General features: G+C 35.0%; 1 protein-coding gene and 1 long non-coding RNA gene across 8 annotated transcripts; both read left to right on the forward strand.

The window, feature by feature from the left end:
* The first annotated feature begins 16,167 nt into the window (after positions 1-16,167).
* LOC139898919 (uncharacterized) lies at positions 16,168-19,798 on the forward strand. Of its 6 annotated transcripts, none has more exons than XM_071881722.1 (9): positions 16,168-16,306; positions 16,976-17,049; positions 17,483-17,672; positions 17,784-17,868; positions 17,943-18,051; positions 18,130-18,228; positions 18,310-18,459; positions 19,148-19,220; positions 19,344-19,798. In XM_071881722.1, exons 4-7 carry the CDS (start codon positions 17,848-17,850, stop codon positions 18,429-18,431), a joined length of 351 nt encoding a protein of 116 aa, XP_071737823.1. In that variant the 5' UTR covers positions 16,168-16,306; positions 16,976-17,049; positions 17,483-17,672; positions 17,784-17,847; the 3' UTR covers positions 18,432-18,459; positions 19,148-19,220; positions 19,344-19,798. The 6 variants fall into 6 exon arrangements, with proteins under 6 accessions (XP_071737823.1, XP_071737825.1, XP_071737824.1 ...); XM_071881724.1 differs by having other exon boundaries at positions 18,313-18,459; XM_071881723.1 differs by having other exon boundaries at positions 17,483-17,579.
* A 2,220-nt stretch (positions 19,799-22,018) lies between these two features.
* On the forward strand, positions 22,019-24,648 carry LOC139898920 (uncharacterized). Of its 2 annotated transcripts, XR_011777215.1 has the most exons (4): positions 22,019-22,277; positions 23,055-23,114; positions 23,209-23,349; positions 24,123-24,648. It is a non-coding gene; the product is annotated as an uncharacterized lncRNA (long non-coding RNA). The 2 variants fall into 2 exon arrangements; XR_011777214.1 differs by lacking the exon at positions 22,019-22,277 and having other exon boundaries at positions 22,679-23,114.
* Positions 24,649-72,089: the final 47,441 nt, after the last annotated feature.

Here is a 72,089-nt window from a genome sequence, read left to right on the forward strand (position 1 = left end):
GGGAAGACGGAACCCGGTATAGGGCTGAAAGGATTTGGGTACCAAAATTTGGAGATATGAGAGAAATGGTACTTAGAAAAGCTCATAAAACCAGATACTCAATACATCCTGGAATGGGGAAGATGTACAAAGATCTCAAGAAACATTTTTGGTGGCCGGGTATGAAAGCCGATGTTGCTAAATACGTAGGAGAATGTTTGACGTGTTCTAAGGTCAAAGCTGAGCATCAGAAACCATCAGGTCTACTTCAACAACCCGAAATCCCGGAATGGAAATGGGAAAACATTACCATGGATTTCATCACTAAATTGCCAAGGACTGCAAGTGGTTTTGATACTATTTGGGTAATAGTTGATCGTCTCACCAAATCAGCACACTTCCTGCCAATAAGAGAAGATGACAAGATGGAGAAGTTAGCACGACTGTATTTGAAGAAAGTCGTCTCCAGACATGGAATACCAATCTCTATTATCTCTGATAGGGATGGCAGATTTATTTCAAGATTCTGGCAGACATTACAGCAAGCATTAGGAACTCGTCTAGACATGAGTACTGCCTATCATCCACAAACTGATGGACAGAGCGAAAAGACGATACAAACGCTTGAAGACATGCTACGAGCATGTGTTATTGATTTCGGAAACAGTTGGGATCGACATCTACCGTTAGTAGAATTTTCCTACAACAACAGCTACCATTCAAGCATTGAGATGGCGCCGTTTGAAGCACTTTATGGTAGAAAGTGCAGGTCTCTGATTTGTTGGAGTGAAGTGGGGGATAGACAGATTACGGGTCCGGAGATTATACAAGAAACTACCGAGAAGATCATCCAAATTCAACAACGGTTGAAAACCGCCCAAAGTCGACAAAAGAGCTACGCTAACATTAAAAGAAAAGATATAGAATTTGAAATTGGAGAGATGGTCATGCTTAAAGTTGCACCTTGGAAAGGCGTTGTTCGATTTGGTAAACGAGGGAAATTAAATCCAAGGTATATTGGACCATTCAAGATTATTGATCGTGTCTGACCAGTAGCTTACCGACTTGAGTTACCTCAACAACTCGCGGCTGTACATAACACTTTCCACGTCTCGAATTTGAAGAAATGTTTTGCTAAAGAAGATCTCACTATTCCGTTAGATGAAATCCAAATCAACGAAAAACTTCAATTCATCGAAGAACCCGTCGAAATAATGGATCGTGAGGTTAAAAGACTTAAGCAAAACAAGATACCAATTGTTAAGGTTCGATGGAATGCTCGTAGAGGACCCGAGTTCACCTGGGAGCGTGAAGATCAGATGGAGAAGAAATACCCGCATCTATTTCCAGAAGATTCGTCAACACCTTCAACAGCTTAAAATTTCGGGACGAAATTTATTTAACGGGTAGGTACTGTAGTGACCCGAACTTTTCCATGTTTATATAGATTAATTGAGATTGATATTTACATGATTAAATGTTTCCAACATGTTAAGCAATCAACCTTGTTAAGACTTGATTAATTGAAATATGTTTCATATAGACAATTGACCACCCAAGTTGACCGGTGATTTACGAACGTTTAAACTTGTAAAAACTATATGATGACATATATATGGATATATATATAGTTAACATGATACTATGATAAGTAAACATATCATTAAGTATATTAACAATGAACTACATATATAAAAACAAGACTACTAACTTAATGATTTTTAAACGAGACATATATGTAACGATTATCGTTGTAAAGACATTAAATGTATATATATCATATTAAGAGATATTCATACATGATAATATCATGATAATATAATAATTTAAAATCTCATTTGATATTATAAACATTGGGTTAACAACATTTAACAAGATCGTTAACCTAAAGGTTTCAAAACAACACTTACATGTAACGACTAACGATGACTTAACGACTCAGTTAAAATGTATATACATGTAGTGTTTTAATATGTATTTATACACTTTTGAAAGACTTCAATACACTTATCAAAATACTTCTACTTAACAAAAATGCTTACAATTACATCCTCGTTCAGTTTCATCAACAATTCTACTCGTATGCACCCGTATTCGTACTCGTACAATACACAGCTTTTAGATGTATGTACTATTGGTATATACACTCCAATGATCAGCTCTTAGCAGCCCATGTGAGTCACCTAAAACATGTGGGAACCATCATTTGGCAACTAGCATGAAATATCTCATAAAATTACAAAAATATGAGTAATCATTCATGACTTATTTACATGAAAACAAAATTACATATCCTTTATATCTAATCCATACACCAACGACCAAAAACACCTACAAACACTTTCATTCTTCAATTTTATTCATCTAATTGATCTCTCTCAAGTTCTATCTTCAAGTTCTAAGTGTTCTTCATATATTCTACAAGTTCTAGTTACATAAAATCAAGAATACTTTCAAGTTTGCTAGCTCACTTCCAATCTTGTAAGGTGATCATCCAACCTCAAGAAATCTTTGTTTCTTACAGTAGGTTATCATTCTAATACAAGGTAATAATCATATTCAAACTTTGGTTCAATTTCTATAACTATAACAATCTTATTTCAAGTGATGATCTTACTTGAACTTGTTTTCGTGTCATGATTCTGCTTCAAGAACTTCGAGCCATCCAAGAATCCGTTGAAGCTAGATCCATTTTTCTCTTTTCCAGTAGGTTTATCCAAGGAACTTAAGGTAGTAATTATGTTCATAACATCATTCGATTCATACATATAAAGCTATCTTATTCGAAGGTTTAAACTTGTAATCACTAGAACATAGTTTAGTTAATTCTAAACTTGTTCGCAAACAAAAGTTAATCCTTCTAACTTGACTTTTAAAATCAACTAAACACATGTTCTATATCTATATGATATGCTAACTTAATGATTTAAAACCTGGAAACACGAAAAACACCGTAAAACCGGATTTACGCCGTCGTAGTAACATCGCGGGCTGTTTTGGATTAGTTAATTAAAAACTATGATAAACTTTGATTTAAAAGTTATTATTCTGAGAAAATGATTTTTATTATGAACATGAAACTATATCCAAAAATTATGGTTAAACTCAAAGTGGAAGTATGTTTTCTAAAATGGTCATCTAGACGTCGTTCTTTCGACTGAAATGACTACCTTTACAAAAATGACTTGTAACTTATTTTTCTGACTATAAACCTATACTTTTTCTATTTGGATTCATAAAATAGAGTTCAATATGAAACCATAGCAATTTGATTCACTCAAAACGGATTTAAAATGAAGAAGCTATGGGTAAAACAAGATTGGATAATTTTTCTCATTTTAGCTACGTGAAAATTGGTAACAAATCTATTCCAACCATAACTTAATCAACTTGTATTGTATATTATGTAATCTTGAGATACCATAGACACGTATACAATGTTTCGACCTATCATGTCGACACATCTATATATATTTCGGAACAACCATAGACACTCTATATGTGAATGTTGGAGTTAGCTATACAGGGTTGAGGTTGATTCCAAAATATATATAGTTTGAATTGTGATCAATACTAAGATACGTATACACTGGGTCGTGGATTGATTCAAGATAATATTTATCGATTTATTTCTGTACATCTAACTGTAGACAACTAGTTGTAGGTTACTAACGAGGACAGCTGACTTAATATACTTAAAACATCAAAATATATTAAAAGTGTTGTAAATATATTTTGAACATACTTTGATATATATGTATATATTGTTATAGGTTCGTGAATCAACCAGTGGCCAAGTCTTACTTCCCGACGAAGTAAAAATCTGTGAAAGTGAGTTTCATTTGCTCCCTTTTTAAATGCTTTTGCAATATATATTTTTGGGACTGAGAATACATGCGCTGCTTTTATAAATGCTTTACGAAATAGACACAAGTAATCGAAACTACATTCTATGGTTGGATTATCTAATCGAATATGCCCTTTTTATTAAGTCTGGTAATCTAAGAATTAGGGAACAGACACCCTAATTGACGCGAACTCTAAAGATAGATCTATTGGGCCTAACAAACCCCATCCAAAGTACCGGATGCTTTAGTACTTCGAAATTTATATCATATCCGAAGGGTGTCCCAGAATGATGGGTATATTCTTATATATGCATCTTGTTAATGTCGGTTACCAGGTGTTCACCATATGAATGATTTTTATCTCTATGTATGGGATGTGTATTGAAATATAAAATCTTGTGGTCTATTATTATGATTTGATATATATAGGTTAAACCTATAACTCACCAACATTTTTGTTGACGTTTTAAGCATGTTTATTCTCAGGTGATTATTAAGAGCTTCCGCTGTCGCATACTTAAATAAGGACGAGATTTGGAGTCCATGCTTGTATGATATTGTGTAAAAACTGCATTCAAGAAACTTATTTTGTTGTAACATATTTGTATTGTAAACCATTATGTAATGGTCGTGTGTAAACAGGATATTTTAGATTATCATTATTTGATAATCTACGTAAAGCTTTTTAAACCTTTATTGATGAAATAAAGGTTATGGTTTGTTTTAAAATGAATGCAGTCTTTGAAAAACGTCTCATATAGAGGTCAAAACCTCGCAACGAAATCAATTAATATGGAACGTTTTTAATCAATAAGAACGGGACATTTCAAGAAACTCGACATTACTTACTGTAATATAATCACGTTGATCAAGTATCATTATATTATACTAACTCATGCTTCAGTTCCCAACACTGCTTCAAAAATATTCATAATTTAAACTCGAAGATTTACAAAATATAGGAACTAAACAGTTTCCTTTATGATGTAAACAGATAACGTGAGGAGATAAATGATTTCAGATAAGAATAATTATGAAAATATCTTCAGAAATATCGAGGATATTTATAATGAAAGATACGATAATATCTTAGAATTTCTAATATTGAAAGATGATGAAGAAGATTTTGTCCGTAAAAGTTTAGAGTCAGGAGCAAGGTATTCGTTAATGACTTCAGCAGACACTAAATCATTTAGATTCTTTGAAGGCAGGTTTAGTCTTTGTGATTTGTCCACAGCCTCCTTCATGGTCTGCTCAATCCGTTTTCCAGTTCCAAACCTTCTCTTTTTCTGAGCTTTGCTAACACACTATTCTTTATCATCAAACTTTTGGCTGTTAAGGCCGTTTACAGTTTTTGCTGCTTCATCAGCATTTTTTCAAAATTCGGAGAACTAGTTTCGCAGTTTGGGGTGTTTTTCAGAAACTTCACATTCGAAGTATGTAAGTCTATAAGATAGACATTATATGTATACATATAACTGTTGGCTCAGAATTGCTGTGAAATTCGAAATACTGATTGCTAATTACCAGTAGTTGGTATGGCAATTACCGTTACAAGATGTGGATGAGTACATGATAGGGTTTCAATGAGTATAATGATTTTTCGGAAGGTCGGAGATCAATGAAGTTGTTGGTAAATTTACTGCTAATGTGGTGGAACATGAAAGGTTTCCCAGTAACAAGAACGTATATGTCAAGGTTATAATAAGGCTAATCTGAAAAGTCGAAGTTGACTGGTTGGAAGTGTGGTAAAACTGGATACTTTGAACAGGGATTGCAAGATTATTTTCGGTAATAACAATGCTAAAGGATCTTTCACAGTTTTGAAGTCAAAGTATAGCTTTGAAAAATGTAGAGATCTAAGAATGATGTCACTTATTAAATCTTAACTTGGATTCTGTTCTGTAATTGAATTTGAATAAGAATGATTGTTCAGATTTCTATGAACGAATGTATAGCGTTGTGAAAGTAGTGGGTATAGTCAATAATTTTTGAATCAAAATTGAAGAATGTACAGTGTAATATATTAATTGTGAACTTATATATTTTCCGAGTATTACCTACCCGTTGAAAATTTCACAAGTAATATTTTGTACAGAAGAATTTTACTACAGTCTTTATGAAAATATATGTATGGATATTTTCTTTAGATGTAATACAGATTTAATGAGTTAATATCATATTAAGCTCGTTTAATTTTCGGCTGGATTAAAAATGAATAATCTCTAAAACATTAAAGATTTCATAATCTTCGTGGAGTATTTTACTAATGTAATTAATACTTCGTTATTCAGTTTTATTGATATTTTCTCAGTGAATCATGTTGGTGCTTATGGAACTCTTGCTAACTTCGCAAGGTACGAATGATGTTTTCTGAAAAGTTTCAAGTACATCGAAAATAAAAGTGTAAAATCAAACATGTATTTGAATAATACACTTGATTTATTATGAAATGGAATCTATTAAGTCGAAGCAGAGATTATAGTTAACGAATGTTAAGTCATTAACGAAGGATGTATAGCATATTAGTAACATGAACTAACCGAGTAGTACATACCAGTTATGATTCACATGTAATAGCTTAGTACGAAAAGATTTATTTTGATTTCAAATTTCACATATATATATATATATATATATATATATATATATATATATATATATATATATATATATATATAAAATATACATATAATTTCTTCAGCGGAAATGAGTTAATACTTCATAACTCGTTGATACAATATATGCGTTGTTGATTTGTGATGATGTTGGTGATTATGGAACTGGTGGAAATCATGATGTTATAGGTGCTGCTAGTGCTGACGATGCTGATAGTACTGACGTGCTGGTGATGCTGACAGTACTGTTGATACTGCTTGTATAACAAGTCTAGCTTGTAAATCGCGTACTATTCCTGTCAGGGTTTCACTTTATTATTTCTATCCGCCCACTACTAATTTACAATATATAATCTCTAAAACTTTTAGAAACTACATATTCTCTGCAGAATATTTCTTCGATGAAGTTATGAATCAATACTTCATCGTTTGTTGTTGTTGATATTCCTTGGTATCTATAGGGCGTATGACGTTGATGCTCGTGGGACAGATTGTGAAGTTGAGGTTTGCGGTGCGGTTGTTGTTGGTGGTAGTAATGGTACTGTTGGTGTTGTTGTCGGTGGTACTGATGATGCCGGTGATGCTACTGGTGCTTGTAACCTTTGCACCATATTCTCCAAAGCCACTACCTGAGCGCGAAGCTCGTTGACTTTTTCTATTATACCGGGATGATTGTTGGTTCGGACGAGCGGATGAATAAGATTCAGAATTTGAGATAGTATATTATCGTGATGAGATACTCTGGAAATGAGAGAGAAAATGGTGTCTCGAATAGGTTCGCCGATAAGTGCTTCAGGTTCTTCGCCAAGAGGGGAATGTGGTGGATGGAAGGGATCACCTTCTTCTTGTCTCCAATGATTAATTAGGCTATGAACCCATCCCCAATTCATCCAGAATAGGTGATGGCTGATTGGTTGATCCATTCCGGTTACACTGTCTTCGGAATTCAGGTGAATATCCGTATCGGAATAGCTGTCAGAGTTTAAGGAATTTGAACTAGATACATGATCCATCTTGTATAATTAGGGAGATAATTTTTGATATGAATTAGATTATAGAATTTAGTTTGGTATTCTTCAATACATAATTTACATATGTATATATAATACCAAATTCCATAAATCACGGAGAAATTTTCGGAAGATGTCAGGAAAAGTTTACAGTAAAAGATACGCTAAGATATGAATTTTTGTCTATATACTATTTATGAAATAAATGCAGGAAAACGTGTCTAGACTTAAGAATGATAAGCATGTAATTTCCGACAAGAAATGATAAGCAAAACTTTTAACATGCAGACACGGTCGAAGTCCAGACTTACTAATGCATCTTAACAACTATCAGTTAGACACACTCATGCAAGACCTGGTTCGCTAGGACCAACGCTCTGATACCAACTGTGACGATCGCTCCAAATTCATATGGACGAACACGTCATTAATCGATTTCATTGCGAGGTATTTGACCTCTATATGATACGTTTTGTAAACATTGCATTCTTTTGAAAAGGCACACCATAAACGAACATTTAAATCAAAGGTTTTCGACAGCTGATGATTTCCACATATAGACATTCACCGTAAATAATAGTTTACAATAGTACTTCCGTTGACAATGCAGTCAAAATAAGATACATGGTGATGATTTGGTGAATGCAACGTTTCCTTGAAAAATATGCCATGTAAGACTCCATGTACATAGCTTGTCTAACATATAAGCAAACAGCGGAAGACTTCTAGGGAACCTGAGAATAAACATGCTAACAAGTGTCAACACAAAGGTTGGTGATTTCATAGATTTAATGTTTTGCATAATCTGTACATAAAGGTGGATCACAAGATTTTAGTTGTTTCATCCAGAAACGTTTATCAAAATATTCTACATGATTGAGCACCCTGGTAACTAAGCTTTAACGTTATAATAAGTACCTCTGTTTTAACATACATGCAACCAACATGTACAATATACGCAAACCAACGTGTACTAAACTCAAATAGCATACGTCTGTTTAATAGTTCAAGCTCGGATTTCTAAACCTGGAACAGACGGGGATGTCAAGCCCTATGGATCCATATACTACTACTCGCGCCCACCAGTTCTTATAACCGGCAGTTACTAGTTACCAAAGCTAAGGGATTTTCGGTTCAAACTCAGTATAGAATTTAGTATGTACTTGTGTCCATTGTTTTTATAATAAAATGCATGTATTCTCAGCCCAAAAATATATATTGCAAAATCATTTAAAAAGGGAGCAAATGAAACTCACCTAAGCAGCACATAAAGTCGTTCACCGAAATGTGACCGAAACTCAGAATACCAAATAACCATAGATCTCAACCTAGAGAACATATGTTGGTCAATAAATGTCTATCAAGCTAGGTCAGGTCATAGTGTATCACAATCCTAATGCTCGAGATCGACATACAAAAGTTATCAAAAGTCATTTCAAAAAGTCAATTTGACTCAATACTATAGTTGAATGATCATGTCAATCGAAATATTTTAACATTTCACATAGTTTCCCAATTCTTGTAAAATTAAACTATAGTTTTTATAAGGCTTTAAAATATGATAAAACAATCAGTTTTGACAATTGCTCAACAAGACGAGACATGCCTTATATAAAAATTCACTTACTCGATTAGTAATATTTGAAAATTCAATTTATCAATCTTATAAACAAGTTGTTTAAATATCAATTGCAGATTCAAAAGCAATTTCAATTAATGTTAATCATAATTCAGTTGACCATATCTTTAAATTCGTTCATCGAAATTACGCGATTTCTAAATGAAAAGTTATTGATTTTTCGCCAGCTTTTCAAAAACATGCATATCATAAACCTTTTATTATTAATATATGTATTTAATTCGTGATTCATCATAAACTGTTTAATGACAAAATTTAGCATACAAGCATGCATAAACATATATACTCGAGCACTAGCCATGGATACACTTTTAATATATAAAAGATAAGATATGAATGCTCACGTATCAATATTGTGATTCAATATTGCATGAAAGTACGTAGACGCAACAGAGATGATAAACACTAGGTTTGACTTGCAAATAATACCCGCGAACATTACCCATAACCTCCATAATTTTAATCAATAGTTTCATTAGCTCTCTCCCGCTTGAAAACCCATAATTTTCTTAGCTTTAACCCGCTTGAAAAACTTATTTTGAAATGACTCGAACATCACTTCGTCGTAGTATTTTATGTATAATAATAATAATACTTAATACTACTACTAATAATAATAATGATAAGATTAATAATATTAATATTACTCTTAATAATATATATATATATATATATATATATATATATATATATATATATATATATATATATATATATATATATATTTATACGGAGGAAATAATATAGAAGAAGAATGTGTGCTTAAACTGAATGAATTCGATCGAGCTTTATAGTGTGACCAGGCCAGAGGTGCCATGCGATCGCATGGCACTCTAAGCCATTTCCCATGCGATCGCATGGGAAGGTTTTACAGCTGACATTGTTTGTTTTACTCTGCCGACACACGTTTTAATTTATATAATATATTTAATCTTTATAATTATTTAAATATTATATTATATTTACGTACATAGTTAATTTGTAAATTTAGTTTTAATGACTCGTACGTTGTCACTTGACCAAAGTCCAGGTTCCGGTTTCTCGAGCGCATTTTCGTACGCTTAGAAAACTTGTATTTTACGTTTCGCGACGTGTATCTTTATCAATAATTAGACTTATTTCATCAATAATTATACTAATTGAAATGTAACTTATTCATTTGAGTGTAAGAAAGGAAGAAATAAAAGTGTAGAAAAAGGGAAATGTCTTCACAAAGGGAGGGAACGCAAGGGGGACAGCATTAATAAATCGGAAAAGGGGTCAACGGAAGGGACACATCTTGATAGGGCAACAACGAGGGATAGGACGTATCGTTATTTATTGATATATATTTAATAATATTATTTTAAATCAAATCATTTTAAGATTATTTTATTTTATCACCTTGTAAAATATGTATATACATTTTCATTTTGAAATACTGTTTTACTGGAGCAAAGTTTTTTTACTGTAGCAAATAGTAATTTTCGAAAACACTGTAGCTTTTTGGGTACTGTAGCAATTTGAAAATACTGTAGCAAATTAGTGTTTTACTTGTTCATCTTAAACGTTTTAGTTCACTTATCTAAATATCAATCGAATCAACAAACGAATGTTACTATCGTTTACTAAATAACTTGAAATTATATATATGTATATATCTTTATTTAATATATATAAATCAGTTTTTAAATACACATTGCAAGTCATTTATAATTAATATTAATAATTAATATTCCAACTTATTGTGTGTGTATATATATATATATATATATATATATATATATATATATATATATACAAATAGATGTTCGTGAATCGTCAGTCAATAATCAAAGGTTAACTGAATATATAACATTAGGTCAAAAAATTTGAGAATCAATATTACAGACTTTGCTTATCGTGTCGGAAACATTAAATCATTTAAAGATAAAGTTTAAATTTGGTCAGAAATTTCTGGGTCGTCACATATATAAATATTAATCATTTTGAACATATACATAAATTAAATATATATAATTTAAGATATAATATATATAAATTTATTCAATTACAATTACGTGTGTTAATATATATAAATGATATAGGTTCGTGAATCCGAGGCCAACCCTGCATTGTTCAGTATCGTCGTATGAATATTTTTACTACAAAATATTGTATTGTGAGTTCATTTGCTCCCTTTTACTCTTTACATTTTTAGGACTGAGAATACATGCGTTGTTTTATAACAAATTTACTAAATGCTTTGAGATACATATTTTTGAACTGAGAATACATGAACTGCTTCTATAAACGTTTGACGAAATAGACACAAATATTCAAAAACTACATTCTATGATAGAATTATTTGGATTCAGATGTCCAATTTCTATGGGATTGTATTATCGACCATCGGTGAGATGATTTTGTCATTGCACGCACGCATTAGCTCCCAAAATGGTTTGATTTAGTAGTTAGTAACGGTGAGATGATTTTATCATTGCACGCACGCATTAGCTCCCGTTTTAGCTACCATCGGCGAGATGATTTTGCATTGCACGCACGCATTAGCTCCCGATGTATTGTATTGTATGGTATTCGACTTTGTAGTTAGTAACGGAGAGATGATTTTGTCATTGCACGCACGCATTAGCTCCCATTTTAGCGACCCTCGGAGAGATGATTTTACATTGCACGCACGCATTACCTCCCGTTGTAAAAATTATATTGTATTAACTTCCACGGTGAGATGATTTTGCATTGCACGCACGCATTAGCTACCATTGGTGAGTTGTTTGAAAGGTTCCGGTGTTCTTCATATGAATGATTTTACAGCAGGAGTAGACCTGCACAGATTGTTTTCGAAACATGAGTATCTTGTGGTCTATTATACTATTGGAAATGATTATTTATGATAAACTAATGAACTCACCAACCTTTTGGTTGACACTTGAAAGCATGTTTATTCTCAGGTATTAAAGAAATCTTCCGCTGTGCATTAGCTCATTTTAAGGATGTTACTTGAAGTCATTCATGGCATATTCGAAAGACATTGCATTCGAGTCGTTGAATTCATCAAGATTATTATTAAGTCAATTATAGTTGGATGTATTATCAAATGGTATGCATGCCGTCAATTTTCGATGTAAAGAAAGTTTATCTTTTAAAAACGAATGCAATGTTTGTAAAATGTATCATATAGAGGTCAAATACCTCGCAATGAAATCAACTATTGTGAATCGTTTATAATCGGTATGAACGGGTCCTTTCAACATTCCTCCCCTTGCAGGTTTAGCTATTGCTACTGGGATCGGAACATGATGTAGAAGACATGTTTGACTTGCAACTCTGATGTGGACTTTTGTAACCGTGTTTGTAATAACGTAACACCGTTTGATATAGTAAACGTAATTAAGTAGTTTTTGTACTAATGTAATTAAGGTTGTGGTTTTACTAAATAAGACTTCCGCTGTGTTATAAAAAAAAAAAATGGTCGGTGTCACATTGTACCTGTATTTTTAGTACATATGGTATTAGGATTTCCGTTTGTTGGCACGTTTAGGCTTGTTTAGTAACCTAGTAAAGTGTGTTTCCATCCTGTTAGTGGTACCGTTTACTTAGGGCACTTTATTTGTCGTGTTTAGCCTTTGGTTGGATTCCTTGTATCGTTTTGTACTTGTTGATCTTCAGATCCGTTTAATGTTATCGTTATTTTTGCCAAAAAAAAAAAAAAAAAAAAAATTGGAATGCCAACTCAGATTCACATGTCATTTTGTAAATGAGATTTTGTTAAATTTTAGTAATTCTAGAATTTCTAGTTTTTGTGTACGTTGAACTTTTATGTTTCTATATACATACAAGATTTAAATAATGTTTTTACCTTCGTAAAAATCAGTTTTTATAATTAATGGTCAATTATTTAATCTAAGAAGTATCTTTTGATATTACAAAATCTAATGCTTAAAAAAATTGCAAATCTAATATTAAAAAAAATATAGATTCATTAAATACATTTTAACGTGAACTACCAAGACGTATGTTTTTTTTGAAAAGTAGACAAATGATTTTATTCAAAAAAAAAAAAACACAATGGAAGGCTAAGAACATAAAATGAAAACAACATAGGCAAACGAGATGGTACACTAGCTAAAATTACATCGAAAACACGAAATAGCTATCTAAATTTTCTACCCGAGTCAATTGCTAGATTCGGGTTTGAAATCCATTGAAACCAATCGATATTTCCTTTTCTCAAACGAGCGTTTATCCATTCAATGCTCCGGGATTGTATCTCTTGGAAAGCAATTGGTACCGGCCATTTTTGATTATGAAAAAGCGTTTTATTCCGATTTAGCCAAATGGTGTACAAAACGACCCATGAACTTGCTTGCCACATATGTTTGTTCGAAACCGTAAAACCACTTGATCCCGAAGCCGTTATGACGTCATTTATTTCAGATGGGAATACTGAACTTATGCCCCACCATCGATAGAACCTTGACCAAATTTCCTTTGCGTATGCGCAGTTTAAAAGTGTGTGCTCCAGAGTTTCTACACCATCGTTGCATATAGGGCATCTAGTCGAATCGAGGTCAACGCCTTTTTTATCCAATTTCGGTCTCACCGGTAACCTATTCCTTTGTGCACGCCAAACCAGCACCTCGATTTTTTTGGGGAACTAATTTGTTTCTTAAGGTCTCACCGAGACGTATGTTAGCAAAGCTTTATAAAAGTAACATTAATACATTATCCAATCATGTTTATAAAGAAATAACTTAACCAAACATAGTGCCTAATATTGATGTTACAAGTTATCATAAACTAAGTTCTATGTATCAAGACTGACATTAATCATTTCTGGCTGTCTGTGACGTCAGAAGCAAATAGTGCACTTTTTGATTAGAAAAAGAAAACTGCATGTGACGTGATAAGATCACTATTTGACCTTCATTAACTTAGAATGTCAAACTTTTGAGTCAAATAACTCTAGGGTCCACATGTTTTTTGTTTTTTACATCCATATTTAATAAAAACTTGCAATTTAATATTCAAAGAAATTAAAATAAGCTTTTAGAAACTATATAATTAAAAAATTTTGTTAAATAAAATCAAAAAATTGACCTACAATACATGTGAAGAGGTCTTCGGCCCAAAAATAAATATAAATAAAAGATGGACTTTTAACCATTTAACATATATCTCTTCTTCATCATCTTTGTTTAACATACATCTCATTTTCACCTTCATTCTAGTAGATTTTTTTTTTTCATTCTAGTAGATGCCAACATTCATTTCTTTAAAAAACCAAACTCAAATCTGATTAATAATATATAAATGTGTTTGCAATTCTAATTAGCCAAAATGCTAGTCACGAACCCGTTCCTTTTTGTCAGATATATGATTAACGCTAACAAGCGTGAGGGACTAGCGTTGCGTTAATCGGCGTCACTTTTCGTCAGAAGGTCCAGGGTGGCTAACGCATCTCTTATGACGCTCCATTAACACAAGTCTAAAAGGCAAATTATGGTTACTGTTAACGTCGAACAATATAGTCATTTTGCATTTTGTTTTTTTTTTTTTTTAAAAATCAGAGTATTAGGCTATATATAATTATGAGAAAATCGTTTGAAAATACATTGAACTTTCACTAAATTCCTATTGTATGCATCCAACTTAAGTTGTCGTAGGTGTAGGGTGATGTGCATGTCCAATTTTCTCTTTTTCCCGCCTTTTTTTACTTTTGATTTAACCCTTTCATTTGATAATATTTCAGCTTCTTCCTTTATAAATTTTTATTTTTCATTCCCGTCTTTTAAGTTTTCAATTTCTAAAACTATATTCTTCATCAACATTAATTTCACTACATATATTTTTTCTTTAAAAATAAAATAATAACAATTATTATTATTATTATTATTATTAAATATATAAAACATTAGATTTAATTTATTTAAATGCTTTTCAACATTTTTTTTTAATTTATTGTTTGTTTAAAAGGAACAGTAATAAAAATTAAAATTTTCTATTTTTAATATGATTAAATTTAGAAATTTTCATCTATAGTCCTAACCATCTTTGAAAAATTAGAATCTATATCTATATCTATATCTATCTATCTATACTATACATTAAAAGAAAAGAAAAATTAAGTTATACTTTTTTAGCATTATTGAATCTGGACCATTAGATCAAAAAAATGACTTCTATTGCCCTTGATTGATAACCATTGGATAGGGATGGCAATGGATCTAAAAAAAAATTGAGATCCGCGGATACCCGCGTCCGTGATGGGTGGATAAAATCCAAAATCTTTATCGGTGGGTGATGGATGTAATTTTGTACCCGCAGACGGGTCGCGGGTGGGTGATGGATGTAATAGATCCGTTGCGGGTAAAATCCGATCCGAAAATTCGTAATACCCGTTTGAATAATCCGCGAATATACCCGTTCTAAATGAGTGAAAATAACTATAGTAATTCGTCAACGTTCTTTATGATTAGTTTTAGCAACTAAATTTTAATTGTTAATTTTAAACATTCTAACTTCCCATTTATTAGTAAGAAAAGTATAATTAATATTATATGTTTTCTCATTTTATTATATCATAAACATGAATATATTATTGGATTATGTTTTTTATGTCACTTTGAATTACGTAATAATATTTAGTTTTGAATATTTTAATCTACATATACTTCATGAATAAGATCCGCGGGTAAACCCGTGACCCGCGAATATCCGTGAATACAAGTGATGGATCTAAAAATAAATCTTTTAACCAAGATCCGCGGATTAATGGATCGTAAAAAAATCCGCGGGTGCGGGTGATGGATGCAGTGGATCCGCGCCCACGACCCGCGGGTGCCATTCCTACCATTGGATCAAACTATGACCTTATGAACTAGGACTAAAAGACTCGTGAACTAAAAGACTCATGAACTAGGGTTTGGTGTTGTTAATTTGGGGTTTGTGAGTCTAAATTAGTTGTTGAATCACTAGCACACTTTGTGTTGGTGAAAGGGGTATTGTTAGGGTTCATGGGTGACCCAAATACTAATGTTGACCTTGAAATGGGTTAAATGTGTGTAGTGTGACCCAACTAGTTGCTAAAGAATGAAGATTGCAGGAGGCCTTCAATTTCGAACGGATGGTTTCTCTCTTCCTAATCTCAATTTCGAACGGATATCTACTAAAGAAGAAACACCATTACAGGAGGCCTTCAATTGGATCAAAATAAAACCATCTTCGTAATTTGTAAGTTTCACTTGGTGTTTTGTGCAATCTGTAATTTTATTAGGGTTTTGTTACTGAACATCCGATATGTTTGCTAGAACTAAATTAGTCTATATTCATATTCAGCTTTAAAACTCTATCTGCTTGCGTGAATTAAAATCGTCTGTGAAGATTCAATTTAATTAGTTCTTTCTTTTGATTAACATCTCGCAAAAGATTTGATAGTAGAAATACGAAATTAGGGTTTAATCGTGTGATTGTATTTCGCTAGGGTTTAATTCTAGGGTTCTTATTTCATCAGGGTTTGAATATTTCATTAGTGTCTCACGAAAAATCAATTAGGGTTCGTTGATTTGAGTGATTAATGAGGATACGAATCCGTTGAATTATATGAATGATTAATGCGGATTCGATGGTTCATATCGTTACTCAATTTGATCTGCGAAATATTATATTAGGTATGCTAATAGCATTTTCTATGTTAGTGTATCAAGTAATTCGATTTGACTTTCATATTTTTCTGCTGTCCAACAAAGAATCTTCCATAATTATTATCTTTGATGTATAGTCATGAGTTTATGTACTCGAATTAGTCAATTAGATATAGATTTTCATATTCTGCTCTTAGTGTCTCAAGCTACGTTATAATACTATTAAAATTAATCAATGGATTTTGATATTGATCAACAGATTTGAAGAACGAAATCCAGTAAAGTTCAATCACGATGATTGTCAACATGAATTATGAAAATCGTCAACGACAGGTTATTCTATTGATTTAATATTTTTCCTCTGTTCATATTGCAAAATATATGCACATCGCACATAATCTTCATTCCAATTCCTACATTCGATAATCTTTATATTTGATATTTTTTGATTTTTTATTTCCCTGTTTTAGGATAGCTAAATAAAGAAACGATATGTTTGATATCTTATTTAAGGAAATTATTCACACGGTTATAATCATAATTCATAATCATCATTTAAATATGATTATAATAAAAAATGTTATTTTAAAATAACCTCAAACAAATTCCCCTAAATTAAGGGATTTTAAATTGGTCAGACCAATTAAGTGTTGTATATGTTAATGACAAATCAATTATCCATATTTATTCGCGATTTTGTTCCTCTGTTTTCACTATTTAGACTGTTACCCGTTCACAATTCATCTCACATTCAATCAAAACACAGAAGCAGAACTACAACAACAAGTAATATCACGAGAATGTCTGGATTAGAAGCCTTCACTCCTCTGAATCAAATCACCAAAGGGAGAGATGATCAGAAGGTGAGAGTCAAGGTGCATTATATCTGGAAGAAATTCTGGGTCAACAACTCATCTCAAGTGTCCTCAATAGAGATGGTTCTTGTGGACCAACATGTAAAATGTTTTTTGCTTTTGTATATCACATTAACAATCACACGCGATACCCTCTTCATATCTGCATTATGACCTCCAGTCACTTAACCGATTTCATTCTTTGATACTCAGGGAAATGAAATAAGGGCTTGCATTGAGAAGGAGACTGTCAAGTACTTTGAACCCTCATTCAAGGATGATCGTTTCATTATTCTCAGTAAGTTTTTTGTAAGATATGTTGATGATTATTGAAAGTTCATTCCTAACGTCCACAAGATTGTAATCTTTAAGAGCAGTGGAGTACAAAAGTGGCTAGACTTTGAGATTGATTCTGATTTATTTCGAATTGTCACTTTTGCTCAAGTGAATGAGAAACTGTTGACAACTGATGAAGTTTTTGGTAACTACATATTTAACCTTATGAAAGATAGTATAAGGTTGTCACACTTATTGCTTAAATTTTTTTGAACATGAACAGATGATGTTGGAAGGGTGGTTCACATAACTGCAGATCGGGTTATTCGGGACAAAAATGTCGTGCGTATAAAAGGTTGGAATTTCAATTGCTTGCTGCAAGGTGAGGGAGTTAACCCTATGTACAGATTCAGTTTTAACTTTAGTAACTTGTGAATAACTCTTTGATTTTATAATAATATAGTAGTGAGCATATTCGTTGCGCTCTTTGGGATCCAGACAACAATGATTATTAAGGACCAAACTGGTGCTTGTGAAATCATTTTATTTGATACCCAACTAAATAAGATTGTGAATAAAAAGTAAGGAATGGTTGGCCACAAGAGCTAATGCTGCAAGTATTCATCGTTTACATGTTTTTTAATAAGTCCATTGGTTATTGGTTAATGATGATTGTTTAGATGGAATCTGAAACCAAACTTGAATTGATGACATAGTTTATGAAAGCATTAAGTAGAAATTGTGATTAGCACCGAAAATCGTTGGCTACTTTTTGTTATCAAGAAAGAGTGTTTTTGATATTTATAGGCGGGTTTTGAGTCTGTGAAAAGAACATTAACACATTAACACTCTTTAATTGCAGTTGTACAATTTTAGTTTAGAGGTAATGATGATAGGTAATAAGGAAAGAAATTGATTATTTATGATATTAAATTGTGGTTTGGAGTGATACTAATTTTAAATAAGTGTGTAAGTAGCTGGAAAAACATGGAGGTTGTAATTTGTGTAGGTAAAGGTAATGCTGTATTTCTAAGAGATTGGGGTTATAAATCGTCTAATTTCCTGATATCGTCCAATTCATATTTTGCCCATTAGTATGTAAACGGGTTGAAATTGCTACCTCCATTAAAACTTCATTTATTAGCTAAAACAAGCTTTTATAACGTGTATTGTTAGTTTCTTATATAAACGGGTTGAAATTGCTACCTCCGTTCTTCCTGTTTGTGTTTCGCGTGGTTCGTCTGATTTCTTTTCGGGTTCTTCTGGTGCTTCAATTCGAGGTTATGTTTCAATTATTACAGGTCTTATGCAGTTCCGGCAATGGCGAGAAGGTAGTGAGAAATTCGAAGACGGTGAAAGTAAATATAATGACAGGTACTCGGTAGTTATTATTATTCTTGTCATTGTTATTACAACTGAGGGAATGTATTTTTGCTAATGTTTCTAATTATAGTCACACCATATGTTTAATGACTCATTCATTCTTGGAACATTAAGGAAGTGGATACATATGAAGAATTAAGGATGTCTATAAGTGAATCAAGCCATATGGCAACCATCCTGGTGATATTGATGGTGTTATCAAGGCAACATCAAGTTTCATGGCTATTTTTTTAATAGCAAAAGATGTTGATGATGGTGATTAAGTACTTTCATGACATGTGTGTGGTTTATTGTGGTGTAAAAACTGGATTTATTCTTTTAACAAGTACAGAGAAGATAAAGCTTCTTAATTTTGACTTGGTTGGTTCCATTTGCATAAATAAAGTATTCTGTGGCTGGTTCCAATTGCAGTTTGTGTTTCATAATGTAGACACGAGATGTAGTGATGGATTTCGTTTGGGTCTTAGCGCAGGGGTATTTTATATACCATTTTACCAATATATGTTTTATCATTATTGAAGATCAGCTATATTTATAATTTTGTATATGTGATATTTATAAAGACCAAATTCACCAAATTGTATTTTTTAAAAATGATAATAAATATTGTTATTTTCTGCAATATCCCATCAAGCTTAACAATGTATGGGTGGATGAGTCTATGGGTTGGGTAATTATCTATAGTATTATAATTTGACAAAATTTCATTCCTCGTCCCTGAACTTAACATCGACTTTGACTCCCGGTCCTTTTTTTTTTTTTTTTGTGCATTTCGAGTCCCCAAACTATGAAAAGAGTACATCCCTCGTCCCCCGTCTACTTTCTGTCAAGACCTATCGTTACCCCTTATCACGTGCATGTCATGTGAGGGTATTTTTGTCATTGTTTTTTCTTCTTCTATCATAAAAACCCCTAATTTCACATAGTTCTTCAACCTAAATCAAATCCCCCATCACCAAATCGACACCAGTCCTTCATCAACCTACTGCAGCTTTTTTTTGTTCCACCTCATTTTACAATCTAAATCAACATAAACATTCTTCTCAGTCCTAAAATCCAATTAAGATTGTAGCCGGTAAATCAAGTATCCAGTGAAGGTTGATGTTTCAGATCGTGATTGAAGCAACTATTTATTTGTGTTAAAGAAACAAATTCATGAACTCATGAAGTTACAAATCTTATTAAAGAAACAAATATGGGAACCCATGGAGTGTAAAATCCAGATCTGAAACATATTTCGAGGTGTGGGTTTTACTATGTTCAGATCTTGAGCACTGACTTTTGGACTCCAACTTATTTGTTAGTGTAACTAGTTCATCGTTCATATTCTTCTTCAATACCCGTTTTTTCTACCCATCTTCGTACATGTATTCGTCACCCAGTGGAATAAATATAGGTGATTTGGTTTCTTTTTTTCTTTAAATGAGTTAATACTCATTTCAGTTGCAAAAATCAAGGAGATTTTGAGCTATATTATTTCGTTGATTTATGTTTAACAAAGTTAGGTTTTTTAATTTAATTATGTTAGTTTTTTTAATTTGGATTGGTTTGTAATCAATTTTGATTTGCAGGGCATGTTAGGAGGAAGATGAAACTGAACTGTGTGAAATTTTAATGTGTGAAATTTTAATTTGCAGATGAAATTGAACTGTGGTGATGATGATAAAACAATTTAATTTATTTCTTTATTTGCAATGGAATGTTTATAGAAATTAATGGAACAAATTAATGGAACGAATTAGATTTTTGATTTGATTTATGTAATGTTTTGAATTTTAGGTTGGTGAATGATGTTTATAAGTTAGGGTTTGTGATTTAGTAGTAGAAAGAGTGAGATGTGAAGAGTGAGCTGTGAAGATTTGAGGGTTTTTATGATAGAAGAAGAAAAGACAATGACAAAAATGCTCTCACATGACATGCACGTTATAAGGGGTAACGGTAGGTTTTGACAGAAAGTAGACGGGGGGACGAGGGATGTACTCTTTTCATAGTTTGGGGACTCGGAATGCACAAAAAAAAAAGAAAAAGGACCGGGAGTCAAAGTCGATGTTAAGTTCAGGGACGAGGAATAAAATTTTGTCTTATAATTTTCATTTTTTTGTTTTATGTACCAATTGTTAGAAGACGTGTATGTGTCCTGTAGCAGTGACAAAATGGATAGATGGGTCTATGGGTTGGACTATGGGTCAAAAATGTCAATCTTAAAAAGGGTCAAAATGAGCTTTGCTAAAGAGTTGACCTTTTGAAAGTTAATTTCTAATATTTACCTGTTTGCAAAAGTTGGACAAGGATTTTTACATAGTTCATAAAACAAAGGTTAGTTGATCAATCGTTGTTGTTGAATAATCGTTATTTGAAAAACAAAGGTTAGTTGTTCTTATATTTTTCTTGTGATTTACATGTTTTAGGATTCTGTTTTTCATGGAAGAATGTTTTTATCAACAAGTATTTTAGGGTTCTTCGTTCATTTAAAGGTTTATTAATTATTCTTCATTTATACATCAAAATTGATACATGTAATATGAATTGATACTGATAAGCATAATCTATTATTTGTGTTCGATTGTTTTTTCCAATCATTATATGCACCTATAATTTATTCAAATGAATTTTCAATTGTTTTTTGTTGCTACATCGAAATTGTTTCGAAGATAGATTAGAAGATTGGTTTCAGTAAATCTACAATAGAGTTTTTAAGCATCTAAATTAGGGTTTTCTCTAAAGCTACTTCTAATATAAGGTACATTTTACATTTTTGAAGATTGGTTTCAGTAATTCAGAGTTTGCCACTTTTGGTATATTTTATAGTGGATATAGAAGACATGTGCAAATGAGATGGGAAGATGAAGACCTGCAGATCAGCAATGGTTGGCTGAATGTACTTAGAGATCTAGATTTGAAAAAAAGAACTGGATGAAATTTTCTGCAATGATAAAGAAACCTTTGATTTGATCATCTTTGACAATGAAGAGATTGAATAGAATCCTCCAGCCAACAAACCCACCATTGTTCATTAACATTTTAGTGAATAAAAATGCTACAAAAATGGTAAGCTAATTGTTGTTAATCAATAAAACCATTCGCTTTGTGCATAAGTAATCATACTTTATATTGTTATTAAATATAAAACATGTAAGAGGTTTTATTAATTTTGTTTACAAGAGTTGCCAACAGAATGGATCACAAAAGTTGATAAACATCCAAATTTGTGCGATAAGAAGACCCTGACCATATTTTTGTAACAACTGTTTCATAGAAGCTCAGTGAGGTTTAGATACACCTATAATTTAAATTCTACACATTCACAACCAAATTTTCAATTGAATTCTACACGTTTACTGCTAATAAAATCAATTTTTTTTTTTTTTTTTTTTTTTTTTTTTTTTTTTTTTTTTTTTTTTTTTTTTTGCATCTGTCATTTCTATTTGAAGTGTCTTTGTGGAGGTTATATGTGTTTAACCATTATTCGACAGAGAATTCAGTTCCTTGAAAAAAGTATTAGGAACTTGATTTTAGTCCTGATAGTATTTGTAGGATTGTACAAGTTATTGATTCAAGAATTCGTCCGGTCCGTTTCAGTGGGAATTGAGGCAGACAACTAATCAAGTGTTGCAGTTGTTTCAGGATAATTATCCTGAATTTATTGCGAAACATGTATTGAATTGTTCTAAATTGTTATGTATATGTTTATTATGCTTATAAGGTGTTTGATTACATGTTTGTGTGAACTGATTATGTGACGTGGTTGTGTTTATTAGGTCTTTATCAATGTGTCGTTTCTATATGTTGCTTTTTTAAGATAATTAGTCTGTTTTTCACCTAAAGGACTAAGACCAAGTTTGTGTTTGCTGGAGTACGTTCAAAGACTGCTGAAACCCTTTTCAAGTGAGTATCAACTTTTAGTTTTAAATCTGTTAATCATTTTAATAAGTAGTTATTGTTATCTAAGTATGATTTGTTTTGTTTTGGTTAATTTTAGGTACATAGCACCCGAGTTGGTTCCTGTTCAACATGGTAGGCTTAGCCGTGAAGGAGAGCAAGAATACACATAGAGTGAGTCTGCTATTGAAGAGATCATTAAGCTGCAATCAAACACTGCATCGAGATACCTGCTCCTGAGGTATACCATAATTTTATTTGATTAACTCTGATGAATAATAATAATATTATCAAATGATAATACTTAATGTGTATGTTTATTATTGCTTAAAAGTATGCTTGATTTAATATATTAAGATATGTTACTATAGTTTGTATTTAAGAACATTTATTTTGAGGTGTTTTGATAGAATTAATAACCAAAAGTTATCTCAAAGTGAGAATCTTGATAAAATAATTTGTTGGCCGAATACAATGACTACAACATTTTAATGAACATAAACCTATTACCAATGGCTACAAATTGTTTACTGTTGGAGGTGTTGCAGTGTTTCACAATGCAAGCACAAGATTTACGGGTTTTTCTAGGGTAAAGATCAGACGTGGTCGTGGTTTTTCTAGCTAAATGAGCTACCTTTTATGATCATTAGATTAATTTGGTGCTGGGTTTGCTAAAAAGGGAAGAAAATAAGGTGTTTTCATTTAGTTGTTTGTAGTTAATTTTTGGTATTATTTTGGAGGGTTTTGCCTTTGGTGGTATGAATATGAAGACCTGAAACATAGCCCCTTTTCATTTTAACTTGAAAAAGAAATTTATATTATTTTATCTGGTAACTTATTTCTCAAATCAATTAAAGGGTCCAATTTTTCACCTATAAGATTATAGTAAATGTGAATGAATTTTGCAGCTACTTGAGCAAAGCTAACAATAATAGCAATAAGGATCAATTTACTTGAAGCTGGTACGAGTTTTCTTTTTAGATTATGTACGAATTACCTGATTTTTTCATGTAGGTAAGCTTGAGACACGGATCGAACCTTGCATGACAACTCGGAATTAACGACTCAGATTACATGGGATGCTGATGTTAATTTAAATCATGCCACTAGGCTGTGGATTTAAAAGGTTCTTTAAAGAATGCAAACAAGGTTGAGAGGCTGATAAAAGAAGTTATATCATAAGTTTGATATTCTCTTTTTCAGTATTGTCTTTATTTTCATTCTACCTTCATGCATCTTCTTAGAGATTTTAGTTACCGTTTTCAAGTTTGAAGTTCGTTGTTAATTTTTCATCATCTTGGTGATGTTGATGGCCAGATTTAACTCTCGGGAGTTTGCAAACAAGTTCTCATACAAATCAAAATGAAAAGGTGTAATCTGAGTCATTCCATAATTTGCACCTCTGTACAAATTGATTTAGCTGTTTATGTATATTATAGGTTGATAATAGAATTATTGGTGAAGGGGAAATTCGTAGTTAATGAACAGTAGTCAAATAGGTAGATATTTAATTAATTGTATTATATACATGGTATATGTCAACGTACAAATGAAAAATCACTACGTGATTACACATAAATCATTCTGAGTACTCCGTTAATTATTACCTGGTTCTTAATATATTTATGCTCGAAGATAATCAATTGAGAATCAAACAATAAGTACATGATAATGACAAATAATACATAACAACATGAGACAAGAGATATGTATAAAAACACATTTTTCCTTTTAAAAGTTGATGTTGAAAAATGCAAACCCATGTATAAAATTGAAAAATCAATAACTTGTCAACTATTAATATAGAGTAGAATCTTTATATAGCAAACATGAATGATTACACTGAGAATGACATAAAATGAGTCATGCTACAACAAATAAACTTTCACAAAGGTCAACTTAACAATGTTAACTTTTACAGATGTGTTCATTGTATTCAATACTCTTGCAAATTGTTTATAGTTCATCAAATGCCTATAGTCATTACAATATCTTTTATACTCTATCTCACGAAATCGTGGGTTTTAAACTGATGTGTTACTACACACCAGTCAACACTTCTCCTTTCACCTTTTTAGGCATCACTAAACTTAATTACAACAATAATAACTTAAAACTAATTACAAAATAGTTCATGTTCAAATCTCACAAATTTGCGGGTTATAACCTGAATTTTGTTCAACTTCATGATTTGCATTGATTTGTATCTTATACACAATTTTTGTCGATCACATTAATGTACTCATACATAATATATTACATTTACAATTTTTATTGCCGAAACCCGCAAATCTTGCGGGTCTTAAGCTAGTACGAATTAATTTAGTGTATATTCACTTACTAACATTATGTACAACTAATTAATCGTAAAGGCTATAGTTAGACAAATCTTCAAAATTATTATGCATATTCTTATATTCTTAATTATATTATCGAACAAAAATTACCACCACCATGTAAACTACAGAACGCACATACCAAATTAATGAATCACAAGATGCAGTTATGCAATTTCAAACACAGGTGTTGTTAAGGGCAAACGCATAAAACAAAAATATTGTCAAAACACCTTACCGTAAATAAAGACGATCTTGCGGCGGGTCCCTCGCCTCGTATTATACATAAAAGCAAGTATTTTTTCATGTGTTTGCTTGACGATGTATTGTTGTTTTGCTATGGCCTTCTATTTTTGCTCATTAAGAGAATCTTATATTAGTAGTTTTGTGTAACTTTGAATAAATCTTTGACATAATTATGCGGACAGTCTCTGTGATTTGCATAGATTACGCGCTTAGTCCTTAAACTATTTTACTTGAGTCGACGGTCCTCGTAGTTCGTAAATATTACGCGTGAAGTCATTGACCCTCAAGAGCATTATTATTTTTTTTTTCTAAGTCTTTCCATGTGCAGAGAACATGAGGGTATTTTGTTCAATTTACCTATCATCTTCTTCCCCTTGAATTTAACAATCGCAGACATAAAAAAATTGCAATTTTATGATATCCAAATCCAAATAAATTTTAATACACAATATAAATCTATAATATGCCTATAAAATACCCAAGCTTTGAATGAAGCTTAATGTACTCCAAATCATAACCTATTGAATCATGTATTAGTGAAATGGATCAGAGCAAAAATGTTTCGATTAAATACTCTTCATGTATTAGACCATACCAAGTGATCAGGGCAAAGTCCCTTACCGACGCCCATATACGAGCAAATCAACCCAAACAAACACCAACAATAAACACAAATATTAAATATTTATAATTTTGTCAGATTTGATTGGATACAAACAACATCAGGCCATAACTCAAACACAATTAGTTGCAACGTGAGTTTCCAGCAATCCATCATCTCATCTTCACCGGAAAAATAAAACCCAAATCCATCCATAATTGACATTACGATTTTTTCGGCGGTGGGATGTGATTTGAGTTTTCAGGCCATTGGTAAACGTCAGCGGTGGTAAATGGCGGTGGTGGTACAACAATTTCAAGACTTCGACAGTTGTGGGTACGGTAGTTATGAAATCGATTTCTTGCATGTGATTGCATCTTGTTGAATCTGAGTCAAAAACCCACAGGGACTGGTATGTAATATAATACTAAAAAAGAAAAGAAAGGTATAAAAAAAAGGTACCGAAGTGGTGATTAAAAAGAAAAAGAAATACAAAGTAAAAAAATGTTTACGTATAAGGACCCTTTTACCCTCACGTGACTGGCTCATAATGATAGGCAGATGATTCTCACACACTAAGAATTGATCCATGCACATAAACATACTATTATACCCTTACTTTATAATTATGAAGGTTCAATTCCCTAGATAAATTTAGGGATATAAATGTAAATTTAGTGCAAAAAAGTGTGTATGGATTAATTCTTGGTGTGTGAGAATCAACCCCCAGCAGAGCATTTCAACGATCGTTAAGGCCAGAGTCTGTACATGTAAAATACGGAAACCACGAGGATTGTCCATAGAAAAAATAGTTTAGAAACTGAGTGCGTAATTTGTGCAAACTACAATGCATGTCCGAGTAATTATGTCTAAATATTTTCTAGTAATTATGTCTGCCTCCGTCTCATTCCAATAGGGCAGTATTCCATTTTGGGCTGTCCCATTCTGATAGTCCATTTCCATAAATAGAAAGGAAAGAAGATATTTCATTGGTGGATCTGGAGAGAGAAGATATTTCATTGGTGGAGAAATGAAGTTAATGGAATTTCCTAAAACTGCGTGTTTTTTGTCTGTGGACTATTGGAATGAGACGGAGGGAGTAGTTTGATTTTGTTACTTTGAAATTGTAAAAGGTCTTTCCAAGAAAATATACTACTGTAATAAAGATGATTTTTCTTTTTGAAATGCATGGTAAAGGGATGGTAAATCACTTTCTGATAATGTTAGCTCTCTTTAGAATTAACACAAAATTAAAACTGATTTTTTGACAACCTCATCCGACTAGTCCGGCAGTTAGCGAAGACAGTCGTGTAATCTATCTATAGTCTATTCTTTCTTCTCTAATATTTGCCTAAACTATGATGTCATAAACAAGCTTTACATAGCTTAAAAAAAATCAAAAGAAAAAAGAAAAAAGGAGAAACCATCAAGGTGACATCATAAATCATTTTCTTTTTTATTTTTTTAAGCAACTTAAATATATTTTGAAAATTAATCAGATATCTAAAAAAACACTGTAAAGGGATCTGTACATCATGCACCATTCAATTCAATCCCTAAAAAAACACGGCACATCTTTTTTTTTTCTTCCAAACACACCCCTCTTTTAGAAAAACCCTAGAAAAAAGAAAATACTCTCATCCGGATCCGAACAATCGCCACCACTCAGACCACCGCCATCGCAACCGTCAGTTCTATCGCCACCACAGCACCATCGCCAATGTCAGTTTTGTCGCCACCACTGCACCATCGCCGCTGTCACTGCACCATCGCCACCGTGTTTGAGGTCAGCCGCAAAAAACTGTTTGTCCTTTCATAATCTGCTTATCCTCTTCTTCTTCTTCTTCTTCTTCTTCTTCTTCTTCTTCTTCTTCTTCTTCTTCTTATCAGCAGCTTCATTTACATGTTAGAAATCTTTTAACATTTTCCGATGACAACTTGATTTTTGGTGTTAGGGTTTAAATTTCATCTTTTACATAGACAATAACATGATTTCTTCATGCTTTTTCTGCAAAAAGGATCGTTGTCAGCCAATCGATTAGATTAGTCCGTTGATCTTCAAGAAATTATGCAACTTTTCGTCATCTTCTGGCTTCATCAGCAGGTTATAATATTTTCCTTGAACCTCTTTTTTCAATTACAACATGATTTTGGGTGTTCGGGTTTAAATTCGTAAGATTGTGATTATAACTTTATAACATGATTTTGGAATCTAAAATTTGTGGTTTAAATCCCATATGAATTTTTCTGATTTGGTAATTATTGGGTTTTTTCTATTGCAGCGCTTACAAATTGTTTGATGAAATGTCCAAGAGGAAAAGATTCTTTAAAGGTATATATCATTTTAATCCGATTTCGTGCTTTTCATTTTAATTCATTGCTTATTTGTTAGAATTCATGCTAAGAATTGATTTGAGTTCATTAAGTCATTAGTGTATTGCACCACGTTATCAACTAAAACCCTATCTTTGTTGTTTTGAATTTGTTTACGGAAATTGAGGTTTGATTACAGAAACCCGGTTTATCAACTATACTCCTGTTATGCTTTTATCTGATAAAAATTCTTATTATTTTGTATCCGCTTATTATCGGATACGTTTGCTTATATGTAAATGGTAGTTTAAAAAATGTTTGTTGGATGTTTGTCATGAGCAACAGCGATACATTTCTGACTTTGCTTTCTATTTTTCTATCCAATGACCAAATTTTGTGATTTTAAAATGTGGTTTATGAAAAAATAGGTTCATATACCTTTAGGGTGACAATATTTACCCATTTACTACAAATCTAATATTAGATAATGAGTAAATCAAGTTCATTCTATTGCCTTAACACATGCTGTTAACCTATTGCTTTTATGTCTTTAGAAATGCAGCTAAACTATTGCCTTTATGTAATACTTTTCAGTTTACAATTTCATGAACATTGACCTTTAGAGGAAGTTTTAATTATCTCATTTTTAACCAATTCTACTCAATTATTCTGCCATTCAATCAATATATGATTTAATGAATTGCATTGTTATACAAACCTGGACAAATGTTTAGGTAGTTGTTCAGTTACTTGATTCCTGTTTGATGGATGATGTATTTATGGTAGTATTTTTTATAAATGAGTTAGATTTTTATTGAGATAAATTTCTAATTTGTGTATCTTTAATATGCATTCTTTGTGTTTCGATGATGCTGTTGTTGTTGAGGTCAGTGGCGGATCCAGGAAAATTTTTCACCGGGGGCGAATTTTTTTTAAAACGTAGGGAATTTTTTTTGTGTGCAAAATATAGATGTTTTGGGGCAAAATATAGAGTTTTTTGAGTAAAATTTGAAGGTTTTTGGGCAAAATATGAAGGTTTTGGGGCAAAATATGAAAGTTTTGGGGCAAAATATGAAGGGTTTGGGGCAAAATATGTTTTCCACCGGGGGCAAAATCGAAAAACCGAAAAAATTTGCACTAAAATTTTGAAATCCACTGGGCGGGGGCGCCCCCCTCTTAATACACTGGATCCGCCAGTGGTTGAGGTAGGATTATTATTAACTGAAAATTAGGGATCATGAAAGTGAGGTAATAATCCATTTACACCAGCAGCAAATATATGGTACATACTGATGTTGGTATCATTCTCAAGAACAACAGTTATTATGTTGAGCAATCTGGTCAGTTTAGTGTTGCGATCTTCCTAATTTGGTCAGTTTATTGATGTACAAGTCTTCTTCCTCCATCAAAGACCATTGTAAGTCCATTCATCAGCAGCAAAAAAAACAAGTGGAATTGATTTGGTTATTTTAATATCTTTTTTCTCATTCTTAAATAAATAATGGAATTCATATTTGTTTTGATTTTCTTGGTATTTTGATAATAACCCATGTGCATTTGATTTTTAATTAGCTAAAAGGAACTACTTTTTGCTTTTTGACAGGATGACGAATCTTTGCTGAATTAGGTTATGTTATTTGAAGTTCTAATAAGGTATGAGTTGAGTTACGTATTTATGTTATGATTTATTGGTGATGTTCTTAGAGTATGAATTTTGATGATATGGTGTTAGGCTGTTTAAAAAGGTTCATTTCAGTAAGAATATATTAGCTATGTTATAACAGCGAATGATCCATACAATGGGGTCTAACCGGGTGGGTCTAAGTGGGTCATACAATGGCTAAGGTTTTTAGCAGCAGGGGTAGCTATAGCATGTTGAGCTCTTCATACAATGCCATTTAGACTTGGTTATATTTTAATATACTGCAATCTGGACACATTTTGAGCAATCATAATATGGTATCGAACTATGAATCTTTTAAAGTTATCTGATATACATGTTTTGTCCAGTTTGAATGTTAGAGCTCTTCATACAATGTGATGTGTAACGTGTATCAGGCCCATTTAAATGTTACTGATATTATTACGGAGATGTATTTTTGTATGTGGTTGCAGTAGAGGTAAAACCTTTCTTATGATATAGTTCTCATATAAACTAGATTGAATTCCACCATTTATGCTTATGATTATCTGATATGTAAATATTTCATACCTATATTTCAAAAGTATCTTTCAGTTTAATCCCATCTGACTTCGTATTGTTCAATTACAAATGAGTTATTTTCTCACATAAGGAGGTCTATGCATTTTATCGTATTCTTATATCTGTAGTGACCCGAACTTTTTCATGATTATCCCATGATTATATATTAAATGAAAACTATATTTACATGATTAAATGTTTTCAACATGTTAAGCAATCAAACTTGTTAAGACTTGATTATTTGAAATAGGTTTCATGTAGACACTTGACCACCCAAATTGATCGGCGATTCACGAACGTTAAAAACTTGTAAAAACCATATGATGATATATACATATGGATATATATATAGTTAACATGATATTATGATAAGTAAGTATCTCATTAGGTATATTAACAATGAGTTATATACATAATAATGAGACTACTAAGTTAAGAAACTCGAAGCGATATATATAACGATTATCGTTATAACAACGTCTTACTAAATACATATGTATCATATTAAGATATTGTTACACTATATTTAACATGATAAAATGATAATTAAATATATTATTAAGTGTGTTAACAATGAACTACATATGTAAAACAAGACTACTAACTTAAGAATTTCGAAACGAGACATATATGTTACTATTATCGTTGTAACAACATTTTAATGTATATATATCACATCAAGATATATTCATACATCATAATATCATGATAATGTAATAATTTAACAACTCATTAGATATAATAAACATTGGGTTAACAACATTAAATGAGATCGTTAACTTAAAGGTTTCAAAACAACACTTACATGTAACGACTAACGATGACTTAACGACTCCGTTAAAATGTATATACATGTAGTATATTAAGATGTATTAGTACACTTTTGAAAGACTTCAAGACATATATCAAAGTACTTCTACTTAACAAAAATGCTTACAATTGCATTCTCATTCATTTTCATCAACAATTCTACTCGTATGCACCCGTATTCGTACTCGTACAATACACAACTTCTAAATGTATTTACTATTGGTATATACACTCCAATTATCAGCTCTTAGCAGCCCTTGTGAGTCACCAACACATGTGGGAACCATCATTTGGCAACTAGCATGAAATATCTAGCTAAATTACAAACTAATGGAGCCTATATTTGACACCAACATTCACGTGAACTAGCTCACACTCTAACACTTTCATTTTTCAATTTTCTTGAATCAAACTCATCTCTCTAAAGTTTTCTCTCATTGTTCTAAGTTTTCTTCATCATCTTCATCAAAACCTAGCTCAATCTAGCTCATAAATCCATACTTAAAACAACTTACAAAACAACTACTCAAGAAAACTTCAAGAACACTTTCAAGTTTGCAAGTCTACTTCCAAGCTTTCTAATCCATTCCAAGTAATCATCTAAGATCAAGAAACCTCTGTTATTTACATTATGTTATCATTCTAATTCAAGGTAATACTCATATTCAAACTTTGATTCAATTTCTATAACTATAACAATCTTAATTCGAGTAGAAATCTTACTTGAAATTGTTTTTGTGTCATGATTCTACTTCAAGAACTTTCAAGCCATCCAAGAATCCTTTGAAGCTAGATCATTTCTTGTCACTTCCAGTAGGTTTACCTACTATATTTGAGGTAGTAATGATATTCATAACATCATTCGATTCATATATATATAACTATCATATTCGAAGATTTAAACTTGTAATCACTAGAACATAATTTAGTTAATTCTAAACTTGTTCGCAAATAAAGTTAATCCTTCTAACTTGACTTTTAAAATCAACTAAACACATGTTCTATATCTATATGATATTCTAATTTAATGATTTAAAACCTAAAAACACGAAGAACACCGTAAAAATCGGACATACGCCGTCGTAGTAAAATCGGGGGCTGATTTGGGATAGATAATTAAAAACTATGATAAACTTTGATTTAAAAGTTATTCTTCTGGGAAAATGATTTTTCTTATGAACATGTAACTATATCCAAATCATGGTTAAACTCAAAGTGGAAGTATGTTTTCCAAAACAGTCATCAAGACGTCGTTCTTTCGACTGAAATGACTACCTCTTACAATATTGACTTGTAACCTGTATTTCCGACTATAAACTTATACTTTTTCTGTTTAGTTTCATAAATTTCAGTTCATTATGAAACCATAGCAACTTGAATCACTCAAAATGGATTTAAAACGAAGAAGTTATGGGTAAAACAAGATTGGATAATTTTGCTTGTTGTAGCCACTTGAAATTTGTAACAAATCTATACAAATCATAACTTAACTAACTTATATTGTATTATACATGTATTCTAACATATATTATGTAATCTTGGGATACCATAGACACGTATACAATGTTTTGACATATCATATCGACCCACATATATATATTATTTGGGAACAACCATAGACACTCTATATGCAGTAATGCTTGAGTTAGCTATACAGGGTTGAGGTTGATTCCAAAATAATATATATACTTTGAGTTGTGATCTAGCCTGAGACTTGTATACACTGGGTCGTGGATTGATTCGAGATAATATATATTGATTTATTTCTGTACATCTAACTGTGGACAATTAGTTGTAGATTACTAACGTTGGACTGCTAACTTAACAAACTTAAATCGTTAAAACATAATAAAACATATTGTAAATATATTTCGATCATACTTTAATATATATGTATATATTTGTTATATGTTCGTGAATCGACCCGTGGCCAAGCCTTATTTTCGACGAAGGAAAAATTTGTGAAAGTGAGTTATAGTCCCACTTTTAAAATCTAATATTTCTGGGATGAGAATACATGCAGTTTTATAAATGTATTACAAAATAGACACAAGTACTTGAAACTATATTCTATGATTGAATCATTATACCGGATATCACCCTTTCAGCTTGGTAGCCTAAGAATTTGGGAACAGACCCCCAAATTGACGCGAATCCTAAAGATAGATCTATGGGCCTAAAGAACCCCATCCATGTTATGGATGCTTTAGTACTTCGATTTTATATACATATGAGTGTACCTGTATATTGGAGATATTCTAGATGCATTTGTTAATGTCGGTTACCAGGTGTTCATCATATGAATAATTTTTATGCAGATTGCATGTTATTTATGAGAAATGGAAATATGAAATCTTGTGGTCTATTATTACGAATTGATAAATATATAGGTTAAACCTATAACTCACCAACATTTTTGTTGACGTTTTAAGCATGTTTATTCTCAGGTGATTATTAAAAGCTTCCGCTGTTGCATGCTAATTTATGGACAAGAGTTGGAGTCAGCATGCTTGTATAATATTGTTTAAAAACTGCATTCGAAGACATATATTGTTGTGTAATATTATTGTAAACCATTATGTAATGGTCGTGTGATAACGCTATATTTTAGATTATCATTATTTGATAATCGTCGTAATGTTTTTAAAACCTTTAACGATAAAATAAAGGTTATGATTGTTTTAAAAATCGAATGTAGTCTTTGAAAAACGTCTCATATAGAGGTCAAAACCTCGCAACGAAATCAATTAATATGAAACGTTTATAATCATTATGAACGGGATATTTCAGTTGGTATCCGAGCGTTGGTCTTAGAGAACCAGAAAATTGCATTAGTGTGTCTAACCGAGTTTGTTAGGATGCATTAGTAATTCTGGACTTCGACCGTGTTTACTTGAAAAACGATTGCTTAACATTTTTTGTTGTTGGAAACTATATATTGTTAACATGTAAATTTTATGTGATATATTAATCTCTTAACGTGTTTGATATTATGTGATAGATGTCTACCTCTAGTACAAATCTCATCGACTCACCTAATAATAATGAAGAGTCGAATATAATTTGGGAAGATTCACAAATTCCCGAAGAGGAACCGGAAGAAGAGGAACCGGAAGAAGAGGAACTGGAAGAAGAGGAACCGGAAGAAGAGGTTCCGGAGGAGGAAATATTAGAAACCATAGAAAAACAGATAAATAAAAGAAAATCCTCAACCAATGGACCAAAGTTAAAAATGGTCAATGGTGTTTCCGCCGAAGAAGCAAAATATTGGGAAAATTACCAATTTTCTGATGAATCGGATTCCGATGATGTTATAGAAATTACCCCGACCCAATTTGAAAAAGCAAAAGAAAATAATAAGAAAAAAGGTATCAAAATAGGGAAATCTAATTCCAACCCCAATGAACTTTATGTTAACATGAAATATCCCGATGAAAAATACCGTCAACACCCGTATTTCTTAAGTTTTAACTATAACCCGGGGACATCTAAGCCACCAGTTTTTTCTAAACCATTTGTGAAAACAACAGCTCGTATTAGAGGAGCATAATATATCCCTAGAAAATTAGCGAAACGAACCAAGTCCGAAGAGGAAAAAACAAGTGAGTCGGAATGAAGAGGAGTAATCATGTTGTGTAATATATGTATTGTAGTGTGCTTGTACTTTGATGATATATGTAAAAATTGCTTGTATTGTTTGTTAATTATCTTTTACGAATCTAATCTTTGCCTATTTTACAGTATAAAATACACAATGGACGTTAAGGATAGACAACCAAAAATTTTAGAAGACCTACCAGGGGATATGATTGATGAAATCTTGTCTAGAGTCAGTCAGAATTCATCAGCACAATTATTTACGGCGAAATTAGTTTGTTGAACATTTGAAAGACGTTTCAAGCATGCCTTAGTTTATAAAAGGCTTTCTTTTGAAAGATGGGGTATATCACATTGGGGAGACTTTAAGTTACGCCGTGTTTTCTTTAAGGCATTAAATGCGGGAAACCCAGATGCAATTTTACGCTACGGGTTGAGAGCCTATTTTGACTCCTCATATCCCAACTACGTTCTTTAGAAAGAGCTTCAAACATGCAACATAAAGAAGCATGTTATGTTTACGGGTTAGTGATGTTCGCTTCTCACCAAATTGAGAAAAAGAACATCGGATTGCAATTGTTAAATAAAACATTCCCACAAGTGACGGATTCAGTAGTTGGGGTGAGAAATAAGGTTTTTAGATTGTTACGGGGCTGTTGGGCATTACGTAACCCTCGTCCTTTTGACGACGTTACAACATGCTGTCTTGCCAACGACCACAACTGTAACGACCCGACTTTTTCAACTTGCTTTCGTGCATTATATTTTTGCGAAACGGCGATTCTGTGCGTACTGTGTTACTTTATACTCTGGAAACTTGATATACGTGGTTTACTTCCAATTATAGGTTAAAATGTGCCTTAGAGTACGTAGGATACTTAACTTGTTCACCGGATGCTTTTATAACCATTAGTGTTATTTAACGTTTCGAATAAACCGCGAACTGCGCGCACGTTTAACTTTTGTCGTAACCGGAATATTATGACTGTGAAATATTAATTATTATTTTATAATAATAATTACTTGGGCTTTTGGATGCTTAATTTTAATTAATTATTTACTAGATCACAATAGTTAGTCTTGTTGGACTTTCTACCTTATTGGACCTTAGCCCACCCTACACTAGCTAGTGGCCCAATTAATTAGCTCAAGTATTATTACTAGTGACCCATAATAAATAAAATAAATAAAATAAATTAATTAGTGAGTCATACAAGCATTTGGATAAGGATTATCCATATTGTTACATGAGATTCTAGCATAAGTACATGCTTTAGACAACCACTAACCAAAAAGCAAAATGGTGTCCCCCCCATGAGAATCACGGCCACAAGGCCCTCCAAGTCATCAATCCATGTCAAATTTTGCTTATAAATACTAGCCATCTTCCTCTCATTTTACACTTGCTCTCATTTTGATTTTCACACACACTTGCTCTCTTCTTTCTTTCCTTTCTAGTATTCTTGTAAGTTTTCTTTTCTTCCTCTTTTTCTTTTTAAATTCGTGGCTCATCATCATCATTATATGGAGATCAAGTTCCTTTAACTTTGATCTTGATTATATCTTGTTGATTCAAGCATGAATCCTTCAAGAACATGGAAGATTCAAGCTTTCTAGCTTTGAATCTTCACCAACTTTGTAGATATACTTCTTTTATGCTTTAATCTTGTTATTTTATGATAAAGATTCAAACTTTTGTTTGTTATCTTCATATATCTTAAAGATCCAAGCTTTATGCTTCAAGATCTTCAACAACAACCAAGATGCAAGCTTTCTAGCTTGAATCTTCATATCTTGTTGTTGGATCTAAGTTTTCTAGCTTATGATCTTGTTGTTTTGTTATAAAGATCAAAACTTGTGTTTATGGTCTTCATGAAACTTAAAGATCCAAGCTTTATGCTTCAAGATCTTCAAGAACACTAAAGGTTCAAGCTTTCTAGCTTTGTGACCTTATAAATTGTGTGAAAGGGATCCAAGCTCTCTAGCTTAAGGCTCCATCACTTCATTTGACTTAGATCATGTTCATACTTGTTTGATTGATGTAAAGTTTGTAACTTTGTTGTAAATAGGACTTGTAATTGTGTTAAGACTAAGGATATGATGTAACCTTGGTTCATCATCCATCTAAGACTCTTAAATGAGTTGTGTTACCACTTGGTCTTAACATATTATGTATTGATGGTAGAATCTTCGTCAAAAGTGATGCTAAACCATCAACGAGTTGTACACTTGAAGCTACAAGCATCAAGGATGAGAACCGTGATGAGCATCAAGCACCAAGAACCCCACCGGAGTACTTGTCCACTGATTTTAGTATCTGATCAGACCACCTGGGCTACTGGAAAGTATATTTTCAGTTAGTTCGGTTCGAGTAGATGATTTTCCGTTTAGGCCTTGTCTTAATCCGAATTACGGTTTAGGATTTATGGCCCTCCGAGAGTCACTACACCCTATTAATGTTGTGCTGAAATTTCTGACCTACTCGCACTTAAACCATCGCCACGGTCAAACGAAGATGATTTAGGTTCTGAAAATTGGTCAGATGTTAGGGGACTCATATACGGAGCCATTGCCACTGACTATGTGTCTTTTCGATTTACGTAGAGGTCGTAGCAGCTGACCGAAGTCAGCCTATTTTTTCGATCTCTATTCTTGTCAAACTTACTTAGCTTTTATGATGATGAATGATGATGATGATGACACTTAAACTTATTTTATGCACTATTAGAATTTATAAAGACAACCTACTGACCTAGTAACCCTTGATTTAGGTTGACGACCTTTCGGACCGACTTACTACTTGCGTACTTTCATTACCGACTTTACCGCTTTTATCACTGTGAGTTATAGCATCCCTTTTTACTTTAACTATTTTGGGACTGAGAATACAAGGACTTTTTACGTTTTACATACTAGGCACGAGTACTTAAACTTTATATGTGTGTGGGTTATACAATGGCATAAACATTCCCCTTAGCAAGGTAACGTTTAATCATTGGTTTTTGAACCAGTGAACGCGAATCTTAGATATGGATCCATAGGGTTTGACATCCCCACTCGGGCTAGTCGCGCTAGCATTTAACGGGTGTTTAATACTTCGTGAACATACGCACTCGCCAAGTGTACTTTCAGGGGGTTATAAACGTTAAGTCTAGTTATCGGGTGCCCACGGTTATACATATACTTTTCATACTGTTTGTTACACTGAAATCTCGTGGCCTATCTTACGTTACTATTACAACTTAAACTATAGCTCACCAACATTCATGTTGACTTTTAAGCGTGTATTTCTCAGGTGCCTAGAGGTTTCTTGCTTCCGCTGTTAGATTTGCTGTCTTGCTGTTAAGGACCTGCTGTATTTGTTATCCGCTGCATTACTAGAGATGTCTCATTCATGGAACTTTACTGTTGCATTCGTAGTTTATGTTAATTTCAAACAATGGCTTTGTAACGACCTTAGGGTCAAATAATTATGTTTATGCTCCTATTCGTAGGATGCGCGCTATCTTTTGTAAAACGTTATCTTTTTATGAATGCAAAATCGGTTTTCAAACAGCATATAGTGTTTAACCATGTAATGATCCTGTTGATTGATGATTCGTACACGACGGTTTTGTACGGGGCGTCACAACAACGGTTATTTTCCACAAGACCAAGGATGGAAAATAATACTAGTAAAACCCGAATGCATGACTTGTTTCTGGACTTATAAATTACGTGCCTTTATTGCTTTTGCTGAACGACTTGCGTATTAAATATAATTGTCTTCACAATTGCCTTGTATCAAGTTATTGTGTGCTATATTTTATGTTATATGTAAAATAGCGATATTGTAAGTTTGTAAAATATTGTATATAAGTTTGAACGCGAAATATTATTGTATTTAGTTTTTCATATAGAATCGTAGTAGTTGAATTGTATAGTAGCTACCAAGTATGAACTTAACGGGTAGGTACTACCCGAATTAAAACTATAAAACGCTAATATGAAGAAAAAGCTTTTATAAATAAGTTCATATTATGCTACGAAATACTATTGACTACTCTTGAATTCTATATGATTAACTCAATTCTTTTGGCTAGTTTTGAAGGAAGTGGCACCGACGACTCGTCAGAACTTGAACATGAGTGAGGAAGACTTCCGTGTTTTCCTTGCTGCGAACATAGCCGCAGTGCAGGCCGCAATGCAAAATAATGGAAGAATTGTAAATGGGTCATGTTTGGCTAAAATGGTATGTATAAGTGTTGAAATGGGTCAAATGAGTTAAGGTTGACCTAAATGGGTGAAATGGGTATGAAATACCCCAAGTTTGTGTTAATTGGTGTTAGTAGACTTACATCACTAGTTTTAGTAATTAAAGATGTGTCTTGTCCATTTATAGGCGGTTTTGGGTGTAAGTGAGTTATTTAATGCTTTTGGGTCATTAAATGCTTGAGAGTGAGTATTGTGGTTAATTCCACAAGTTGTGTATTGAATTTGTACTTATGTATTAGGTACCTTGCTCGAAGCATACGGAAGTGCTAAATCACCACCGACGTGATAAGGTGAGTGGAATAATTATGCATGTATGTATATAGTGTATTTATTTGTGAATGTTATGGTATGAACCAACGAGCCGGTAGTACCATAACATGTGTGTGACGAGTGTCATGATGTGAACCACGAGCTGGTAGCATCAGAGTGTGAACCACGAGCCGGTAGCACTATAAAATGAGATGTGAACCACGAGCCGGTAGCATCAAAGTGTGGACCACGAGCCGGTAGCACTATAAAATGAGATGTGAACCACGAGCCGGTAGCATCAAAGTGTGAACCACGAGCCGGTAGCACTATAAAAGAGTATGACTCAAATGCGTAGTGGCGTGAACCAAGGAGCCGGTAGCGTCATAGCATTACGTATGGTGTGAACCACGAGCCGGTAGCACCATAGCGTTTATGGTTAACCATATGGTATTGTGTATGTGTTGTAGTGTAGCATATTATATCGTTTGAGTATATGCTATTGGTTATGCTAGCTTGCGATATTGGAGGTTATTAGCTTGATACTTGAGATGGTTTGCTAATTATGTTGCTAGCATGTATGCGGTATGTGAGTAAGTGTATGCAAGTAGGTACATTATATATGTATATGTATAATTATGGCATTCACTAAGCGTTAAGCTTACCCCTCTCATTGTTTTTCTTTTTCAGGTATTGTGTATGTGAAGTTAGCTAGTCGTTAGACTAGATGTGTAGGAGCGCTTGGGCTCGATGGGGTAGCTTTTGGAGTTTTGGACGCGAATTTGGGGATTTGGTAGTCCCCAGGATTATGCTCTTGGTATCGGGTTGGGTTATTGTGTATTAACCCGTATTTCTTGTGATCGGGTCATTATTACAAATGATTTTGTAAAGTGTAATTTGTGTACCAATGGTCATGATAGGTTGTTAAACATATCATTACGATGTTATGTTTTGATTAAAACAGAGTTGAAAATGTATTGTATTAATGGGACCTAACTAATAAAAAAAAATGTACTCCGTTTTTGGTTAAATGGATTGGGGTTGTTAGAAGTGGTATCAGAGCATAGTCTAAGGGAATTAGGTGACCTTGGAATAGGTGCCTAGTCTTAGACTTATTGACGGTTGTGCGCTATTTGCGGGACTTGTAGGAATACAGGTTGGTTTGAGAATTGATAGTGCCTTAGAGTAGGTGACTAACTAGGACTTGTGATTGTCCAAAGCATGATTATGTGGGGCCTTGTTTCGTGTGTAAATTAGTGCCTCAAATTGCTAGTGCCTAATGTAAGTAGGCGAGCCTGTACGTTGTTTTAGTGATAGTCACCTAGGTTGTAGGTTGACTTGTTGTTGCGGTGTACTTGTGTATTTATTATTATATTGTATATAGGTGTATATATACAGGTATCTATTGGTGTGGTGTCCTAAAGATGAATCTATTGGAGAGATTCAGATGTTTGGCAGTTTTGAGTGATCAAGTTCGCGGTAAGGACTTTGGTCATTCGGGCACTGGGAGTTATCGCGTGTTATCTTGTGTGAATGTTGCGTCAGTCCGAGTAAAGTACTTTGCGTGACCATGTGGAAATGGTAAGGTACGCATTTATAATAGTGATTGATCACCATTATTACGAAAGTGTATCTTGACACCAAGCATGACATGACAAGTACCGAACGGAGGAAACGTGGCATGGTTGGGGTAGAACGGGATGAATTAGGAATCTTTTATTAGTTCCTAGGACATAGTGGTCTCGAGTGATGTGCTTGTTGTCACATCGAGTTCTTTGCGAGTCGGGAAGTGTTACTGTGGATTCGTTGTGCATGCTTAGTCACACTAAGTAGTGGGTGCATTTTGAGATTTGTCATTCGTTGAAGTTACTCATCGTAACTACGATGACCGATTTACGCGTGCGTGTGTGCGACGAGGACTTGAATTCCGTAATGGAATGCGACAAGTTTAATGATTGTGGTTTGAGTTACACTCGGTAGAGTGAGTGGTTAGCGAATTGTGTTGGGATTCTTGTTGTGAGTCGCCTTGGAATTGGCAAATCGGGGAGTCTTTGGGTCATTAAGCTCTTGGGAGTAGGACCCGTATGACGACGGTTGCGTTAGTGTGTTGTGGATTATAGGGTAACATTCCTAATGGAATATCCCTTTTAGTAGTGGTTTTATCGAGGTATGGAAGGATGTAAGACTTGGTGTTTCCAAGCATCTCCTTAGTGTTGGATGAAAGGTTTCGTTAGGCTTTATCGTTTTGGCCTTGTGGAAATTGTGGGTAGCGTGTGATCGCTAGGAACTTTCGAGAAGACAATAAACCGTAAGGTTTGTCAGTTAGGTATGACTTCGGGTTATTATTGTGGTGAGATGGGTGACATTGGGTGTATGGAACCTAAAGATCGAGTTTCTAAAATTCGGTAGATTGTGGTGGGAGTCTACATGACACTGCATCATTTTATACCTGCTAGTGTAATGTCCAACTCCAGTAGTGGTGTGATCACTTTGTGCTTAGGGTGCCCGTGAGATACCCTTGAAAGCAGCAGAGATTACAATAGTGATCGATGAGTGATTGTAATTCGACGGTTATGAAAGTTGAGGTTTAAGAGCATTTCGGTAAATACTTCTTGGGAAGTGACGGATGAGCAAATCTTGTTGTTTTTAAGTGTTAGATGAGTAAAGATGACCGGTGAGCCGGTGACGGACTTAAGGGTCGGTTAGACCGAAGGTTATGAGGAAGTGTTGGTATTGCGGTTGACGAAATTATTGTGTCGGATTGGTCACTCTTCTCCATGAGAGTGAGCGATTGTTGGTAAAGGTTCGTTGAGTGGAAAGTCGGGTGATCTCGACCGAGATGCACGACTAATTTATCGGGGTGACATATGCTTAGGCATAGAGATGTATGTGGGACTTTGGTGGAGTTCGCTTTGCGAACCATTAAGGCAGTCGATTGTGACTTGTGGTATGAAGGTGCGAAGTCGTCACGTGTATGGCATCCCTGGTAATTTTGTACGACGGCTCTGAGAGCCTAAAGTGAATTTGAAGTGGTTCGGTGTTTATGATCAGTGATGAGAATGATCATGTGTGTTGTGGAATGGTAATTCCGCGGGATGTTATCATCTTTACGGTAAGAATGTGGAGCTAAATCCTAAGTGGGGGAGTTTTACTGCCGCCCGAGGGGGCTCCGGTGGTGTTATGTATAGTGAAGTGTCAGAGTGTACCGTGCTAAGCCTTAATAGGTATTCGGAGTTCCTAACAAGGAAGAGTGACGAGTTGTTGATGTTGACTCGAGATCGTGCATTACGATTGTGAGTTACATTTCCGGAATGTTATGTGTGAAGATTGTGATGATGGGATCGAAGGAAGTGTAAGTCTTCTTGTGTAAGGTGGTCGTGTAGTACCAGAGTGCGGTATGAGATCAAATGTGAAGTTTGAGATCTCAGAGTGAGAGAATGTAACTGTCATTTCGGGTGCTCTCGTGATGTAATTTTGGGTTGGTGTGAAACCCGGATAGTACTGTTGAGTAGGTACGAGTTCGATTTGGGGATGTATATTGTATTTTCCCTTTCGGGAAACGTGGTCGTGAAAATTGTCAGTGGATTATTCCACTTTATGAATGATTGTGAGGCGGGGAGTGTCAGCTCCGATTGTCTCACATCGAGGTACGCGGATGTTGTTTGTTTGTAAGAGTGTGTTCCCTAGTGATGTGACCCGTTGGTCTCATGGAAATGTCAAGGCCATCCTTAATGGACGGTCTAGGTAGGAGGATTCACCCGACGTTGGTGAATATTTTGTGGATCATGTGGCAAATTGCGAATTTGTTGTGATGATAATTCGCTGTTGACGGGATTCAAGTATATGAATAGTCTCCATGCTGGTACTAGGAAGCCGTCTTGTGTGGTTGTGTTGTAGGGTTTGGAGGAAAAACCTTGTGTCCTTAATGTGATTATGTGGTGATACCGAAATTCCTTCGTTGAAGGAATGACCCGGTGGTGGAGACGAGGAAGTGGGTTCTTGATTAGGAGGACATTCGTGGTTGACCGTTTGAGTGATGTGTTTATGAACCAATGAAGTACGGAGTTTAATGAGGTATAAATCCTTCTCGGTTTGGAGTAATGCAAGACTTGGTTCACGGCGTAGTGGATCTAGTATATCGCGTTGGGCGATATAGTTATGGATGTAGCTTGTTGCGAGATTTAGTCGAGAGAACTTGAAGGGTTAATGGAGTTTTCCGTATTTTGACGTTGAGTGCAAGAGATACCGCTGGTTGTGGTAATGGAAGTTTGTGATTATTAGCATTGTACTTGGTATGGGTACGCTAAGGAGTTGATATCTCGGTACGAGATTGGTTGAGTTTTTCCAATGTGTGGAATTGAGCAAGTGTTAGTGCTCGGAATTGTGGATTTTGATAAATCGCGGGTGACGATTTAGTTGTTGAAGGTGACTCTTTGAAAGGAATTACTTAGAGGAGTTAGGAGAATACAAGGTGAATCTGTGTATTCTAAGTGATCGTTATAGACTTCGGTTGTTGTGTGTTGTACGTCTTGGAATGCGTGCAAGTGTGTATTTAGTTAATGGATTAATCTTCGGGTTAATGAGTAATGTGGTAGAAGTCAGATCGAATCATTTGTTCGAGGACCATAGAGTGCGGTTCCGATCGGTTAAGTGACTAGGATCACGAGGACATGATCGAATTTAAGTGGGGGAGAGTTGTAACACCCCGTTTTTCTAAACATGACGCTCGGGGCATCATTTGAAGTCCAAGAATGATTAATTAATGTTTTGGATGTAATTAGTTGACCACGTTGGACTTTGGGATGTTTTAAAAGTGAAATTGGAGAAAATCAGGCAAACTGTCGAGTTCGGATGTGTTTTGTCGCGTTCTGGTCTGTCGTGATCCGTGACAAACATGACCGAAACGAGAAAACTTCTGATGATGAGTTCTGACCACTTTATCGCGTTCCGGGTGAGTTTGTCGCGTCCTGGTGTCGCGAAACGCGACAAATGTCGCTGTAATGACATTTTTGACCCATTTTAAAGGAATCTTTTGAGGGTGTTTTGGTAAATTCACATGTGGACGAGTTTTATACCCCAAATCAGTTCCAATGCTTATCTTATCTCCATTTTCACATCCAAACACTCTCATCTTCAAAGTTTAGAGAGAGAGGGAGATTCTAGAGAGAGATTTAGAGTTTTGATGAAGAAGAAGCTTGAATCGATCAAATGTGCGAGTGATAAAGTTGTTCCTTTCGTTCTCGGCTACGTTTTGATTGTTATGGTAAATTCTAAATCCGAATTTCATTGTTTGATTTGAGATTTCATGTTAGGGTTTTGAGATTGTTATTTGTAAAACCCATTTAGATGATGAAGAGGGTTTATGGAAACTCACTATTTTGATATTTTGCGGGTTTTGGGTTGGTTAATGATTTAAGCATGTTTAAGGTTTGTAAGTGGGGTATAATCACTAGTATTAAGTGATTTTAGGAGTGTTGGAACTTGTAAGACCCATTTGGGGGTAAAATGGGTGAATTTGGGTTATGTTGAGATAAGGAAAACCCTAATAGCTATGATCTAGGGTTTGGCCATGTGAATTGAAGTTGTAAGTGTTAAATTGGGTTGTTTAGTCACTAATACACTTGTAAATGATGGAAGAATTGTAAATGGGTCATGTTTGGCTAAAATGGTATGTATAAGTGTTGAAATGGGTCAAATGAGTTAAGGTTGACCTAATTGGGTGAAATGGGTATGAAATACCCCAAGCTTGTGTTAATTGGTGTTAGTAGACTTACATCACTAGTTTTAGTAATTAAAGATGAGTCTTGGCCATTTATGGGCGGTTTTGGGTGTAAGTGAGTTATTTAATGCTTTTGGGTCATTAAATGCTTGAGAGTGAGTATTGTGGTTAATTCCACAAGTTGTTTATTGAATTTGTACTTATGTATTAGGTACCTTGCTCGAAGCATACGGAAGTGCTAAATCACCACCGACGTGATTAGGTGAGTGGAATAATTATGCATGTATGTATATAGTGTATTTATTTGTGAATGTTATGATATGAACCAACGAGCCGGTAGTACCATAACATGTGTGTGACGAGTGTCATGATGTGAACCACGAGCCGGTAGCATCAGAGTGTGAACCACGAGCCGGTAGCACTATAAAATGAGATGTGAACCACGAGCCGGTAGCATCAAAGTGTGAACCACGAGCCGGTAGCACTATAAAAGAGTATGACTCAAATGCATAGTGGCGTGAATCAAGGAGCCGGTAGCGTCATAGCATTACGTACGGTGTGAACCACGAGCCGGTAGCACCATAGCGTTTATGGTTAACCATATGGTATTGTGTATGTGTTGTAGTGTAGCATAATATATTGTTTGAGTATATGCTATTGGTTATGCTAGCTTGCGATATTGGAGGTTATTAGCTTGATACTTGAGATGGTTTGCTAATTATGTTGCTAGCATGTATGCGGTATGTGAGTAAGTGTATGCAAGTAGGTACATTATATATGTATATGTATAATTATGGCATTCACTAAGCGTTAAGCTTACCCCTCTCGTTGTTTACCTTTTTCAGGTATTGTGTATGTGAAGTTAGCTAGTCGTTAGACTAGATGTGTAGGAGCGCTTGGGCTCGATGGGGTAGCTTTTGGAGTTTTGGACGCGGATTTAGGGATTTGGTAGTCCCCGGGATTATGCTCTTGGTATCGGATTGGGTTATTGTGTATTAACCCGTATTTCTTGTGATCGGGTCATTATTACAAATGATTTTGTAAAGTGTAATTTGTGTACCAAGGGTCATGATAGGTTGTTAAACATATCATTACGATGTTATGTTTTGATTAAAACAGAGTTGAAAATGTATTGTATTAATGGGACCTAACTAAAAAAAAAAATGTACTCCGTTTTTGGTTAAATGGATTGGGGTTGTTAGACATCACTTCATTTGACTTAGATCATGTTCATACTTGTTTGATTGTTGTAAAGTTTGTAACTTTGTTGTAAATAGGACTTGTAATTGTGTTAAGACTAAGGATATGATGTAACCTTGGTTCATCATCCATCTAAGACTCTTAAATGAGTTGTGTTACCACTTGGTCTTAAAATATTGTTTATTGATGGTAGAATCTTGGTCAAAAGTGATGCTAAACCATCAACGAGTTGTACACTTGAAGCTACAAGCATCAAGGATGAGAACCGTGATGAGCATCAAGCACCAAGAACCCCACCGGAGCACTTGTCCACTGATTTTCGTATCTGATCAGACCACATGGGCTACTGGAAAGTTTATTTTAAGTTAGTTTGGTTCGAGTAGATGATTTTCCGTTTAGGCCTTGTCTTAATCCGATTTACGGTTTAGGATTTATGGCCCTCCGAGAGTCACTACACCCTATTAACGTTGTGTTGAAATTTCTGACCTACTCGCACTTAAACTGTCTCCACGGTCAAACAAAGACGAGTTAGGTTCTGAAAATTGGTCAGCTGTTAGGGGACTCATATACGGAGCCATAGCCACTGACTATGTGTCTTTTCGATTTACATAGAGGTCGTAGCAGCTGACCGAAGTCAGCTTATTGTTTCGATCTCTATTCTTGTCAAACTTACTTAGCTTTTATGATGATGAATGATGATGATGATGACACTTAAACTTATTTTATGCACTATTAGAATTTATAAAGACAACCTACTGACCTAGTAACCCTTGATTTAGGTTGACGACCTTTCAGACCGACTTACTACTTGCGTACTTTCATTACCGACTTTACCGCTTTTATCACTGTGAGTTATAGCATCCCTTTTTACTTTAACTATTTTGGGACTGAGAATACATGGACTTTTTACGTTTTACATACTAGGCACGAGTACTTAAACTTTATATGTGTGTAGGTTATACAATGGCATAAACATTCCCCTTAGCACGGTAACGTTTAGTCATTGGTTTTTGAACCAGTGAACGCGAATCTTAGATATGGATCCATAGGGTTTGACATCCCCACTCGGGCTAGTCGCGCTAGCATTTAACGGGTGTTTAATACTTCGTGAACATACACACTCACCAAGTGTACTTTCAGGGGGTTATAAACGTTAAGTCTAGTTAGCGGGTGCCCACGGTTATACATATACTTTTCATACTGTTTGTTACACTGAAATCTCGTGGCCTATCTTACGTTACTATTACAACTTAAACTATAGCTCACCAACATTCATGTTGACTTTTAAGCATGTATTTCTCAGGTGCCTAGAGGTTTCTTGCTTCCGCTGTTAGATTTGCTGTCTTGCTGTTAAGGACCTGCTGTATTAGTTATCCGCTGCATTACTAGAGATGTCTCATTCATGGAACTTTTCTATTGCATTCGTAGTTTATGTTAATTTCAAACAATGGTTTTGTAACGACCTTAGGGTCAAATAATTATGTTTATGCTCCTATTCGTAGGATGCGTGCCATCTTTTGTAAAACGTTATCTTTTTATGAATGCAAAATCGGTTTTCAAATAGCATATAGTGTTTGACCATGTAATGATCCTGTTGATTGATGATCCGTACACGATGGTTTTGTACGGGGCGTCACATTTTGTATCAGAGCATTGGTTGTAGGGAATTAGGTTGCATTAGTGAGTCTAGACCGAACCTAAGTAGGATTCACTAATAGGACTAATCTACAACTTGCTAGTTTACTTGTTTCTGCGAAACTTACTGCATGCTATTGCTTATCTTTACTGCCATGCGAACTTGTTGTATGCTTATTTCCGCTATTGCATGATTACTATCTGCTTTCACAGGTTATTTCTGTTTAGAACTGTTATTATTACTGCCATGCTAGGTTGCTGTAGTGCCTAATACATGCTTGCTTTATGACTTACTGACATGGAAAAGTTATTTTTCCTTGTTCAGATGTCGGATATTCCACCTGTCATCATTTTGGGCAGCAATTCAGACTCGTCAGCCACCTCACCTACTGCTGCTACCGACACACAGGTCCCGTTAACCAGTGACCCCGGTGCTTCATCCTCCGGAACCAGCAGCCATACGCCTGCCCCAGTGGTTACCTCAGGCGGAGCCCAGGACCCCCCGGAGATTCCAGCTCTACTTGCCCCAGGACCCTCGGAGCCACAGCCCCGCTCCGGTGGTGTTGTGATTCCCGGGGAATATGGGGACGTTTCGTTCTGTAATGAGCATAACCATTGGTGCTGGTGCCTTCCTGATGGACGTGTCATACCAATCCCACCTTTCAGATACCGGATCATGACTACCGGTCGCCGAGCGCCGCCACCTCCAGCTATTTTTGACGATTCATCATCCGACGACTCATCCACAGACGACTCTAGTGACGATGACTCCGACGAGGAGGACCCTGATGATGCACCTGTACAGCCAACCTCCACCTCACCGAAGAAGCGGTACCGTTTCGATGGCACCGTTATTCCGGGGATCAACAGAGGTCGAGCGTTCACTAACGCACATGGTCAGTGTCGTAGGGTTACCGCCCGTAAGCGGGTTGTGCCTTACCCTGCTGATCCTTTCGTGCGTAAGCCTTCCCGCTTTGCAGCCTCTACTTCTGGAGCCGGATCATCTGCACCACCGGCACCACCTGCACCAGCATCACCGCCTGCTCTGCCAGCCCCTCCCTCTGTCGAGGAACTGACGAGGGAGGTGGAGATCCTCCGTGCTCTGGTAACTGAGCTCGAGGACCAGATGTCCCACGTAATGGACATCCTTTACCCACCGTCACCATAGGGCTTTGCAGTAGATTTCATTATGTAATCTCGTTTGTAGTTCATGTTTTACTTATGTATTGTACGAACCTAAGCGAATGTATGCAACTTATTATTAATGAATGGAACCTTGTATTGTTTAATTCTTGCACAGTGTTCTATTTACGTTACTGTATGTTGGTTTTGCGGTATTTGTACATGGTTGCGTTACTTAATTAGCATGCGTTGTGTTGTTCCCCTGTTTACCATATACTATATTATTATATATTAAATGCTGGATTTTGACTTAAGTCAAAATTTCTGTTTAGAAGAGCAACCCTAACCTGGTGGAACACACTGGCTCAAACTAAGGGTATTGATGAGGCTTATGCCATTCCGTGGGAAGAATTCAAGGGGGCCATGATCAAAGAGTACTGCCCCAGGACAGAGATACAGAAAATGGAGGCTGAGTTCTGGGAATTAAAGGTTGTGGGAAACGATCTTGATGGTTACAACTGTAGGTATCTGGAATTAGCGCTGATGTGTCCCACGATGGTCACCCCGGAATTTAAGAGAATGGAACGCTACTTGTGGGGACTTCCCAAGTCCATTCAGGGGAATGTCACGTCTTCTAATCCACCCAACATCCCGGCAGCTATGCGCATGGCGCATACCCTTATGAACCAAATTATCAGCAAAGAACCGGAGAAGGCTAAATCTGAATCGGGAGCCAGTGGTGAGAAGCGTAAGTGGGACTACAACAACAAGGGGAGAACCTATGATCAAACCCCCGCTAAGAGGCCTAACGACGGAAGGAACCCCAACCCGAACACTAGTTCGAACCCCAACTACAAGGGTAGTCTACCACAGTGCAAGAGGTGCTACAAGCACCATACCGGGTACTGTAATGCTGTCTGTGAAAAGTGCAACAGGATCGGGCACGTTGGCAAGAACTGCAAGATTCCCATTCCAGCTGTGAGGACAAACCAAAATGGGCCAAGGAAATGCTATGAGTGTGGACAGCAGGGCCACTTTAGGAATGATTGCCCCAATAAAAAGAAGGACGGCGGACCACCACGTGGTAGAGCTTTCAACGTTAATGCAAGGGATGCACGTGAGAACCCCGACTTGGTTACAGGTATATTCATAATCAACAAACTATTAGCCTCTGTCCTATTTGATACTGGTGCCGATAGAAGCTATGTCTGTAGAAACTTTTGCTCTAAGATAGATTGGTCATTAGTGCCTTTAGAGGAGAATATGCTAGTAGAAGTAGCCGATGGGAAACTTGAAAAAGTTGACCAAATTGGTCGAGGAGCTATTATCACCATGGCTGGTGTGGATTTTGAAATTGACTTAATACCTATCAAATTGGAAAGCTTTGACGTGATTGTTGGCATGGACTGGTTGACCAAAGTAAGGGCTGACATTATCTGTGGAGATAAAGCACTTCGTATACCACAAGGAGATGGTGAGACACTGACTATTTACGGAGAAAAATATAACTCAAAGCTGAACCTCATTAGCTATATGAAAGCGCAGAAGATCATGAAGAAGGGACGACTTGCTGTTTTAGCGCACGTGAAGGCTTTAGAATCAGAGGAGAAGAGTGTAAATGACGTGCGAATCGTGAATGAATTCCCCGACGTCTTTCCGAAAGAGTTGCCTGGATTACCGCCACCAAGAGCCGTGGAATTCCAGATCGATCTAGTGCCGGGAGCTGCACCCGTAGCTCGCTTACCTTATTGACTAGCACCTTCCGAACTGCAAGAGTTGCAGAGTCAACTTCAGGAATTGCTCGACCGTGGGTTTATCCAACCGAGCTCGTCGCCTTGGGGCGCGCCCATTTTATTTGTGAAGAAGAAGGACGGGTCCTTCCGCATGTGCATCGACTACCGCGAACTCAACAAATTGACGATCAAACATCGATATCCCCTTCCCAGAATTGACGATATTTTTGATCAGCTGCATGGATCAAGCGTTTACTCTAAGATCGATTTGTGATCCGGTTATCACCAGTTGAGAGTGAAGGAGAGTGACGTGATGAAGACTGCGTTCAGAACCCGCTATGGTCATTACGAGTTTCTCGTGATGCCGTTCAAATTAACCAACTCACCAGCCGTGTTTATGGACCTCATGAATCGTGTCTGCAAGCCTTATCTGGATAAATTCGTTATCATCTTCATAGATGATATCCTCATATACTCCAAGAGCGAAGAAGAGCATGAGCAACATCTCCAACTAGTGCTTGAACTCTTGAGACGAGAGCAACTTTATTCAAAATTCTCAAAGTGTGAGTTTTGGCTGAAGGAAGTCCAATTTCTGGGTCATATTGTGAGTGATCAAGGTATCGAAGTTGACCCCATCAAGATTGAAGCTATCAGCAAGTGGGAGACACCCACTACTCCGACTCACATCTGCCAATTTCTAGGTCTTGCCGGTTACTACAGAAGGTTTATTGAAGGTTTTTCGTTGATTTCGCGTCCTTTGACCGCACTGACTTACAAAGGAAAGAAGTTCGTTTGGGAAACTGAAAAAGAAGCAGCATTTCAAACCCTAAAGCAGAAGTTAACCACCGCACCTATCTTATCTCTTCCCGAAGGCAGTGACGACTTCGTTGTGTACTGTGATGCTTCGAAGAATGGTTTTGGTTGTGTATTGATGCAAAGAACGAAGGTCATTACTTATGCATCTCGCCAGCTGAAGATTCATGAGCGAAACTACACTACTCACGATCTCGAACTTGGAACCGTTGTCTTCGCATTGAAGCTGTGGAGACACTATCTCTATGGAACAAAGAGTACCATATTCACCGATCACAAAAGCCTCCAGCACATCTTTGATCAGAAGCAGCTAAACATGAGACAACGACGATGGATTGAGACGCTGAACGACTATAATTGTGAACTTCGTTACCATCCTGGTAAGGCCAATGTTGTAGCCGACGCTCTGAGTCGAAAGGAGAGAACGGTACCTCTTCGTGTTCGGGCTCTGAACATCACCATCCATTCGAACCTCCATAGCCAGATCCGAGTAGCCCAAGAAGAGGCTCTCAAGGAGGAGAACATATCTCGTGAATACCTGAACATCCTGGTCTCTAAATTCGAGGTTAAGGAGTCTGGACTCCGATGTTATGCCGGAAGAATATAGGTACCTCGTTATGGAGATTTATGAAGCCTTTTACTTGATGAAGCCCACAAGTCGAGATATTCGATTCATCCAGGAGCCGGGAAAATGTACCACGATCTCAAGGAATAGTATTGGTGGCCAAAACTTAAAAAGGATGTTGCAACTTATGTTGGGAGGTGTTTGACTTGTTCGAAGGTTAAAGCTGAACATCAGAGGCCATCTGGATTACTTCAACAACTAGAAATCCCACAATGGAAATGGGAAGCAATTACAATGGACTTCATCACGAAGCTACCAAAGACGGTGGGCGGATACAATACAATCTGGGTTATCGTTGACCGTCTTACCAAATCTACTCATTTCCTAGCAATGAAAGAAATAGACTCAATGGAGAGAATTGCTCAACTGTACATCAAAGAAGTTGTATCTCGTCATGATGTACCTTTATCAATTATCTCCGATCGCGATCCCCATTTTGCTTCCAGATTCTGGCGTTCTTTGAAAGAAGCCTTGGGAACTCGTCTCGACATGAGCACCACTTATCACCCACAGACCGACGGTCAGAGTGAATGAACAATTCAGACATTAGAGGACATGTTGCGTGCCTATGTTATTGACTTTGGAAAGTCTTGGGAAAGGCATCTGCCGCTAGCCGAATTCTCTTACAACAGCAGTTATCACTCGAGTATTAAAGCCGCGCCTTTTGAAGCATTGTATGGTTGCAAGTGCCGTTCTCCTATTTGTTGGGCTGAGTTAGGCGAAGTGCAAATCACCGGACCCGAGATAGTCCATGAAACGACGGAGAAAATTTCTCAGATTCAAGCGAGACTTAAGACGGCCCGCGATCGCCAAAAGAGTTATGCTGATCTTAAATGTAAAGACTTCGAATTTAACGTAGGTGACCGTGTGATGTTGAAGGTCGCACCTTGGAAGGGTGTAATTCGCTTTGGAAAGCGCGGAAAGTTAAACCCGTGATACATTGGTCCTTTCAAAATTTTGGAACGTGTTGGACCCGTCGCTTACCGTTTGGATCTTCCGACTCAGTTGAAGAAATGTCCCATTCATATTGATTATAAACGTTCCATATTAATTGATTTCGTTGGGAGGTTTTGACCTCTATATGAGACGTTTTTCAAAGACTGCATTCATTTTTAAAACAACCATAACCTTTATTTTATCAATAAAGGTTTTAAAAACATTACGTAGATTATCAAATAATGATAATCTAAAATATACTGTTTACACACGACCATTACATAATAGTTTACAATAGAAATATATTACATCGACATATGTTTCTTGAATGCAGTTTTTACACAATATCATACAAACATGGACTCCAAATCTTGTCCTTATTTTAGTATGCAACAGCGGAAGCTCTTAGTATTCACCTGAGAATAAACATGCTTTAAACGTCAACAAAAATGTTGGTGAGTTATAGGTTTAACCTATATATATCAAATCGTAACAATAGACCACAAGATTTCATATTTCAATACACATCTCATACATAGAGATAAAAATCATTCATATGGTGAACACCTGGTAACCGACATTAACAAGATGCATATACAAGAATATCCCCATCATTCCGGGACACCCTTCGGATATGATATAAATTTCGAAGTACTAAAGCATCCAGTACTTTGGATGGGGTTTGTTAGGCCCAATAGATCTATCTTTAGGATTCGCGTCAATTAGTAGACTGGTTTACTAATTCTTAGGTTACCAAGTAAAAGGGGCATATTCGGCTTCGATCGTTTAACCATAGAAAGTAGTTTCATGTACTTGTGTCTATTTTGTAAAACATTTATAAAGCTGCATGTATTCTCATCTAAAAAATATTAGATTTTAAAAGTGGGACTATAACTCACTTTCACAGATATTTCCTTCCTCGGAAATAAGACTTGGCCACAGATCGATTCACGAACCTATACAAATATGTACATATATATCAAAGTATGATCAAAATATAATTACAATCATTTTTATTATGTTTTAAAGATTTGAGTGTATTAAGTCAGCTGTCCTCGTTAGTAACCTACAACTAGTTGTCCACAGTTAGATGTACAGAAATAAATCGAAATATATTATCTTGAATCAATCCACGACCTAGTGTATACACGTCTCAGGCTAGATCACAACTCAAAGTATATATATATTTGTAATCAACTTCAACCCTGTATAGCTAACTCCAACATTACTGCATATAGAGTGTCTATGGTTGTTCCAAATAATATATATACATGGGTCGATATGATATGTCAAAACATTTGCATACGTGTCTATGGTATCCCAAGATTACATAATATATTAGAATACATGTATAATACAATATAAGTTAGCTAGGATATGATTTGTATAGATTTGTTAAACATTTCCCGTAGCTAAAAAGATCAAAAATATCCAATCTTGTTTTACCCATAACTTCTTCATTTTAAATCCGTTTTGAGTGAATCAAATTGCTATGGTTTCATATTGAACTCTAATTTAAGAATCGAAACAGAAAAAGTATAGGTTTATAGTCGGAAATTTAAGTTACATGTCAATTACTAAAGAGGTAGTCATTTCCGTCGAAAGAACGGCATCTTGATGACCATTTTGAAAAACATACTTTCACTTTGAGTTTAACCAAGATTTTTGGATATAGTTTCATGTTCATATGAAAAATAATTATAGTTTCATGTTCATATGAAAAATAATTTTCCCAGAAGAACAACTTTTAAATCAAAATTTATCATAGTTTTTAATTATCCAAACCAAAACAGCTCCCGGTTTCACTACGACGGCGTATATCCGATTTTATGGTGTTCATCGTGTTTCCAGGTTTTAAATCATTAAGTTAGCATATCATATAGATATAGAACATGTGTTTAGTTGATTTTAAAAGTCAATTTAGAAGGATTAACTTTTGTTTGCGAACAAATTTAGAATTAACTAAACTATGTTCTAGTGATTACAAGTTTAAACCTTCGAATAAGATAGCTTTATATGTATGAATCGAATGATGTTATGAACATCATTACTACCTCAAGTTTTCTGGATAAAACTACTGGAAATGAGAAAAATGGATCTAGCTTCAAAGGATCCTTGGATGGCTTGAAAGTTCTTGAAGCAGAATCATGACACGAAAACAGTTCAAGTAAGATTTTCACTCGAAATAAGATTGTTATAGTTGTAGAAATTGAATCAAAGTTTGAATATGAATATTACCTTGAATTATAAAGATAACCTACTGTAAATAACAAAGGTTCCTTGATCTTAGATGATTACTTGGAATGGATTAGAAAGCTTGGAAGTAAACTTGCAAACTTGGTAGTATTCTTGATTTTTATGAAACTATACTTATGGAATTTATGAAGAACACTTAGAACTTGAAGATGGACCTTGAGAGAGATCAATTAGATGAAGAAAATTGAAGAATGAAAGTGTTTGTAGGTATTTTTGGTCGTTGGTATATGGATTAGATATAAAGGATATGTAATTTTGTTTTCATGTAAATAAGTCATGAATGATTACTAATATTTTTGTAATTTTATGAGATATTTCATGCTAGTTGCCAAATGATGATTCCCACATGTGTTAGGTGACTCACATGGGCTGCTAAGATCTGATCATTAGAGTGTATATACCAATAGTACATACATCTAAAAGCTGTGTATTGTATGAGTACGAATACGGGTGCATACGAGTAGAATTGTTGATGAAACTGAACGAGGATGTAATTGTAAGCATTTTTGTTAAGTAGAAGTACTTTGATATGTGTCTTGAAGTCTTTCAAAAATTTAATAATACATATCAAAACACAACATGTATATACATTCTAATGGAGTCGTTAAGTCTTCGTTAGTCGTTACATGTAAGTGTTGTTTTGAAACCTTAAAGTTAACGATCTCAATTAATGTTGTTAACCCAATGTTTATTATATCAAATGAGATGTTAAATTATTATATTATCATGATATTATGATGTATGAATATCTTTTAATATGATATATACATTAAAATATCGTTACAACGATAATCGTTACATATAAGTCTCGTTTCGTAATTCTTGAGTTAGTAGTGTTGTTTTTACATATGTAGTTCATTGTTAACACACTTAATGATATATTTAAATATCATTTTATCATGTTAAATATAGTGTATCAATATCTTAATATGATACATATGTATTTAGTAGACGTTATCATAACGATAATCGTTATATATATCATTTTGAGTTTCTTAACTTAGTAATCTCATTTCTTATGTATATCACACATTGTTAATATATTTAGTGAGATAATTACTCATCATAATCTCATGTCAACCATATATATATGTCTATATATACCACAACATGTAGTTTTTACAAATTTGTAACGTTCGTGAATCGCCGGTCAACTTGGGTGATCAATTATCTATATGAAACTTATTTCATTTAATCCAATCTTAACAAGTTTGATTGCTTAACACGTTGGAAACATTTAGTCATGTAAATATCAATCTCAATTAATATATATAAACATGGAAAAGTTCGGGTCACTACAGTACCTACCCGTTAAATAAATTTTGTCCCTAAATTTTAAGCTGTTGAAGGTGTTGACGAATCTTTTGGAAATAGATGCGGGTATTTCTTCTTCATCTGATCTTCACGCTCCCAGGTGAACTCAGGTCCTCTACAAGCATTCCATTGAACCTTAACAATCGGTATCTTGTTTTGCTTAGGTCTCTTAACCTCACGATCCATTATTTCGACGGGTTCTTCAATGAATTGTAGTTTTTCATTGATTTTGATTTCGTCCAACGAAATAGTGAGATCTTCTTTAGCAAAACATTTCTTCAAATTCGAGACGTGGAAAGTGTTATGTACAGCCGCGAGTTGTTGAGGTAGCTCCAGTTGGTAAGCTACTGGTCCGACACGATCTATAATCTTGAATGGTCCAATGTACCTTGGATTTAGTTTCCCCCGTTTACCAAATCGAACAACTCCTTTCCAAGGTGAAACCTTAAGCATGACCATTTCTCCAATTTCAAACTCTATATCTTTTCTTTTACTGTCCGCGTAGCTCTTTTGTCGACTCTGGGCGGTTTTCAATCGTTGTTGAATTTGGATGTTTTTCTCGGTAGTTTCTTGTATTATCTCCGGACCCGTAATCTGTCTATCCCCCACTTCATTCCAACAAATCGGAGACCTGCACTTTCTACCATAAAGTGCCTCAAACAGCACCATCTCAATACTAGAATGATAACTGTTGTTGTAGGAAAATTCTGCTAACGGTAGGTGTCGATCCCAACTGTTTCCGAAATCAATAACACATGCTCGTAGCATCTCTTCAAGCGTTTGTATCATCCTTTCGCTCTGCCCATCAGTTTGTGGATGATAGGCAGTACTCATGTCTAGACGAGTTCCTAATGCTTGCTGTAATGTCTGCCAGAATCTTGAAATAAATCTGCCATCCCTATCAGAGATAATAGAGATTAGTATTCCATGTATGGAGACGACTTCCTTCAAATACAGTCGTGCTAACTTCTCCATCTTGTCATCTTCTCTTATTGGCAGGAAGTGTGCTGATTTGGTGAGACGATCAACTATTACCCAAATAGTATTAAAAACGCTTGCAGTCCTTAGCAATTTAGTGATGAAATCCATGGTAATGTTTTCCCATTTCCATTCCGGGATTTTGGGTTGTTGAAGTAGACCTGATGGTTTCTGATGCTCCGCTTTGACCTTAGAACACGTCAAACATTCCCCTACGTATTTAGCAACATCGGCTTTCATACCTGGCCACCAAAAATGTTTCTTGAGATCCTTGTACATCTTCCCCGTTCCAGGATGTATTGAGTATCTGGTTTTATGAGCTTCTCTAAGTACCATTTCTCTCATATCTCCAAATTTTGGTACCCAAATTCTTTCAGCCCTATACCGGGTTCCATCTTTCCAAATATTAAGATGCTTCTCCGATCCTTTGGGTATTTCATCCTTTAAATTTCCCTCTTTTAAAACTCCTTGCTGCGCCTCCTTTATTTGAGTAGTAAGGTTAGTGTGAATCATTATATTCATAGCTTTTACTCGAATGGGTTCTCTGTCCTTTCTGCTCAAGGCGTCGGCTACCACATTTGCCTTCCCCGGGTGGTAACGAATCTCAAAGTCGTAATCACTCAACAATTCAATCCACCTACGCTGCCTCATATTCAGTTGTTTCTGATTAAATATGTGTTGAAGACTTTTGTGATCGGTATATATAATACTTTTGACCCCATATAAGTAGTGCCTCCAAGTCTTTAATGCAAAAACAACCGCGCCTAATTCCAAATCATGCGTCGTATAATTCTGTTCTTGAATCTTCAATTGTCTAGACGCATAAGCAATTACTTTCGTTCGTTGCATTAATACACAACCGAGACCTTGCTTTGAGGCGTCACAATATATCACAAAATCATCATTCCCTTCAGGTAATGACAATATAGGTGCCGTAGTTAACTTTTTCTTTAACAATTGAAACGCTTTCTCTTGCTCATCTTTCCATTCAAATTTCTTGCCTTTATGCGTTAATGCAGTTAAGGGTTTTGCTATTCTGGAAAAGTCTTGGATGAACCTTCTGTAGTAACCAGCTAGTCCTAAAAACTGGCGTATGTGTTTCAGAGTTTTTGGGGTTTCCCACTTTTTAACGGTTTTGATCTTTGCCGGGTCCACCTGGATACCTTCTTTGTTCACTATGTGACCGAGGAATTGAACTTCTTCCAACCAAAATGCACACTTTGAAAACTTAGCGTACAGTTTTTCTTTCCTCAATACTTCTAGCACTTTTCTCAAATGTTCTTCGTGCTCTTGATCATTCTTTGAGTAAATAAGTATGTCATCGATGAAAATAATGACAAACTTGTCAAGATATGGCCCACACACTCGGTTCATAAGGTCCATGAACACAGCTGGTGCATTAGTCAATCCAAATGGCATAACCATAAACTCGTAATGACCATAACGCATCCTAAAAGCAGTTTTTAGAATATCATCCTCCTTTACTCGCATTTGATGATATCCAGAATGTAAATCGATCTTCGAATAAACAGACGAGCCTTGTAGTTGATCAAATAAGTCATCGATTCTCGGTAGTGGGTAGCGGTTCTTGATGGTAAGTTTGTTCAACTCTCGGTAGTCGATACACAACCTGAATGTACCATCTTTTTTCTTCATAAACAGAACAGGAGCTCCCCATGGTGATCTACTTGGTCGAATGAAAACACGCTCTAAAAGTTCCTGTAACTGACTTTGTAATTCTTTCATTTCGCTGGGTGCGAGTCTGTATGGAGCACGAGCTATTGGTGCAGCTCCTGGTACAAGGTCTATTTGAAATTCAACGGATCGATGTGGGGGTAATCCCGGTAATTCTTTCGGAAATACATCGGGAAAGTCTTTTGCGACGGGAACATCACTGATGCTCTTTTCTTCAGTTTGTACTTTCTCGACGTGTGCTAGAACAGCATAGCAACCTTTTCTTATTAGTTTTTGTGCCTTCAAATTACTAATAAGATGTAGCTTCGTGTTGCCCTTTTCTCCGTACACCATTAAGGGTTCTCCTTCTTCTCGTACAATGCGAATTGCATTTTTGTAACATACGATCTCTGCTTTCATCTTCTTCAGCCAGTCCATGCCAACTATTACATCAAAACTCCCTAACTCTACTGGTATCAAATTAATCTTAAATATTTCGCTACCCAGTTTAATTTCTCGATTCCGGCATATATAATCTGCTGAAATTAATTTACCGTTTGCTAATTCGAGTAAAAATTTACTATCCAACGGCGTCAATGGACAACTTAATTTAGCACAAAAATCTCTACTCATATAGCTTCTATCCGCACCCGAATCAAATAAAATGTAAGCAGATTTATTGTCAATAAGAAACGTACCCGTAACAAGCTCTGGGTCTTCCTGTGCCTCTGCCGCATTAATATTGAAAACTCTGGCCTTGTCCATTCATATTCTCCTGGTTCGGGTAATTTCTAATAATGTGGCCCGGTTTTCCACATTTATAACAAACTACATTGGCATAACTTGCTCCGACACTACTTGCTCCGCCATTACTCATTCCGACACCATTTGTTCCTTTCGTTCTGTTAACCCCTGGTCCGTAGACCTCACACTTCATCACGCTATGACCATTTATTTTACACTTGTTGCAAAATTTGGTGCAGAACCCCGAGTGATACTTTTCACACCTTTGGCATAGCTGCTTCTGATTGTTGTTGTTGTTGCGGTTGTTATTGTTGTTGGGATGATTGTTGTAGTTGTTATTGTTGTTGTTGCTGTTGTTGTTGTTGTTGTTGTTGTTGTTGTTGTGCTGTTTGTTGTAGTTGTGATTGATGTTGCGATTGTTGGGATAGTTGTTGTTGTTTTGGTGACTCTTATCACCGTTTTCCTCCCACTTTCTTTTGACTAACTTCACGTTGGCCTCTTCGGCCGCCTGTTCTTTAATTCTTCCCTCAATCTGGTTCACTAGTTTATGAGCCATTCTACATGCCTTTTGTATGGAGGCAGGCTCGTGTGAACTTATATCTTCTTGGATTCTCTCCGGTAACCCTTTCACAAATGCGTCGATCTTCTCTTCCTCATCTTCGAACGCTCTCGGACACAATAGGCACAATTCTGTGAATCGTCTTTCGTACGAAGTAATATCGAATCCCTGTGTTCGTAACCCTCTATGTTCTGACTTGAGCTTATTGACCTCGGTTCTGGGACGGTACTTCTCGTTCATCAAGTGCTTGAATGCTGACCACGGTAGCGCATAAGCAGCATCTTGTCCCACTTGCTCTATATAGGTATTCCACCATGTTAACGCAATACCTGTGAAGGTATGCGTAGCGTACTTCACTTTGTCTCCTTCAGCACACTTACTTATGGCAAACACCGATTCAACTTTCTCGGTCCACTGTTTCAATCCGATGGGTCCTTCGGTCCCATCAAATTTTGAAGGTTTGCAGGCAGTGAATTCCTTGTAGGAGCATCCTACACGATTTCTTGCGCCGTTAGCTGTATTGCTAGATTCAGAGTTATTGTTGGTATGTAGCGCGGCCTGTACTGCGGCTATGTTTGAAGCAAGAAAGGCACGAAATTCCTCTTCGCTCATATTCAAGGTGTGTCGAGTAGTCGGTGCCATTTCCTTCAAAATAGCTAAATGAAATAATTTAATCATACAGAATATTAAGAGTAGTCAATAGTATCTCGTAGCATAATATGAACTCATTTATAAAAGCTTTTTCTTCATATTAGCGTTTTATAATTTTAAATTCGGGTACTACCTACCCGTTAAGTTCATACTTAGTAGCTAATATACAATTCAACTACTACAATTCCATATGAAAAACTGATTATAATAATATATCACATACAAATATTCTTCAAACTTACAACTTCGATATATTACATATAACATGAAATATAGTACACTATGATACATGACAGTTTTGAAGATAAATCTAGTTAATACGCAAGTTGTTCAGCAAAGGAAATAAAGACACGTAATTCATAAGTCTAGGAACAAGTCATGCATTCTGGTTTTACTAAGATGACTTCCCATCCTTGGTCTTGTGGAAAATAACCGTTATGACCATTAGCTAGGCAGCATGTTGTAATGTCGTCAAAAGGACGAGGGTTTCGTAATGTCCAACAGCCCCGTAATAATCTAAAAACCTTGTTTCTCACCCCAACTACTGAATCCGTCATTTGTGGGAAGGTTTTATTTAAAAGTTGCAATCCGATGTTCTTTTTCTCACTTAGGTAAGAAGCGAACATCACTAACCCGTAAGCATAACATGCTTCTTTATGTTGCATGTTAGAAGCTCTTTCTAATTCACGAAATCCTATGTTGGAATATGTTGAGTCAAAATAGGTTCTTAACCCGTAGCGTAAAATTGCATTTGGGTTCCCCGCATTTAACGCTTTAAAGAAAACACGGCGTAACTTACGGTCTCCCCAATGTGATAAACCCCACATATAAAAGGAAAGCCTTTTATAAACTAAGGCATTTCTGGAAAGTCTTTCAAATATTTGACAAGTTAATTTCGCCATAACTAAATGTGCTGATGAATTCTGACTGACTCTAGACAAGATTTCCTCAATCATATCCTCTGGTAGGTCTTCTAAAATATTCGGTTGTCTACCCTTAACGTCCATTTTGTTTTTATACTGTAAAATAGACAAGGATTAGATTCGTAAAAGATAATTAACAAACAATACAAGCAATTTTTACATAGAACATAAAAGTACAAGCACACTACAATACATATAATACACAACATGATTACAACCTTCTAATCTGAATCACTGGTTTCTTCTTCTTCGGAATTGGTTCGTTTTCCTAATTTTCTAGGAATATATGGTGTTCCTCTAATACGAGCCTTCATTTTCCATAATGGTTTAGAAAAACCTGGTGGTTTAGAGGTTCCCGGGTCATTGTTACATTTTAAGAAATACGGATGTTGTCGATACATATAAAGTTCATCGGGGTTGGAATCGGGTTTCTCTATTTTTATACCTTTTCCCTTATTATTTTCTTTCGCTTTATTAAATTGGGTCGAGGTAATTTCTATAACATCATCGGAATCCACATCGGGATCCGATTCATCAGAAAATTGGTAATCTTCCCAATATTTTGCTTCCTCGACGGAAACACCATTGACCATTATTAACTTTGGTCCGTTGGTTGAGGATTTTCTTTTATTTAATCGATTTACTATAGGTATCAATATTTCTTCCTCCGGAACCTCTTCTTCTTCTGGTTCCTCCTCTTCCGATTCATCCTCTTCTGGTTCCTCTTCTTTCGGTTCCTCCTCTTCCGGTTCCTCTTCGGGAATTTGTGAATCTTCCCAAAATATATTCGACTCTTCATTATTATTAGGTGAATCAAGAGGATTTGTACTAGAGGTAGACATCTATCACACAATATTAAACACGTTAAGAGATTAATATATCACATAATATTTACATGTTAATAATATATAGTTTCCAACAAAAAAAAAATGTTAAGCAATCGTTTTTGAAGAAAAACATGGTCGAAGTCCAGACTCACTAATGCATCCTAACAAACTCGGTAAGACACACTAATGCAATTTTCTGGTTCTCTAAGACCAACGCTCGGATACCAACTGAAATGTCCCATTCATATTGATTATAAATGTTCCATATTAATTGATTTCGTTGCGAGGTTTTGACCTCTATATGAGACGTTTTTCAAAGACTGCATTCATTTTTAAAACAACCATAACCTTTATTTTATTAATAAAGGTTTTAAAAACATTACATAGATTATCAAATAATGATAATCTAAAATATACTGTTTGCACACGACCATTACATAATGGTTTACAATAGAAATATATTACATCGACATATGTTTCTTGAATGCAGTTTTTACACAATATCATACAAATATGGACTCCAAATCTTGTCCTTATTTTAGTATGCAACAGCGGAAGCTCTTAGTATTCACATGAGAATAAACATGCTTTAAACGTCAACAAAAATGTTGGTGAGTTATAGGTTTAACCTATATATATCAAATCGTAACAATAGACCACAAGATTTCATATTTCAATACACATCCCATACATAGAGATAAAAATCATTCATATGGTGAACACCTGGTAACCGACATTAACAAGATGCATATATAAGAATATCCCCATCATTCCGGGACACCCTTTGGATATGATATAAATTTCGAAGTACTAAAGCATCCGGTACTTTGGATGGAGTTTGTTAGGCCCAATAGATCTATCTTTAGGATTCGCGTCAATTAGTAGACTGGTTTACTAATTCTTAGCTTACCAAGTAAAAGGGGCATATTCTTCGATCATTTAACCATAGAAAGTAGTTTCATGTACTTGTGTCTATTTTGTAAAACATTTATAAAGCTGCATGTATTCTCATCCCAAAAATATTAGATTTTAAAAGTGGGACTATAACTCACTTTCACAGATATTTCCTTCCTCGGAAATAAGACTTGGCCACAGATCGATTCACGAACCTATACAAATATGTACATATATATCAAAGTATGATCAAAATATAATTACAACCATTTTTATTATGTTTTAAAGATTTGAGTGTATTAAGTCAGCTGTCCTCGTTAGTAACCTACAACTAGTTATCCACAGTTAGATGTACAGAAATAAATCGATATATATTATCTTGAATCAATCCACGACCCAGTGTATACACATCTCAGGCTAGATCACAACTCAAAGTATATATATATTTGTAATCAACCTCAACCCTGTATAGCTAACTCCAACATTACTGCATATAGAGTGTCTATGGTTGTTCCAAATAATATATATACATGGGTCGATATGATATGTTAAAACATTTGCATACGTGTCTATGGTATCCAAAGATTACATAATATATTAGAATACATGTATAATACAATATAAGTTAGCTAGGATATGATTTATATAGATTTGTTAAACATTTCCCGTAGCTAAAAAGATCAAAAATATCCAATCTTGTTTTACCCATAACTTCTTCATTTTAAATCCGTTTTGAGTGAATAAAATTGATATGATTTCATATTGAAATCTAATTTAAGAATCCAAACAGAAAAAGTATAGGTTTATAGTCGGAAATTTAAGTTACATGTCAATTACTAAAGAGGTAGTCATTTCCGTCGAAAGAACGACATCTTGATGACCATTTTGAAAAACATACTTTCACTTTGAGTTTAACCAAGATTTTTGGATATAGTTTCATGTTCATATGAAAAATAATTTTCTCAGAAGAACAACTTTTAAATCAAAGTTTATCATAGTTTTTAATTATCCAAACCAAAACAGCCCCCGGTTTCACTACGACGGCGTATATCCGATTTTATGGTGTTCATCGTGTTTCCAGGTTTTAAATCATTAAGTTAGCATATTATATAGATATAGAACATGTGTTTAGTTGATTTTAAAAGTCAAGTTAGAAGGATTAACTTTTGTTTGCGAACAAGTTTAGAATTAACTAAACTATGTTCTAGTGATTACAAGTTTAAACCTTCGAATAAGATAGCTTTATATGTATGAATCGAATGATGTTATGAACATCATTACTACCTCAAGTTTTTTGGATAAAACTACTGGAAATGAGAAAAATGGATCTAGCTTCAAAGGATCCTTGGATGGCTTGAAAGTTCTTGAAGCAGAATCATGACACGAAAACAGTTCAAGTAAGATTTTCACTCGAAATAAGATTGTTATAGTTGTAGAAATTGAATCAAAGTTTGAATATGAATATTACCTTGAATTAGAAAGATAACCTACTGTAAATAAAAAAGGTTCCTTGATCTTAGATGATTACTTGGAATGGATTAGAAAGCTTGGAAGTAAACTTGCAAACTTGGTAGTATTCTTGATTTTTATGAAACTATACTTATGGAATTTATGAATAACACTTAGAACTTGAAGATGGAACTTGAGAGAGATCAATTAGATGAAGAAAATTGAAGAATGAAAGTGTTTGTAGGTGTTTTTGGTCGTTGGTATATGGATTAGATATAAAGGATATGTAATTTTGTTTTCATGTAAATAAGTCATGAATGATTACTAATATTTTTGTAATTTTATGAGATATTTCATGCTAGTTGACAAATGATGGTTTCTACATGTGTTAGGTGACTCACGTGGGCTGCTAAGAGCTGATCATTGGAGTGTATATACCAATAGTACATACATCTAAAAGCTGTGTATTGTACGAGTACGAATACGGGAGCATACGAGTAGAATTGTTGATGAAACTGAACGAGGATGTAATTGTAAGCATTTTTGTTAAGTAGAAGTACTTTGATATGTGTCTTGAACTCTTTCAAAAATTTAATAATACATATCAAAACACAACATGTATATACATTCTAATGGAGTCGTTAAGTCTTCGTTAGTCGTTACATGTAAGTGTTGTTTTGAAACCTTAAAGTTAACGATCTCAATTAATGTTGTTAACCTATTGTTTATTATATCAAATGAGATGTTAAATTATTATATTATCATGATATTATGATGTATGAATATCTTTTAATATGATATATACATTAAAATATCGTTACAACGATAATCGTTACATATAAGTCTCGTTTCGTAATTCTTGAGTTAGTAGTCTTGTTTTTACATATGTAGTTCATTGTTAACACACTTAATGATATATTTAAATATCATTTTATCATGTTAAATATAGTGTATCAATATCTTAATATGATACATATGTATTTAGTAGACGTTATCATAACGATAATCGTTATATATATCATTTCGACTTTCTTAACTTAGTAATCTCATTTCTTATGTATATCACACATTGTTAATATATTTAGTGAGATACTTACTCATCATAATCTCATGTCAACCATATATATATGTCTATATATACTACAACATGTAGTTTTTACAAATTTGTAACGTTCGTGAATCGCCGGTTAACTTGGGTGATCAATTGTCTATATGAAACTTATTTCATTTAATCAAGTCTTAACAAGTTTGATTGCTTAACACGTTGTAAACATTTAGTCATATAAATATCAATCTCAATTAATATATATAAACATGGAAAAGTTCGGGTCACTACAGTTGAGTGCCGTTCATCCTACCTTTCATGTATCAAATTTGAAGAAATGTCTTGCTCCACCAGAACTTATCATACCATTGGAAGAACTTATCATTGATGACCAACTCCACTTCGTGGAAGAACCTATCGAAATTATGGACTGTGAGGTCAAAGTTTTGAAACACAATAGGATTCCGATCGTCCGAGTCCGATGGAATGCCAAACGAGGACCTGAGTTTACCTGGGAGCGAGAGGATCAAATGAAGCAGAAGTATCCTCACCTTTTCCCAGCTCCTCCATCACCTTCATCTTAAATTTCGGGACAAAATTTCCATTAACAGGTGGGTAATGTAACGACCCGACTTTTTCGACTTGCTTTCGTGCCTTGTATTTTTGTGAAACTGCGATTCTGTGCGTACTGTGTTACTTTATACTCTGGAAACTTGATATACGTGGTTTACTTCCAATTATAGGTTAAAATGTGCCTTAGAGTACGTAGGATACTTAACTTGTTCACCAGATGCTTTTATAACCATTAGTGTTATTTAACGTTTCGAATAAACCGCGAACTGCGCGCACGTTTAACTTTTGTCGTAACCGGAATATTATGACTGTGAAATATTAATTATTATTTTATAATAATAATTACTTGGGCTTTTGGATGCTTAATTTTAATTAATTATTTACTAGGTCACAATAGTTAGTCTTGTTGGACTTTCTACCTTATTGGACCTTAGCCCACCCTACACTAGCTAGTGGCCCAATTAATTAGCCCAAGTATTATTACTAGTGACCCATAATAAATAAAATAAATAAAATAAATTAATTAGTGAGTCATACAAGCATTTGGATAAGGATTATCCATATTGTTACATGAGATTCTAGCATAAGTACATGCTTTAGACAACCACTAGCCAAAAAGCAAAATGGTGTCCCCCCCCATGAGAATCACGGCCACAAGGCCCTCCAAGTCATCAATCCATGTCAAATTTTGCTTATAAATACTAGCCATCTTCCTCTCATTTTACACTTGCTCTCATTTTGATTTTCACACACACTTGCTCTCTTCTTTCTTTCCTTTCTAGTATTCTTGTAAGTTTTCTTTTCTTCCTCTTTTTCTTTTTAAATTCGTGGCTCATCATCATCATTATATGGAGATCAAGTTCCTTTAACTTTGATCTTGATTATATCTTGTTGATTCAAGCATGAATCCTTCAAGAACATGGAAGATTCAAGCTTTCTAGCTTTGAATCTTCACCAACTTTGTAGATCTACTTCTTTTATGCTTTAATCTTGTTATTTTATGATAAAGATTCAAACTTTTGTTTGTTATCTTTATATATCTTAAAGATCCAAGCTTTATGCTTCAAGATCTTCAAGAACAACCAAGATGCAAGCTTTCTAGCTTGAATCTTCATATCTTGTTGTTGGATCTAAGTTTTCTAGCTTATGATCTTGTTGTTTTGTTATAAATATCAAAACTTGTGTTTATGGTCTTCATGAAACTTAAAGATCCAAGCTTTATGCTTCAAGATCTTCAAGAACACTAATGGTTCAAGCTTTCTAGCTTTGTGACCTTATAAATTGTGTGAAAGGGATCCAAGCTCTCTAGCTTAAGGTTCCATCACTTCATTTGACTTAGATCATGTTCATACTTGTTTGATTGTTGTAAAGTTTGTAACTTTGTTGTAAATAGGACTTGTAATTGTGTTAAGACTAAGGATATGATGTAACCTTGGTTCATCATCCATCTAAGACTCTTAAATGAGTTGTGTTACCACTTGGTCTTAACATATTGTGTATTGATGGTAGAATCTTGGTCAAAAGTGATGCTAAACCATCAATGAGTTGTACACTTGAAGCTACAAGCATCAAGGATGGGAACCGTGATGAGCATCAAGCACCAAGAACCCTACCAGAGCACTTGTCCACTGATTTTAGTATCTTATCAGACCACCTGGGCTACTGGAAAGTTTATTTTCAGTTAGTTCGGTTCGATTAGATGATTTTCCGTTTAGGCCTTGTCTTAATCCGAGTTACGGTTTAGGATTTATGGCCCTCCGAGAGTCACTACACCCTATTAACGTTGTGCTGAAATTTCTGACCTACTCGCACTTAGACCGTCGCCACGGTCAAACGAAGACGAGTTAGGTTCTGAAAATTGGTCAGCTGTTAGGGGACTCATATACGGAGCCATTTCCACTGACTATGTGTCTTTTCGATTTACGTAGAGGTCGTAGAAGCTGACCGAAGTCAGCCTATTGTTTCGATCTCTATTCTTGTCAAACTTACTTAGCTTTTATGATGATGAATGATGATGATGATGACACTTAAACTTATTTTATGCACTATTAGAATTTATAAAGACAACCTACTGACCTAGTAACCCTTGATTTAGGTTGACGACCTTTCGGACCGACTTACTACTTGCGTACTTTCATTACCGACTTTACCGCTTTTATCACTGTGAGTTATAGCATCCCTTTTTACTTTAACTATTTTGGGACTGAGAATACATGGACTTTTTACGTTTTACATACTAGGCACGAGTACTTAAACTTTATATGTGTGTGGGTTATACAACGGCATAAACATTCCCCTTAGCACGGTAACGTTTAGTCATTGGTTTTTGAACCAGTGAACGCGAATCTTAGATATGGATCCATAGGGTTTGACATCCCCACTCGGGCTAGTCGCGCTAGCATTTAACGGGTGTTTAATACTTCGTGAACATACGCACTCACCAAGTGTACTTTCAGGGGGTTATAAACGTTAAGTCTAGTTATCGGGTGCCCACGGTTATACATATACTTTTCATACTGTTTGTTACACTGAAATCTCGTGGCCTATCTTACGTTACTATTACAACTTAAACTATAGCTCACCAACATTCATGTTGACTTTTAAGCGTGTATTTCTCAGGTGCCTAGAGGTTTCTTGCTTCCGCTGTTAGATTTGCTGTCTTGCTGTTAAGGATCTGCTGTATTAGTTATCCGCTGCATTACTAGAGATGTCTCATTCATGGAACTTTTCTATTGCATTCGTAGTTTATGTTAATTTCAAACAATGGTTTTGTAACGACCTTAGGGTCAAATAATTATGTTTATGCTCCTATTCGTAGGATGCGTGCCATCTTTTGTAAAACGTTATCTTTTTATGAATGCAAAATCGGTTTTCAAACAGCATATAGTGTTTGACCATGTAATGATCCTGTTGATTGATGATCCGTACACGATGGTTTTGTACGGGGCGTCACAACAACGGTTATTTTCCACAAGACCAAGGATGGGAAATAATACTAGTAAAACCCGAATGCATGACTTGTTTCTGGACTTATAAATTACGTGCCTTTATTGCTTTTGCTGAACGACTTGCGTATTAAATATAATTGTCTTCACAATTGCCTTGTATCAAGTTATTGTGTGCTATATTTTATGTTATATGTAAAATAGCGATATTGTAAGTTTGTAAAATATTGTATATAAGTGTGAACGCGAAATATTATTGTATTTAGTTTTTCATATAGAATCGTAGTAGTTGAATTGTATAGTAGCTACTAAGTATGAACTTAACGGGTAGGTACTACCCGAATTAAAACTATAAAACGCTAATATGAAGAAAAAGCTTTTATAAATAAGTTCATATTATGCTAAGAAATACTATTGACTACTCTTGAATTCTATATGATTAACTCAATTCTTTTGACTATTTTTGAAGGAAGTGGCACCGACGACTCGTCAGAACTTGAACATGAGTGAGGAAGACTTCCGTGTTTTCCTTGCTGCGAACATAGCCGCAGTGCAGGCTGCAATGCAAAATAACAATAATAACTCTGGTTCAAGCAGTGGAACTAATTCCACAAAAAATCGTGTAGGATGCTCCTACAAAGAATTCACTGCCTGTAAACCTTTGGAATTCGATGGAACCGAGGGTCCAATTAGATTAAAACAGTGGACTGAAAAGGTTGAATCGATGTTTGCCATAAGTAAATGTACTGAAGAAGACAAAGTAAAGTACGCTACGCATACCTTCACAGGTACTGAGTTAACATGGTGGAACACCTATCTCGAGCAGGTGGGACAAGATGCTGCTTACACATTACCGTGGTCATCATTCAAGCACTTGATGAACGAGCAGTATCATCCTAGAAACGAGATCAATAAGCTCAAGGCAGAGCTTAAAGGATTACGAACGCAAGGTTTCGACATTACCGCGTACGAACGACGATTCACAGAGTTGTGCCTATTGTGTCCAGGAACGTTCGAAGATGAAGAAGAGAAAATCGACGCATTTGTAAAAGGGTTACCGGAAAGGATTCAAGAAGATGTGAGTTCACACGAGCCCGCCTCTATACAAAAGGCAAGTCGAATGGCTCACAAACTCATAAATCAGATTGAGGGAAGGATTAAAGAACAGGCGGCCGAAGAAGCCAACACGAAACAAGTCAAGAGAAAGTGGGAGGAAAACAATGACAAGGGTCACCAATACAACAACAACAATTACAACCAGAATCACAACAACTATCCCAACAACTGCAACATCAATCGCAACAACAACCGTCCCAACAACAACAACAACCGTCCTAACAACAACAAAAATCGTCCTAACAACAACAATAATGACAACATGAGGCAGAAAACCAGGTGCTTAAGGTGTGAAAAATACCATCAGGATAATTACTGTAGGGAGTTATGTACAAAATGCAAAAGAACGGGTCACAGTGCTGCAAAGTGTGGAATCTATGGACCGAAGATTAACAGGAGTAAAGGAACAAATAATGTTGGAACATTTAATGCCGCCATTACTTGTTTTGGGTGCGGAAAGACGGGCCATTACAAAACTGCATGCCCGGACGAAGTAAATAATAATGGCCAAAATCGTGGAAGAGTCTTCAACATTAATGCGTTTGAAGTGCAGGAAGACCCGGAGCTTGTTACGGGTACGTTTCTTATTGACGATAAACCTGCTTATGTTTTATTTTATTCGAGTGCGGATAGAAGCTATATGA

This window comes from Rutidosis leptorrhynchoides, chromosome 3, assembly GCF_046630445.1.
Source record: "Rutidosis leptorrhynchoides isolate AG116_Rl617_1_P2 chromosome 3, CSIRO_AGI_Rlap_v1, whole genome shotgun sequence".
In the NCBI taxonomy this organism is placed as follows: domain Eukaryota; kingdom Viridiplantae; phylum Streptophyta; class Magnoliopsida; order Asterales; family Asteraceae; genus Rutidosis; species Rutidosis leptorrhynchoides.

Bases quoted from the DNA above. Each gene is read 5' to 3' on its own strand.
- LOC139898919 (XM_071881719.1), top strand. From the start codon at position 17,030: ATGAAAATCGTCAACGACAG. The intron at 17,050-17,482 runs GTTATTCTATTG...ATCAAAACACAG, and splicing joins ATGAAAATCGTCAACGACAG to AAGCAGAACTACAACAACAA. The intron at 17,869-18,129 runs GTAAGTTTTTTG...GAACATGAACAG, and splicing joins TGATCGTTTCATTATTCTCA to ATGATGTTGGAAGGGTGGTT.